General features: G+C 37.3%; 1 protein-coding gene and 2 long non-coding RNA genes across 3 annotated transcripts; all 3 read left to right on the top strand.

Annotated features, from left to right (window-relative positions):
* The first annotated feature begins 4,704 nt into the window (after positions 1–4,704).
* LOC130014309 (uncharacterized) lies at positions 4,705–6,117 on the top strand. The gene is made up of 2 exons (XR_008789263.1): positions 4,705–4,741; positions 5,218–6,117. It is a non-coding gene; the product is annotated as an uncharacterized LOC130014309 (long non-coding RNA).
* Positions 6,118–18,868: 12,751 nt separating this feature from the next.
* On the top strand, positions 18,869–23,158 carry LOC130014307 (uncharacterized). The gene is made up of 2 exons (XR_008789261.1): positions 18,869–19,455; positions 22,873–23,158. It is a non-coding gene; the product is annotated as an uncharacterized LOC130014307 (long non-coding RNA).
* A 10,590-nt stretch (positions 23,159–33,748) lies between these two features.
* LOC126831755 (nucleoredoxin) lies at positions 33,749–54,429 on the top strand. Its single transcript, XM_050562410.2, has 5 exons — positions 33,749–34,021; positions 42,366–42,562; positions 42,999–43,116; positions 53,109–53,305; positions 54,104–54,429. Exons 1-5 carry the CDS (start codon positions 33,925–33,927, stop codon positions 54,257–54,259), a joined length of 765 nt encoding a protein of 254 aa, XP_050418367.2. The 5' UTR covers positions 33,749–33,924; the 3' UTR covers positions 54,260–54,429.
* The last annotated feature ends 17,660 nt before the right edge of the window (positions 54,430–72,089 follow it).

Here is a 72,089-nt window from a genome sequence, read left to right as displayed (position 1 = left end):
TACTATATCACGTTATTCGTTTTTTATTAAACCTTAGGATATAAATTACATCGTCATGCAAGCTATAAACATTTCATGTATATACCTTTGAATATTTCATTGTCTTTATAATTAATTTCCCATTGGGTGCTGGCTCCAGACGTGACGAGGGGCCTGCTTTTCGGAATGTTGGGATATAAGCATCATCCTACACTTTGAAGATAAAGTAATTCGGTATTTTGTTCTGGGCACTGTTTTTGTGATATAGATCGAGGATGCAAATTATCAACATTCCACACTACACAATCGTGGCCTTATTGTTCTGATTTTCCCATGACCATCAGCTACCAAAATAGCCATCGAATGGTCGGGGAAGGTGTCAGCCGTGCCAGATGCTAAAAGATGTGTGTTGGATACATTCAACAACAGAAAACCTTTGAACACCTCAAATTATTAATAGTTGAAATTGACAACGCAAATAAAATATGTTGAAAATTTCCTCAAATTGCTCCATCCGAACCGAGATATTAGCTTTTGAATTTTAGGCTAGCCTCGATCATCATTACTCAAGTCGGTAAATTAAAAACAAAGTCTCGATTATCATGTACAGTGTCAAAATATTATATCAAACCTTGTCCGAAGAACCCCTATATATTGGGTCGCCTTTCGATAAAATGTACGCTTTGTGTCAATGCCATGAAGTACTTTTAAGTAATAATACTTGACCCGTTTCTATTGAGTTGTTTAGCCGATCAGTAGGACCTTAAACCCCATTTCGTTTCATTTAATTTGTTTAGCAAAGGTAACCAGTGATAATAACTTGTTGAGACCACCACATAACAGAATAGGACGAATCAATCCATTTTGTGTCAATCCATTTTATTGCCAACCCTTTCATAATATTATTTGAATAAAATAACCCGCACGGTGTGTTAATCAGTTTAGATTATATTCCAGTTCAATAAAACATATAATACAAATGTCTTGGCTTTATTCATTATTTACAATTTATTATGTTATTCGTGTATTTTTATACGCCCACATTTGTTAAATAATACAATTCAAAAGATCAAAACTTTTCGATTGTATATATTCAATATTACAAGCAGACCTAAATGTATTTTTCAAATAGGTGTATATATACATAGGCTGATAGCAGACCATTGGGTTTACGTTAGCTGGGGTAAAATACTGAAACAAAATGATTCTTGCTTTTTATGAAAGTTCTTGTGTAAAGAAGTTACAGGCGTTCTGGTTTTCGTACCCATTCGACTTATAAAATCGATTTTTTTCTAACTTTTCATCACTTTTTTCGGCATTCTGAGAATATAATTGTGCATCACAAATGCTTTTCCGCTAGAGGTCGGGTGTTCGATCCCTGCATTGGCCGAGAATGTTTATCCAAACTTTCCGGCGTGGTTGTCAGTGATGCAGGACGGAGGGTATCAAACGTGACAACTGTCAGATGTTTTCAGTGGTGGTGTAAATTCGCCAGGCGCCCCACTAGCTCATTTACTAACCGAGGTCACGATAGCTAAGTGGGTAAGACGCTGGCTCGCTAGCCTGGAGGTCGGGTGTTCGATCCATGCATTGGCCGAGAAAGTTTATCCAGACTTTCCGGCGTGGTTCCCCGTTGTCAGTGATGCAGGACGGAAGGCTTGACAAAGACAGCTGTCTGGTCGTTCGGATGGGACGAAAAACCTAGGGGTGCCAATCAGACGAGTATGGTGGATATTAATAGTTGCGCTAATAATATTGTTTGAACATCATGGTGTTGAGTGTGTATACGGTTACTTATAATTTCATTAAACATTTAGAGTGCGTAAAGGCGGAATTACAAATATCACTCATTTTGAGGTCGGATACTAAAAGTAAATCGTCCATAAAAAAATTGTCAATGGTAACACAGTCCAAATGAAGTTAGATTGTGAAAACATTCAATCTGTGATAAATATGCACTATGATTCTCTGTACACCCTAAAATTATTTTACTAGAACGCGTGATAACGTATTATTCGGAATCTGTTCATAAAAATTGCCAAATTATTTATGCTGTATTGATAGATGGTAAATGTGGACCGCCATGCAGTTAGGCTGATGTCCCCCGCCGAAGTAAATAAAAACAAACAACAGATGACACATATTGATTAATTGCACATTTATCTTTTTCAAAAGTAGCGAGTAATCAAACTGATTATCTATGGACCATGTGAAGTGACCATAAAAGATAAAGTTGATGTTTTTCTCGACACAATATTGCATACCAGGCTAATAATTGTTAGATAGTTACCTGCTACACATGACATAAATGGTGCTCCGAGGTGTCTGGCCCAGAACAATGCCCAAGCCCCCCCCCCCCCAAGTAGCAGTCAGCCCTATATACACGTGACTGTGGCTTTAATATCCTCCTTCGCTCAGTCAGCATATTAACCAGATCTAGCTCCCTCTATACAAATGTGTCCTCGGCGACCTCAGAATCGAAACAATGATGAAGTCGTCACTGTTGTGGAAGAGATTTTAGGGTCAATTGACAATCTGTGGAAAGGTGGAGAAATAGTTGGACCAGTTCATGCTACTTAGGTCGGCAACTTTTGGGACACCCTTTGTAATAGAATAGTCGGATCTATACAATTACAATTCTATTTCAATATCAGAATGACATGCGAATTCGGTTATATTTTAATATTGGCTTTTTCTATAAAACTAAAGCTTTCAACGAAGAGCGATTGGCGTCCATAAAACATATTAACACATAAACATTTTCTTTCTTGTTTTAGTCACGATATCGGGAGGCGGTAATCACCAAGGACTTTTACTTCAAGCTAGGCAATCTGGTTCAACAACACCAATTGGAACGTTTAGTACTCCATCGGTCAACACCAAAACAATCCAATGTACTGCTGCTGGGGATTCATGGACCCATTCCTCTCAGACAGACAAACCAACATCAACTGTAATATGGACAGCACCATCTACTGATATGGGGCAGATTACTTTCATGTAAGGAAATACCAATGTTTATACAAATTCTAATGGGAACTAACACTGTATTCATCATAGGTTATACATAACATTGAATGTGGTACATAAATATTATGTGAAAAATGGCCTGTTCCATGTTAATTCTCTGGTTATATTTCAGGGCTACTATTGCAGAGAGAAAAACTACCTACTGGTTAAACCACGAATCCCAAGCACTAGCTTTTATGTCTGGGGCTACCAGTAAGTATGGATGTATAAATGTTGATATTTTACAAGACTACTTAATGTTTAAGAAAAAATGAGAGAGAAAGGATGGATGGGGAAACAAACAGGTCATCCAGGCACTATACCATAATGCTATTTCAGTAATTCGCTTGTGCTTAGAGGTTGATGGGAATATAAATGTATAAGTTTAATAATACCAATAATAGAAGTATAGCGTGAATGTCTGTATTATATTATTTAATATGATAGTTTCCCCTCCATAGCAAAGGATAGGACGCCAGGCAACGAATTATACCCCAAGGTTTTCTTGAAATTATGCATTAACTACTCTGAGGTGACCATAGCAAAATCAGTTGCAGTAGCTTTGTACCCCACACATGACATGGATAGGGACAAAACACTGTTAATTACTAAATACGGTTCCATATTAATCGCAGAATCGCAGCAGTGTTGAACCAGAATATTATGTAGACCATATTATGTATATCTTTATTATCCCAATTATGAAAGAAACCCACAAAGGCTCTATGAGTAGAGGCGGTTGGATGGCCGAATGGTGTGTACGTGCGCGCTACATCATAAGGTCTGTCATTGAGTCAACTGGCGTGGTTTCGATTCACCGGTTGTACGTGACAAGGAGTAGGGTCGCCTGTCCATCCTCGTGGGTTTTCTCCGGGTCCTCCGGTTTCCTCCCACTGCAAAACACCCCTACTCGCAAGCGAATTATTGAAATAATATTGAACTATGTGTTAGTCCGGAAATGGTCGCCTGTCCAACCTCGTGGGTTTTCTCCGGGTCCTCCGGTTTCTTCCCACTGCTAAAAACCCCTCCGCGCAAGCGAATTATTGAAATAAAATCGAACTATGTGTTGGTTGGTCTCTCTCTCTCTCTCTCTCGTAAACATATTTTTGCTGATTCTTCAAATAAATAAAATGATATGGGGTTTAACGTTCTACTGTTCTGCTCCTAACCTGGGCTAATGAACACGGCCATACACCATACCGTGTGCTATGAGGGAAATTTTGCCTGGGCAGCGGCGCTACGGCCTACTCTTATATCGAATTCCAACTGCCAAGGGATCTTTTACGTGCACGCCAATGTGTAAACGGGACCTCGGTTTTTCGTCGCAACCAAACTACTAGACAGCTGTCCTTGTCAGGTCCTCCATCCTGCATCACTGACAAGGAGAAACCACGCCAGGAAATCTGAATGAACTTTCTTGGCCAATGCAGGGATCGAACACCCGACCTCCAGGCTAGCGAGCCAGCGTCTTACCCTCTTAGCATCCCCCTCTTCAGATAAAACAAACGGAATAAAATACTGGTGCGTATCTCTTGGAAAACAAGTCAAAATTCGTTTACATCGACACGGATATTATTCATTCAATGAAATAATAATACTTTTAATGAGTTTCATACAAAGTTCGGCAACTGTATACGAATATTTGTGTAACAAACGCTAATTCAGATAATTACTTAAATGTTTACTTTACGAAACTTATGAACATAGCATTTATCAAATGTCCCAACAACAACTCCCGGTAGTGGTAGTTCAGGTAAGTCTTATTCATGTGGACGTACATTGACGTCGCCCATGTCCGTCCGTCCACAATTTGTTTGTGGACACTCCACGGGTCACAATTTTAATCCCACCTTGACGAAACTTGACATATATCTTTATATCCCAAAGATCCCAGTCCCTGTCAATTTTCTGGATTTAGACCCTGATTGTACGAAAAATCGCTTTTGTTTGTAAGCTTGTTCTCCACCCATCTCTTGCAAAATTCATTTCTTGCCTGGCAACCGCTGGTTCAGTTTTTTTTATGAAGAAAATATGCATTTTTGATGGAAACAATTGTGTTGATGATACAACCATAGTCATAGAAAACGGAAAAATTAAAACATCCGAATATATCTTATCTGACTAAATATGAATGTATTACGCCCTTACATCCTCCATCCAAGGTTGGACAACAAGGGTTGAAATCACTCTTAAAATCGGAATAATGATTTTATTTTCTTGTTCTTTCAGGTATCCAACTTGGGATTGCTTCAGTTTTAGCTGTCGTCATCGCCGCCATTTATTTGTTATAAAATTATACAGTTGTTTTTAATCAGAACCAAACCCACCTTCGTCGCTACATTGTTTCTTTAAAGCCGTACCACGAAGCATACAATATTTCATCACATACGGATGGTTTTCTCAAATGCACTCCATTCCATTAGGTGGACCTTTCGCTTTTGGTCAAATTGAAAATGATCAGCTAAGTTATTTTCTGTACTTAGTTCGACCACTAAAAAATGGTTATACTGTAAATACTGACTTTTTTGGAGTATTCATATCCTTTTCTATAATACGGGAACAATGTAATAACTGTTCAAATTTACCATTACTATTTTGCCATTAATTTATTCAACCTGGCATACCATCTATAAGTATACACCTTCCAGGCTTCACTATTTGGGTATTATTTGTGAATTTACCTACACCTTTTGTGCCTATATATTACAGATATTTATTTTGAGATGAAATGGGGAGTAAGATTCTACTTTCCTGCACTGATCGAGCTAATGAAGGTCTTATGTCTCTCTTTGTCTATTCAAGAAATCTATAGGAGACATTCCAACTCCGTTTGTCTATACTGATAGCCACATGAGCCTGCATGAATAGCTGTGCCTTAGAAGAGAACATATTTGTTCGATGTTTCTTGATTTACTTGTACAAAGTTTTATCCAAGAAATATCCCAAATAATTTATGATAAGAAAAATAATCCTAAATTTTTCTTTGAACCGAAAGTCTGTAAGTTTGATCACATTTGTGGATGGTGCCGTGTAAATTATATACTAATTCGATTTTTTCTAAATTGATTTCATTACAAGCACGTGTTGTTGTATTTTACTGTTGTCAATAAAAAGAAAATAATAATCTAATTCAATTATTTTAGTAATATATAAATACCTTAAAATACATTAAAAAAACCAACACAATTTATGTGATTGTTTTCCATATAAATGGTGCTTTTTTAAAAATATAAATAGCTCCGGGGGATGTTTAAAGCCCCGCTTATGTCGCCTTTTTCATTCAACTCTCTGACTTGCATCAAACTCAAACAGTCACCTTCCTTCACATCACAAGGGCGATATCATTAGCACTCCTCAAGTATTATCAGATTGTTATAATATTTTTAACTAGACATTACATAAAATATATATCATGGAAATTATTATATTTAATTGTGATACGTTAAATTGTAAATTAGCATATTTTAACGCAAAAATGTCTCATTAAAGACCCAGTCACACTTTCCCGGTATTTGGCCCCGGTGGCGCTACGGTCAGCAAACCGGGGTCAGTTGTGGGCTCTGTTGCGAGGTCGTATTGAAACCCGGGAGATCCGGGACCAGCATAGGTCGAAAAGGGGAATGAAGATATCATGTTATCAAATACGCGTAGATCGACAGCAACCTATCAGTTGCTTTACTTCCAGTCGCCGTGTCCATGTACGCCGGGACTTCAGGGTGTGGAATGTATTTACACAATACAACAAAAAAAAAAAAAAAAATGATCGTTTTTTTTCTGGATTTAATCATAATAGTAATTATAAATACTATATATATATATAGTTTATCATTAAACAACGAAATATCATCGCTATTACGGTCGTGGTAGATATTGCTGTACCTGAAAAGTAATTATTAAGCAAAATTAATCGTATGTATAATCTTGTGATCAAAAATGTAAAACTATGTGACGCAAAGCTACTATTAATGTCACCATTGACTTCATGCCATATCCTGGCCACCATAAATTTATTCGAATCGCCATACTTTAACCTAATATGTTAATATTATCTTATCAAAAATTTAATAGTATTTCCCAAATGGACGGCTGTTTAACCCGTGATCTTTATCCCTAAAATTCAATATCAATCATCAAGGCCTCACACGAATTCAAAAGTATATCTTTATTAACTCTAGAGCAAAAATGGGCAATCAAAAGGGAAGAAAAAAAATGAAAAATTATTTATCTATAATTCGCGGTATAGTTAGTAGAAAGACTCCCGAGATTTAGAAGCAGACAACATTTGATTGCCCATTGACTTTAATGTTAATTCTGCTCTCTTTGACCTGATCCATGTTTTCTCAAAGTATGAGGTTGTCCACAGAGGTTTTGTGATACACAAACATGAAGTAAAATACTATAACTATGTAATTACGGCCCGGTATCCCAACCCTTAATTTTGTTATCCTTCCGCCACTAAAGCCATAAACATTTGCCAGCACGTGACACAGCAAATACTATAACTATGTATTTATGGCCCCGTATCCCAACCCTTAATTTTGTTATCCTTCCGTCACTAAAGCCATAAACATTTGCCAGAGCGTGACACAGCAAATGATAGTTTAAGCATTTTCCTTCGATTCTAGACGGAAAAGTTAACAAAAATATGAGCCGAAAAGGGAGAATTGCTATATATAGACGCACTACAATTTGTGGTCTACATCCAGTTATAATCGCTAGTTACCTCCCTTAGCATGAGTGGGTTTTATTTTTCGGAGGACTGTTTAGAAGACTGTTTTTTTGTGGGTTGAAATATCTATTAATAGCAATCTTCTAAGGCCTTGAAATCTGAACTAACTCACCCCACCATCATATACATACCTGTACTTCCCGATGCTGCTGTCAGTACATCACTTCTTATATTTAACCAGTAGATGTCATGTCCTCTTGCCACGGTTGCCCTGCCATTTATGAATAATATCCTTTCAGTTTTGGAACCATAATATTGGCTATTTGAGGTGGAGAAATGGGACGAGGTGTGGCGTCTCGGCTACATATTCCATCAGTCATGGAGATAAATGTATGATATATTTATTTTTTATTTCTACAGTTATGTGTACAATTTGAGGTTGGAGGATATCACCCAGGTGCACCGCGATCATGATGAATTTTATTTTTACTATACGGCATTTGGAAACATTCAACAATCCAAGTTTGAGCTACTAGTACTACACCATTCATTATTTTAGTCGATCGGCCAATGCCTAGAGTCAACAGACTATTTAAAATTTTAATGTTGAGATAAACTGACTTTGTGTTCAACAGTCGATATATTTAAAGCAAAGACAAAACAAATATTAGTAAACATAAACTTCATAACATAAGCTTAATCGAAATACGAATTTAATAGTGCAGAGCTTGCCCAATCACTATTCAAAATAAACAACCTGTTCCGCCCCCTCTATAATGGAGGGGGTCGGTATGTCAAAGTGACCGGAAATGGTGTTATTGGAGTGTATGCTGATGTTTTTAGCTAATGCACACATTTAGCAGGACTGAAATGTGCCCCCAACCAACGTAAGACATTAACTTCTTTAGGGTCACCCGGGACTGCCATACCCACGTGCCCGTTCTCAGTCTAGCCCTGACGTGGTTTTCCCCTTGTCAGTGGTGCAGGACGGAGAGCCTGACAAGGACAGATGTCTAGTCGTTAGGATGGGACGAAAAACCGAGGATATAAGAGTAGGCGATACTGGCGCTGCCCGGGTAAAATTTCCCCCATAGAACACTGTATGGCGTATACCCTTCTTCATTAGCCCAGTATAGGAGCAGAACAGTAGGACGTTAAACCCCATTTTATTTCATTTCCCTGAATAAAGACAACTATGACAACGTTATTTTGACAGTCATCTTAAAAATTGAATTCCTTTAAAACGTAATGAATTGAAACAACTTACAAGAATGTGATATCTCCAACGTCACCCGATGGTGGGTTCCACAAAACACTGGAGTCGTTCTTTACGTTGTTGTTAGCGTGAGTCCACGAGTCATCTTTGGCACTACATTGAAATATTTTAGTGTCTGTTGGTGGTCCACTAAAGGTACCTATAGGTGTTGTTCCACCAGATGTTCTTGCTTGTAATAGAAAGCCTTGAAATGATCCGGATATCGTCACTGAAAAGCAGAATGATTTCATAAAAAGGTTATTTTGAGATTTAATGGAAGAATTATGCCCTTGACGCAACTGAATTCGAACAAAATTTTTCCTCATCACGTGTAGTGATGGATTTTGCGAATTTCTCGAGATGATCTTATTACATAAACGAATAATCTTTAAATGGCATTTAGTAACTAGTAAAAACAAAAACTCATACTTATGGAAAACAGCTACTATTGTATTTTAAGGTGACGTTTCGAAGAGTATACTCTCAACGTTATAAGGCTAATACAGCAATTCGTTTTTGAGGTTTAACGTCCACTTCCACCAAGGGTGATATCAGAGACAGCAATATAGATATGCAAATATATAGACAAACTGTAACAACATAACAGCAACAAGATTAAACGTCTATGACACAGCAGTTAAAGTGTACAATGAGAAGATAAGGGGTTAATTAACTAGATGATACATGGACACTGAGGACAAGGTATACAACACAAATATAAACCATACCTAACAACAAATAGATCAAATGAAATGGGGTTTAACCTGCTACTGCCAAAATTCACCACCAAATTTATTGACTAAATGGAAAGCTCTGAATAATGTTGCTCTTAATGTGACACGCGTATCCTCCATACGCCAGAGAAAAGGGTTTAAGTTTGATAATTTTAGAAAAGTTTTTATATCTAGATTGATTCAGGCAACCCGTACAACAAAAGGTACAATTTTATGGCTACACAAGTATTGAGTTTGATACTACGGGACGCTTCGAGGAGGATACTCACGCCTTTATCACGCAAGTGATACAGTTATGTAAATAGTAGACAAATATACATAATATTCAACAAAAAATACAATTAAAATATAACACCTTTGATTAGAGGGCCATTTACAACTAAACCAACATAGTGGACACCCTTGTATGTAATTTGCTTGATAAAGACGAGATAATCATTGTCGAAACATCTCAGTAATTGTATCCTGTGTTGATATGTTCAATTAAAACCTAATAGGTGTATTCCCTCGAAGGCGCAGTTACAGAGCGTGACCAAAATTAATCCTTCCCACGAAGGCGCAGATATCGACTTGCCGGCTTTCGTTTGAAAAGAGGCATGTTGCTATTAGGACCCAATTAACGGTGTTATAGATTTTATGTTCCCTCTGAATTTTATTCACCAATTGGCAACTAATGATTAAAATTATCCAAGTGTTCAATATGAATCTTAATTTGGAGACGAACACAGAATGTAGGTCTACAAGTGCAATATACTAGAGAAGATGAAGAAATACAGGTGGTACGGAGAGAGAGAGAGAAATGGGGTTTAACGTCCACTCGACACAAACTAGGTCATTTCGGGACTAACATATGGTTTAATTTTATTTCAATAATTCGCCTGCGCGTAGGGGTCTTTAGCAGTGGGAGGAAACCAGAGGACCCGGAGAAAACCCACGAGGTTGGACAGGCGACCCTACCCCTTGTCACGTACAACCGGGGATTCGAAACCACGCCAGTCGATTCAATGACAGACTTTATGATAAAGCGCGCGCACGCTAACCATTCAGCCATCCAACCCCCCAAGGTGGTACGGAGGTTTGCAGCTCTACCGTTGGTACCAGTAGAAAGGGTAGGTGTATTATATTATGTCTTGCTGTATTGGCCTTCGACTTCTCGAGGGTTAATTTGCAACTCATCAGTGGGACTACTACGACACAGAGGAGCACAGAACCAACAAGACTCTGGAAGGACGACATGCAAGAATCAAGAAGCTACTTGGAAAAGCCCATCCGAATGTTTTTGAAATGATCACATTTTTACAACAAGAACAAAATATTAATGAGATTAGAATCGTTCGGTATGCCGGGGGACAGGAACCACCAAGGAAGAGATATAAATATGCTCAAATCCAAAGCCAACTCCGGGAATTAAATGGAAGACACGAGGAAGAGGAATTGACTTTAGTCGATTATTTAGACAGGGTGTCTTATTTGGCGAAATTAAATTAATTTACGTTATAGTGTAGTTATGTTTTTATTTCTTATGCCAAAAATGATGCTAAAATGTTGGTTAATTAGTTACATTGGGGATTATGAAAGTGTACATTCTTATCATAACAATCTATAACACCATTGTTACGTTTTTAATCCATTTTAATCCCTAGGAGCTGGATTCCCACGAAGTCGTCGAAAACGACATCGTTTAATCCGTTACGGTCAATAACTGCGCCTTCGTGGGAATAAACCAATTAATAAATGCCTATCAAAGAAGTAACCCGAACAACATTTAAAAGAGGATTTGTATACCCCTTCCTGGTGGATAAAGTTTCATTCGTCCGTTCGTGGGGTGATATTGCAGACAAATTTTTCCAGGGTAACTGAGCGAGTTCGTGTTTGGGAGGCTAAGCTTGTAGGAATGGAGGGTGAAAATCCCAACCATGTTGTTGTTGTTGTTCTTAGCAATAATAATAATAACAATAATCCTCTATTTATATAGCGCGATAATACTAAAGTTTCTGTTGTGCTTTTCAAGTTTTCTCTATTGAACTACGGAAACGCTTCTGTAAACAGGAACGTCTTTAGCTGAGATTTAAATGTATCTAGGGAGTCAATGGTTCTAATGAGGTAAGGCAGCGAATTCCATACGAGAGGAGCAGAGAACGAGAAAGATATTTTTTGCCATTTCAAGATTCATTGATGGTTGATAGAGAAATTGTTTATCTGTGGATCTAAGGGTTCTTGTGGATTTATATGGGGTAATCAGATCTTTGATATATTTTGGTGATTGATCATGTAAGTCAACAGTAATATTTTGAACTTGATTCGTTGTTGAACTGGGAGCCAATGTAGATTTTCCAGAATCGGGGTGAAGTGGACTAATTTGTTTGTACTTGTCAAAACTCTGGCGGCAGTGTTTTAAGTCCACAAAAGAGAGGAAACCGGAGTACCCGAGTAAACCCACGAGCTCGAGAAGCCACATACGCTCACACCAGGGGTCGAAACCAGAGGTGACCGGTCAGCTGTAGGTACAAGCGCGACACTCTAGACCATTAGGCCATCCCAACTCCCCATCACAACTCTTTGCCTTTAATAGCATTTATACTTAACTTGACATTATGATTGACGTCATATATACACGTGATCGGCTGTATGACCGGCGGCAGTCGCACATTTTTGGAGTCATAAAAATACAATCACCTTACCTTACATATATGAATATATACTTGATAAAAATGGCCTATTCGAGAAAGCCTATCAAACTGCTATGTATTACGAGTGTGAATTTTGCATTCAAACATTTATAGATACATATAGTTCAATGTATACTATTAGTTTAGAAAATTTAAGATCGACCAGTGCCAAGGGTTTATCTATAATAACATCTTGTTCCTTCGAATAGCAATTACTCGATCCCAAATAGCGGATGAACAGATAAGACATAATAGGTGCAATATCTCTAAATTTATCTGCTTTAATAAAATTAAGATACAAAAAATTAGAAACGCTCAATACCCGAAGCAAATTATTTGAAAAATAGTGCACCTATTCAGAAAAATCGGGAAGCAACATGCTTTTTCATACCTGTTAATGACTGATTTGCCTTGTAAGTAGTCCCCGAAACACGAATGCTATATGGAGGCGTTGTGGTTTGAGCCACAATATTCTTATGACCAGGTGATTGACTAACACACGCTGATGTTGGAGCTCCATCGGAATGTGCATCGATAGTAAATACCATCGTACACAGGAACAGGAAGAAACCTGGCACAAACAGTGCAACTTTCATTATTATCCTTAAGTAAAAACGAAAATGATGAATTCTTCTGAAATCCTTTAAAAATGTTTGCTTAAGAACAGATTTTGCTACCTATAAATTCAATCCATTAAGTGGTATTTAAAATACCAATGCTAACACAATAAATCCTTGTCGGTACTGTACATCACAAACAACATATTTTAAAGATAATCAAAATCCCTTTCTCCTTTTGAATCCGACGATAACACACCGGTAAAAAATTAGCCTCGAGATAAGAAGGTAATGTAGGCCAAAGGTATACATAAATATTCATTGTTTATGACATGACTAAACTTATAACTGGATTTATGTATGCTAAAGGAGAACGGCAGATGTCAGTGATAGACTGATTTTAATCCTTCATGAACAATTTTATTCTCTATGGGGTTACTTCTGGAATGTACTTAAAAACGCCGTTCTTCTGGATAATTTTACATTTACACCTACATTGTCGTCACCACTGTCTGTCAGTAAACAGACTATGGATTTGTTCGGTCACCTAACCTTATAAACACCCTGCAGAACAGTTTCGGCGTGGGCTTTCTTTTAGACTTCGTTGTGTAAGAAAGAAACTGTTCTAACTAGCACCTTGATCAACCAGCGATTGCCAGGCAAGATATGCCCAAATTTTGCAAGAGATAGATAGAGAAAAAGCTTAAAAACGCGATTTTTCGTACAACCAGGGGCAATAATCCAGGAAGTTATGGTCTGAAATGCGCGAATATCAAAATGGACTGAGATATTTGGAATTTAAAGATATATTTAAATTTTCATCACAATCAGATAAAAAAATTATGACTTCTAGAGAGTCCACAACCTTCGTATTACATACTTTTACACTATTTACACTATGTCCGGCAGTTTTGGTCCGATTTTCACGTAATTCGAATTCGACCATCGTTAGGGTGATCGGTGATATATTTAAACGGTGATATATTTTGAAATCGGATAAAAATTGTGACCTTTAGAGGGACCATTGCTAAAACCCGATTTTTCGTACAATCAAGGACCATAATTCAGGAAGTTACGATGCGATATGTGCGAATATGGAAAGGAACCAAGATATTTGGGTTATAATCACGCATTTTACGTTTCATCAAAATCAATGAAAATTATGACCTTTAGAGTGTCCACAAGCTAAAGCGTGATTTTTCGTACTATCAGGGGCCATAATCCATGAAGTGTCGATCCGATACATGCCAATATCGAAATGAACCAAGATCTTTTGGAGATAAACCTATATTCCAAGTTTCGTCAAAATCGGTCTGATATGCACGAATATCGAAAGGAACCAATATCTTTGGGATATTAAATATATTTTAAGTTTCATCAAGATCGATAAAAATTGTGACTTCTAGAGGGTCCACAAACTTGGTATTACTTACTTTTACAATATTTGCTTTTGAAAGGCGGCCATTTTGTCCGACAGTTTAGGTCCGATTTTCACGAAATTTGAACTCATTATGGTGTAACGGTGTTATATTTCAACGGATTTTTAAATCGGATAAAAATTGTGACCTCTAGAGGGACCACGAGCTAAACACGCTATTTTTCTTACAATTAGGAGCCATAAACCAGGATGCTACGGTTCGATATGCGCGAATATCGAAAGGAACCGAGATCTTTCGGCTATAAACGCACATTCGTCAAAATCAGATAAGAATTGTAACCGCTAGAGTGTCCACAAGCTAAAAAAGTGATGTTCGTACAATCCGGGGCTATATTCCATGAAGTTACGGTCCGATACACGCCAATTTCGAAAGGAATCGAGATCTTTGTGAGATACATCTATATTTCAAGTTTCGTTAAAATCGGGTAAAAATTGTGACCACAAATTGTGGACGGGCGGATTGGGGCGACGACAATATATTATGTCCACATGAAAATGTGGGCGTATAAAAATGAGATATGGTTATCACCGGATTCAGCTTCAAGAATTCGATCTCCCTTTGTTCTGTTATGTAAACTATTATATCACTGTAAATGGTGTTAAGAATATTTTGAACAGATTAGAATGTTGTGTCCCTTTACCAATAGCTGATGGTCTTTATAGTCACGCAATTAGCACAATACCTTGACAGTAATTGATTTATTTACAGAAGTCATTTGGTTTCTTTATTCTCAGAAATATGCTACGCCATCATATATTTTTAGTGGAGATGGAGATATAACTTTATGTTTCTCGTCCAAGAGCCAGCACCATACTCGCTAAGCCCCCTCGGCTCCTTAATTTCTAATACGTATTCAGTTTTCTAGTATTATATTATATATTATAAGTCAATTGCTAAATGGTCCTCAAGGATTAAATACATAATAGTGTGTGACAAGCTGGCCATGAATGATTCAGTCATTGTCATTTATAAGTGTGTTCCGGTTTCTAGAACAATGGCACGGCTGTGTCTGTCGTCAACAAGCCCAGACAGCACTGGGCTATATTGTTATATGGTAGACAAGTGACATAGCCGCTTCAGCTCAAGTCTGTATATCTCTATGTTAGCATATCGACAGTGTCACTTGTACCTACGCTTCCTTGAACTGCGACCTTCAGTGGGTATATTACGTGCACGTCAAAGCATACATCTATAGACCTCTGTTTTGTTCCCATCTGCACTACGAATACAAATCTAAAAAAATTCATTAAAGAGTTATATTTTATCAATGACAAGTATAGCTTTATCAATGACCCTGATAAGTACACGAGTTTCATAGGTTGAAATACTGATTGTTGTGCTGATGTAAATAATGATGAAATATAAGACAACGTGTTGTAACATCAAAACAAATAGTTTAAATTCTTCACTGCACTCTTGTACACAATAATTTTATTTTCTGGCGAGAATACTGGCTGGTCAACTTTGCTTTGTGATACAGCACTACTCGAAACTAAACGGTAAGCCATTATATACACTCCTTTCACTTTCGATACGCCCACATTAGGAAATACAGCTCTGTCTTGGGTATTGGGTATTTTAAAGGATGCGTTTTAAGGATTTATATTTGTTAAAATTTCAGGCTTCTTTGGGTGGAACACGGCTTCTCTATGAATGTTTGACTTGTTAACAGGATGAACCCAATGGATATTGGGGCTGTGCGTTTATGTTAGTTTTGAGTCTTTTACATAGATCTTTTTTATTATCGATCAAGATTAATGCAGTGGGATTTAGATTTATTTCAAAATCTTGACGGAATTATTCATCGAGGACGAGCATTTATTTACCCCCCCCCCTCCCACCCTTTACCACGACGCTAAGCCAATTTTCTTTCGGTAGTAAACCTATGTTATTAGTTAGTTTCTGGGTATAATATAATATCCTTATCGGATGATGCAATGGCAAAGCGAGCAAATAATTGTGACCCCCACCACCACCCATCCAATTAGATAAACTGGATATTATTAGAAGCAATCTATATAGAGCAAAATTTAATATAATTATTATCTTTTCAGAATATACAAATTTACCATTACATGAATACAAAATCAATGTGGATGAACTTCCGATGCCAAACAATCCTCTCTTTGGATGCATACCATGTATATTCTTTTATTAACTCTCTACGGTGTTTGCTTCATAATCGTCATGATTTTACTTTGCTTCAGAGAGCAGCTATGCCAGACCCTAAAACACCTACGCGGATTTCCAGTTTATCACCGACATGAAGCCAGTTATGGTAGTGCATCTTCCCTGGAGTCAGTAGATGCATAATGTGTATACGACATACGAGACGAGAATTCGTCAACAAATAACTCAGTAGTGTGCGCATATCTTCTCGTCATGATTGATTCATATATGGAACCCTAGTATTATATATCTGAAAAACCGCAAATTCGGTATTCGCAGAGAAGTGACACCGAAAAGCTGTTGACAACTGGTTTAAACTCTTATATGCACCTGTTCAGTATTATTAACGAAGCTTGGAATTGAAATAAAGAAGCCAGAATTACTAGATAAAATCAGTCGAATCCTTTAAAGGATAGTCAAAAAACAAAACTATTTCGACGAACTAAACAAAATAAAGAAAAAGTGGTTGAGAAAGATCACCAGTGCTGTTAATTTGTTCCAGAAGGGTAAATCATGCCATATCTTGTAGAAGTCCTTGCTATAATAAGATGTCTATGAGTTCTTACCCTATATTATCCACATTATCTGTCATATACAAACAAGAATTATTGGTTCATTTTAATGAATAGTAAGATTATCGTGACACTGAACAATTTTAAAACCAGTACACGACATCGTGTAAGCGTTGATAAACGAGGTAAAACGTCAGCGCGTAAGTGCAATGTCAACGATGTAGACTGGAATAACAAGGAGCGAGAGACTATCGTTCAATTTTGATATCTCATGTATTTAGAAGAACATAACTGATTAGAAATTACAATTGAAATATTGAAATCAGTCTTTATACATTCATTGTACATTGTGCTTTTTGGCCCATTTTCTTCGATTTTAGGGTCCAAAGAATATAGATTTCAGCTCTTCAAGGCAACTAGACCCAAAGCTCGAATATAAACAAAAAACATTTTTGCAACGTGAAGTGATATTAGATTTAGTGAAGACTGATATAAACCGGACACGCTGTGCTGAAATGTATCTTTAATGGAAGATAATGAATACACACATTGTTGTTCGCTTTATTTATGTTATAGTGTTCACTTTTTATACGCCAACATTTGCACGTGGATGTATATTGTCGTCGCCCCTGTCCGTCCGTCAGTCCATGTGTACATTCACATTTTGTTTGTGGACACTCTACAGGTCAAAATTTGTATCCGATTTTAACGAAACTTGAAATATAGGTGCATCTCCCAAAGATCTCGGACCGTAACTTCATTGATTATGGCTCTTAGATGTCACAGTTTTTATCTGATTTTGATGAAACTTGAAATGTATGTTAATATCCCAAAGATCTCTGTTCCTTTTGATATTCGCACATATCGAACCTTCACGTGCTGGTTTATGGCCCCTAAGTGTACGAAATATCGCGTGTTTACCTCGTGGTCCCTCTAGAGGTCACAATTTTCATCCGATTGATAAAAAAACCCGTTTACATATATCAACGTTACACCATAATGACGGTTGAGTTCGAATTCCGTCAAAATCGGTCTGAAACTGTCTGACAAAATGGCCGCTCCTCGAACGCAAATAGCGTAAAGGTATGTAATACTAAGGTAGTGGAACCTCTAGAAGTCACAGTTGTTATCCGATCTTGATGAAACTTAAAATATATGTTAATAGCCAACATATCTTGGTTCCTTTTGAGATTCGAGCATATCGGACTGTAACTCGCGTTTAGTTAGCTTATTATCTATCCATCTCTTGTAAAATGTGGGCGTATCTTTCCTGCCAACCACTGGTTGTAATTCAAGCGGTTGTACCTACTTTAAAGGGTTGCCGAATACCAAATGCAGTTCTAAAATTGCAGCAATGTCAAAGTTCTTAAAATCTAATTCCACCTTTTAGCAGCATATTCGACTAGATTACTAGAATCGTATTGCAAAGTCGTCTAATCATTTATACTGCTGGTGGTAAAACATTGCATATTACCATGAAGTGTAGAATTGGTATACATCCTAGGAGTTTCGGCTTCATAACAACATATATTGGTATGGGTGTCGTGCACAGGGGCTGGTATGTACATCCAGAATAATTTAGGCACGCCAGATTATTTTTACTGCGTTAGCATCCAGTATATCCAACTAGAAGCCAGTTTGAGGACGATTCCTGAAAGTGTTTGTTTACTGGAGATTTAATCAAGTAGATCACGATTGATACTGTTAACGACCAGGGTCCTGTTTCACGAAATTTTAACTAAGATAAAATCCCAATTTTAGTAATTTGATTGGATAATAGTAGATTGATTTTAGTGCTTAGCCAATCAAAATTGAAGTATCTACTAAAATTTGGATTTTATCTTTAGTTAAAATTTTGTGAAACAGGGCCCAGGGCATTATTAACACATTCCAGATTCATAATAATTTTTAAAATAATATTTGGAATGTATTTTAGAATCTGTTCATAACAGCGGTGCCTTACCATCCGCCAAACCACAGTTCTCTGCAATACAATATAAATAATTTGAGTGGTGGACCGATTATAGTAGTTGGTCAAAATCTATTTGATTTCCAATGTACGAACTGAAATTAGCAACCCCAAATCCAAGTAAAATAAACACGGGTCTACATTCTGTGTTTGTTTATATTATGTTTTAATATTTTAACATATAAACAGGGGTGTATGTTTATTAATATAAACACTATGTTTACATTACAAATATTTGTCATGGCTAAAATATTTTTCATTATTATTTTGTGTCAAAAGGTGAACGTCGCTTTAGTATATTTTAGTACATCATGGTATAGTAAACAAGTATGTCGAGTTACAGAAAAACCCATGTCAATATACTCTAATGGAAAATTTCGAACACCATATTATCAGCTGTGTAAAGTAATATTATATATAGATACTAATCGAGAGGGGTGTGCCACATTAGCTTCGATGATATCGAATGGTTCAAGACACACTGTGCAGATAAGGTAAACTTAAACTACTGTTATATGCATGTCTTTATTGTACGCACATTAAATAACATTAAGATACCATGAAGTTTCTGGGGGTTGGGATGGCCTAGTGGTCTAGCGTGTTGCGCTTCGAGCTCTAACTGGCCGGTCACCCCTGGCCTGCGGTCGTGGCTTCGATCCCTGGTATGAGCGTATGTGAGATTTGGGGATAGGGGCGCCTTTTCAACCTCGTGGGTTTACTCCGGTTTCCTCCAACAGGAAATACCCCTGCGCGTGCGCTAAGACAATAAAAATAAGACAATAACTTGACTGCGATATCGCCTTCGGTGGAAGCGGGCGTTAAAAAACACCAAGAACAAGATTATAGGCGTTTTTATCGACCACTGATTAGCCAAAGTGATTTGCATTCAATCAAATTTTCATCTTTAACGTCCATCTAATTCAAATTGGTTACCCTAATCAACGAATTTATCGACACCGATTTCCGAAGCGATTACATCAAATCGCCAAATCACTTCAGGGTGCGATTTGACGATTTGATCGGGTGATCACGTGTTTTTTTCAACTGTGTCCAGCCACAACAATTGTTTACAGCTAATCAGATCATTTAACGAACACGCCAAAGTACTTTGAAATCGACTATACTGTCACATGACATCTCCACTAAATTCAAATCGATTTGGCAAGTCGATAAAAAAGCCTGAAGTTAGTACGTAGGTGTTTTGTTGAAAATTGGCAGTTAATATTATTTGTGTACCCCTCAAATAACCGGTGTTTCTATACAAAAATAATATTTTTGTTATTATGTTTTAAAGTTATGTGCAATATTGTATATAATTTGCATATTCATATTACGCTTCGTCATACGCCGTGTTTTATCTCACTAGTCTTGCTAGGACAAAGTAGTTTATTAGCTAGATAAGAGGTCAAGTTAGGTCATTAACATATCGCCCCAAAACAATTGGATGAATTATAATGCATGTCGTGTAAATTTTAGCCAAAGAACTATCTAAGTAGAATGCGTTGAAGGCAACCTCTGTTGATATTTTAGTTAGCCATGAACAGTAGGTAGAAAATTTTCAAGGTACGATGGAGGTTTTCATAGAATTTTTCGGTCGAATAACTCGCTGTTCTCATTTCAAGTCAAAGCCTACGAACAGGGATTGAAAGCCAGGAAACATGGATAACCGATATCTAGACATAGTGAGCCCTACCAAAGGTATGGTGTTCTATTTCGGCCACTTCCCGCGTCGCCCTTGAAAAAAGCGACGCGCAGCCATTTTCAATGTTGAGCTATAGAGAAAAAAAGCGACGTCGACTTTTTAACACGACGTCGCCCTTCGGTATTTTATCTTCAATAAAGTAATTTATATAAGGATCCTACAAATAATATCCTTTATATAACTAAGACATTTCTATAATATCGAGATTATATGTTATATTTTAAATCTCTGTTCTAAACTTAAAATTTTAAACCCTAGTGTGAAAGAGTGACCTTGTGCTCTCTGCAGATACAGTCATACACTATAGTTAGATGACAGGGTACTGATAACATTGTATCAATACGAGAATATATATATATATATATATATATATATATATATAGTTTTTTTTTTATATTCTACGACGAATGTATTAGCAACCCTGAAGAATTAATATTAAGATCGGTGTCGAAAGAATCCAAGATTACGTTCACTCCTGCACTAATTAACCTGGACACCGTCTAAAATCATTAAATATGAGAACGATAGTCAGTTACTAACGGGGCCCTCACAAGCCTATGTGACGCCCCCACCCCCACGCCATTGCATACTGTAACTGCTTTGTTTAGTGTATGCGCTCAGTTTTGATATTTGATGATTAAAAAAATGTTAAAATACCATTTTTGATACTTTCAACACTTTGTCTAAATAACTATTTATTAAATCAACGTATATGTATTTTTTATATTTATTTCCCCTTCAACTCTCCATTTGATCAGAAAACCCTATAATATGTCTTAGAAAAAAAATAATAACTCTACCCTCTCTATTTGCTGAAATATAGACTGGTTTAAACAGGTTTAGGGGAAGCGAAGGCTGGTGATTTGTTATCGGAGCCACCAAGGAGGCTAGTCCATAAATATTCAAAGGGTCCCCGTTTGAATGTTTCTGATCAGCACTTGGATAATTTGCTTTATAAAGGGCGATGTCGTGTTAAAAAGTCGACATCACTTTTTTTCTCCATTTTTAAACATTGAAAAAAGCGACGCGCAACGCGAATTTTGCGTCGCTTTTTAAAAGGGCGACTCGGGAAGTGACCGATCGGGAAGTGGCCGAAATAGAACACCATACAAAGGCTACCATTGTCAAGCTTGTTTGTCTATGACAGGATCGTAATAATTTTAAATAAAAACATTGTCGTGTAGCAGATCATGTATTGTGTATATTTCAGGATGTATTATGTAAGATTTAGATATACCGAGTGGAGTTATGTATGTTTTAAGTATTGACAACAACTCGCTTAGATAGTGTCGATAATAAACAAAGTCTCCTCGATTTTGCATTTAAACGTTTCACGACGATATGGCAGACATTGTCTGATCCACTTAATATCCAAGCCTCTTGATGATCTGGAGGGTTTATTATGAGCTTGTCACGTGAATAAATGTTCAAGTAATAATTTATGTAACATTTGAAATCAGAAAAAAAAACCACAATAGGCAGATTTAGCTGTTGCATAATGCATATTATATATGCCTTATAACTGAACAGTCATCTGTATCACAATGACCATGAATAATGATATCCAATTATACTAATTTTTGGAGAGCCAGGGTGGCTTAGCGAGTATGACGTTGGCTCTCTCGGGGTCCCGTGTTCGCTCCCTGCGTTGGCCGAGAGAAAGTTCATCGAGATTTTCCGGCTTGGTTCCCCCTCGTCAGTGATGTAAGACGGAGGGCATGGCAAGGGACAATGTATAGTCGTTGGAATGGTACGAAAAACCGAGGTCCCGTGTAAACATTGGTGTGCACGAAATAAAAGTAGGCCGTAGCGCCGCTGTACAGGTAACAGTTTCCTCATAGCACACTCGGTTGTACGTGACAAGGAGTAGGGTCGCCTGTCCAACCTCGTGGGTTTTCTTCGGGTCCTCCGGTTTCCTCCCACTGCTAAAGACCCATCCGCGCAAGCGAATTTTTGGAATAAAATTAAAACCATACGTTAGTCCCGAAATGACCTAGTTTGTGTCGAGTGGACGTTAAACCCCATTTCTCTCTTATAGCACACTGCGTGGCGTATGCCCGTCTTCATTAGCCCACAGTAGGAGCAGACCAGTCGGACGATAAACACCATTTCATTTTAAAGTAAATTTTAGGGAATGTTTAAAGATTGAACAACAATTATTTAATCTTGACGCTGGTTTTAACAAATTCAATTGTTTTTTTTTTTACAGCAGAGAAGATAACTGGTATTCATAATGACGATCAGAAACAAAATCATAACACCCATACGTAAAGTCCGTGGTAACAAAGTGATCTACAAAATACATTATATAATCAAACTCTTATCTAGTTCCAGCTTAGGATTTGTGGCGATTCCGGAAGAGATTAAGAAACAAAACCTTGTCTAGTTCCAGGAACAGTAATTGCACTATATGCAAAACGTGTTTGACATTTCACACTGTGAAAAACAATTCTTTTATTAAGTGAGGATCTTGTAGTTTTATATTTTCAAAGCAACCCCCCCCCCCCGCAAAAAAAACCCCAACAACAACGCATAACGTAATCTACTAATAGTTCCTGTTTTATTCTCATTTTAATCCATATATATACTGTTATTACTAGTTCATCGACGGACGTCGATTTTGGTTGGACCGTCAATGATTTATTTCATGCATACAAATATTTTGTCAATAAATATAAATAATTTAGCTAATTTCAACTTCTCTTCATCGGATTGGTGGATTTCACCAAATTTTTCTGGTGTGTTAAAATACGTTACTGTTGAAATCTAACGTCCACTCAACTCAAACTAGGTCACTTCGGGACAAACATATTGCGCGTAGAAGCTTGGGAAGGGGGTATTTAACAGTTGGGTAGGGGGCAGGAGAAATCCCACGAAGTAAGACCAACGACCAAACACCTTGTCACGTACAAGTGTAGGAACGCAACCAAACCAGTTGGACTCAATCTCAATGATCTAAAGCGCACGCGTTAAACCTTTTTTTGCGGCTAATTATATTATTAGCATAAATGCCATAAAATATATACGATTATTTTGAATTCAAAATGAGTTGATTGATGGATATGCTGCAATGTACATGTGCAGTTTTACAGCTGTATGATATCATCACATTCTATTCATCATTGTATAACATTAAATATTGAATAACGTTCATTTGATCGTGGTGCTTCATGGACGCCACATCCCGGAAGCGCAGTGCTATACTGACTTTTATTCGGGCAAGTTTCAGCGTTAAATTTCACGAATTTGGGACGTCAACAAATCCACCTTTATAATTGTTTGTAATAAGACAATGCCGTTTATACAAGGACGGTGGGCAATGCCGGGTTTAGATAAAAAGAAGCTCCAGGTTGTTCCACTTATGAGGCCCCTCCCAATCCTCCACCCTTACGACTGTGGGAAGACGAAAGTATGTTTTAAACACAATGGAACAAAGTCGAGGATCATGACGTATATTTACGACTAAAGGGCGTGTAGGAAATACTTATGACAGTGTCAAAAATATTATTTGTACTGACAGGAGGTTGCTAAACTTGGTACACACCATCCATGCTAACTTAATACTATTCAAACTATACGCTTGAAAATAATTCAGAGAAGGTAATTTCATTTTGGGTGAGTTTACCCCCGATATGTCGGGTTAGTTAAAGTAGCGAAGTCTATAACTCAATATCATCCAAAGTCAAAAGCTGCGTTCACACTAGGTGTTTAATCTGAATTGAATTTGGAACAAAGTCTTATTCCGGACTTTGGGGTCACACTCAATTCGATAAAAACCGAACTGAATCTGAATTAACGAATCCGTATATTTTCCGAATAATTCAACCCGGAACAGTTGTTCCGAATCGGGTTATTCGCAGTCAAGATTTGAGTGTGACACGCTTGACTCAGATCAACAGTTTTACCGGAAACGATAACTTTGCGCGCATGTTGGGATGTAGCCTACATAGCCGCAGCCCTTCGTCACTGAAACACATACTGCGGTAACATAACCAGCTAATTATAATGCAAACATTTACACACACTAAATTCTGATTACGAGTTCTGCCCTATATATTAATCTAATGGCCCATAACTCTGGCAGTAATTATCGTAAATCGTTCAAAATCAATTGGTTTCTTCATCCATGACCTTAAACACCGTGCATAAATATCATGGGCCATAACTCTGGCAGTAATTATCGTAAATCGTTCAAATTCAAGTTGTTTATTCATCCATGACCTTATGAACTGTGCATGAATTTAAAGTCGATCAGATATTTACATTAGCCTCTAGCGCGTCGGACGGCCATTCATGGTCTAGACCTTAGTCGTCTCGAGTCTAGTGGAGTCTAGTTTCTAGCATGTGTTACATATAGCTGGCTAAAAATGACAAAAAATGTATTGCTTTGCATTATGTATGTTTAGTGCTGAAAGGATTTGAATTACGAAATGGGAGCCAGGATGGTTCAGTGAGTAAGAAGCTGGCTCCGTAGTCTGGTGGTCGAGGGTTCGCACCCGGTGTTGACCGAAAACATTCATCGTGATGCGGGGAGTATGTATAATCATGTTAAATTATACGTCTCGCATGAGGTAGAGTAATAATTAAAATAATGTTAATATAGTATCTCATATAAAACAATAATTCATTATTCCGTAGTATAGCATATTAAATTATACGTCTTGCGAGAGGTAGAATAGTAAATGAAATGAAATGAAATGAAATGAAATGGGGTTTAACGTCCTACTGTTTTGCACCGACTGGACAAACGAAGACGGGAATAATAAATGATTACTATTTTTAAATCTAATATAATACAATAAATCATTATCGGGCATTGTTTCATAATATGTCTTGCGATAATGAGATTGTCATGTTTGATGCAACTGTAGAAAATATTAATATATCTCTAGTTTTAGGGGAAAAATTTTGGTCGACGTTATGGGAATGAGTGGCCAAGAACAATAGACCCAAGCTGAAGGATAAACCTCATTAAGCAGATAATTTTGGGAGCATTTCTTTTTTTTTAATTTATAATACATGACATAGCACAATTTTAAATTTTTGCACGCAGTCCAACATAGTCCAAAAATTCTAATAAATTCAGTCTTACTTGTTCATATCTATAACATCGTTATGCACTCTAAGGAGTGCGGTTTCAGTGCTATCCCCCTCTCGATAAGCAGACTGGAATTTACCGAGCAGTGAGTTTCGAGTGAGATAATCTATTATTTGAGATAAAATGATCTTTTCAAGCAAGGTCTTACAATGGCCTCCTTACAATCATCCGGAAAAATACCAGAGGAGAGCACATCATTTATAATAATCGTCAAAGCTGGTGATATTTCATCCAGACACTCCTTTAGTAGTTTTGTAGGAATTGGGTACAGAGCACAGGACTTACACTTCATTCGACACACCACTGATATTACATCATCAACATTCAATGGCTCAAAAGCAGAGAAATTACACTGGGGTGGGACATAAATGTCATTGTAAGGGGGGGGGGGGACTCAACAAACTTTTCACGAATTTTAATAATTGTTTCGGCAAAAAAGTCAATAAAGGTCTGTGGTAAAAATCAATTTCAGTGAACTATATTAATAATGACTGGTCCCTGCCTCATTAACGCTTTTAATCCGTTTTAATCCAATCAAAGGGTGCCGCGGTCGACTTTCCAAAACTCGGTGAGTCGGCATTATGGGAAGACCCCCCCCCCCCCTAGTTAAAGCTATTTGGCTGTGCTATTGTATTTAATCTGATCATTAATACTTGAATGTTATAGACAAGTGTCGTTGTTTCGAAAGGGAAGGGAATACGGTTTAATATCTGGTCAACTGCACGGTAATTGCGATACAAACATGGTAGTAGGTAATATTACTAATTATTTATATAAATTTCCGATAATTATTAATAAGATTGAAAAATCATGATATACGCCGGGATATCATTGTTTAGTATATTATGTAATCCACTTTAACACATGGATACTAACATAATCCTAACAACCGATGTCACGTGACCAGCATCTACACGTATATAAATTCCAACATTCAAGTCCGACAGACTATCGCATCTTTGCACGATTGCAAGAAACATATATTTTGAAACGGAAAGAGCTCAATTTAAACGAAGCAATAAAACAAGATGTCTGCCTTAGAAGGGTTATCAGGTGTTATCGTTAAGAATCAACAAGGAGAAGAAGTCCCTGTGTCATCTTTTACTGGTGCCGGTAAAGTAGTAGGTACGTAGAATTCCGTGTACATTATTTTGTCTAGAATTCCTGAAAACGTTTTGAATTAACATTTTCTTAGAATTGCATATGCCAAGAGTTATTTAAGGTGCACGAAAATGTGTGCAAGAAATCCCGGTGTTTTTTTCGTCCCATCCGAACGACTAGACAATTATTCCGGACGCCCCCCCCCCCCAGTACAGTCTTTGGTCTAGAATTACTAAACAGGTTTTGAGTTTACATTTTCTAGATCTGACAGACATGTCGAAATGAAAGCCTAGTGTACAAAATGTCTTCCTTATGCATAACCACTTACCCGACCTTTACATTTGGCATATCGCAACTTATTGATCTACAATAATAAAGATATAGTTTTTAAGTGTATATATATATAGGTCTAATGTGTACGTATATCCGTAATGACGCCCTAACTTTATGCACCAACTCTGCTATTGAAGATGGGCATATGGCTTGCTGTGTGCTATGGGGGACATTTTGCCAGGATAGTGGCGTTTTCGTATATGCAGAAGCTTTGAAATGATTTCTAGTCGTTATACTGTACATTAAATAAAAAAGGGTAATTTTTGCTAGGGTGGTTTGCTAGATCTATATACCATTTCTCCCTCTTGGGCTGTCCGTAAACACAATATAAACAGGCGGCCCTGGCACGTGTTTGATTGTTCCGTATTCGCTTCTTGACTCCGAGTAATTGTCGCATCGGGGTTTGGATTTCAAATCGGATCGGAACGAAAATAATTCGAAGACAAACACAAAGTTTCTTCTGTAAAACACCTCGCACAAGACCGAAACCTCTTTGCGCACGACCTGAAAATTAATAACAACAATTTGGTAATTGGTATACCATTAGGGATCTCTATTAGTTATAGTTACTTACCTGATCGCATTAAATGTTATTGGTGGGAATAATATTTTGAACCGCAGATGTACATGTACAAAACAAGACGGTTTTACTGGTACCCCCCCCCCCCCCCTATTGATTTATGTTGATAGTACTTTTGTTGTTTATGATAGAATGATAGAACCTTTGCCGTTTGTGATAGTCCTTTTGCATTTATGATAGTACTTTTGTTGTGTATTGCTTTCAATTTACCTTTGGGCGTATAAGGGGGGGGGGGATTGGTTTATGTTGTGTTATGGCTGGCGTGGTTCACCTGTACTTAGAGGGTTCTATTTTATTTATTATGGATGTATATTTGTATTGTGCAGGTTTATATTTTTCTGCTCATTGGTGTCCACCATGTCGTGCATTTACTCCCGAACTGTGCAAATTCTACACTAAAATGAAAGAAGCTGGCAAAGAATTTGAAATTATTTTCATCAGTTCAGATCGAGATGAGGCTGCGTTTAAAGAATATTTTGAGACGATGCCCTGGTTGGCTTTGGATTATTCTGCAGATAACGTAAAGGTAAATTCAATAAACAAAAGATAAAATATTTTATAAATGCGTAACACTTAACATTAAATGGAATAGAAGTTTATAAGCTGAACGGTTTATAAGCTATTCCAATGGGATTCGGTGGCGGAGTGGTGTAATGCATTACAACGAATTATCGTTTTCTTACACTACTAAACACGCTTTAACTATGGCTGTACATGTATTTACCTAATAGGTAATACATCTCACCTGTTGATCATACTTATCACTGACAGTAACCGACTAAAGCATTTGTTTGTCAATAATACCTTTAGTATTTTTCCACTGGTTTCACACTACGCCCCTTTGCGATATGCGAATGCACCACGATATGAAATAAACTCCACAACATAAAGCTAGATAAGATGGACCTATGCTACTTATCATATCTAAAAAGAGTTACGTTTCACTTGCACTGTGAAATAATAGCAATCAATTTTGTGAACTTGGTAGTAATGAGATATACGTGTCTAAATCTGACCCCAAGTACGACATATGCGGTGGCAATATATCACATATAGTATTGCAGTATTATCAATAGAAGGGTTACTTTAGACGATTAAGTCAATTTAATTACAATTAAACGTTAGCATTTTCATTAATATACATTCTCCGTCTTGAGTAAGTTCTTTTTATGAGTAATATATATGCACACTCTAAAACACATAATAGAATACCATTCAACTTAAGATCGAGGAAATACCTAAATTTAAGGTGAAAATGCAGTCCTTCATGTTTATAAAATTGTGCGGGAGCCATAAAAAGCTCCTGATACCTTGAATATATACAGTTTAAAAGTAAACAAAAACTGAAAGTAGTTTATTAATCTCAATATTTAGGAGAGCGATTTAGCTAATTTGCAGGAGTCTTTAATGACTCCTTCGAAGAGAGGAGCAGGAGCGAAAGCTCCCCTTAAACGTGAAGGAGTGAAAATGTAGCTTAAGACGGTTACTTGACGATACATTATGTAAGACCTAAATATATCTACTGTAGGTCTTTCATTTGGCCGCAAATGTTATATAAATTATTAATTAGACACTTATTCACACGATAAGTCTACAATCAATTCTCTAAAGCGTCGGATGATCGTGATTTTAATGAATTGAAATACGATCGCCATTTAAAAATTTAGTTTTAAAATGTATAACGCAGACAATGTTTATGATCGTAACAATATTAGCAATGAAAATCGAGACTCTGAAAATAAAGTAATTTGACATAAATTTTTGATATTTTCTTTCTTCAGTATCTATTTTTAAATTACTATAGCGATAACCGCAAGCCTCTTTATCTAGATCTTACAGAATGCATCTTTAAGTTTAAGACAGTTATTAGATAGCATTACATTGTGTAATCCACACAAACCAGTAACGTAAGCAATAACTCCGACCAATCAATCTCTTACAATTTGTTATATTTTCAGAGCAAACTCGGAGAACAATTCGAAGTGAGTGGAATTCCTACGCTTATTTTGTTGGATGGGGAATCGAGAGAGATCATTACTAAGGATGGCAGAGGAGGTGTCTCAAGCGACCCCGAAGGTGAAAACTTTCCATGGAAGCAATAAACTTTACACTGATAAAGTAACTGTTACTTGTGTTATCTACATAAATATTCATGGGATAATAAAATGCATTCTTTGGACGTTATTGGACTACCTAGCATGCGTCTTTTAGTTTTAAGTTCCAAAAAATGGAACAGTTGATGACACTTCTCGATTGGAGAGTTCACATGACTAGACCATTTACCCTGTATATACTTTTGTATACATCGTATTATTGAATTAAGATATTTATAGTATTTATTTCATATTAAAAGGACAATAAAGCAATTAATTTACAACTTAGTTGTTGAATCCACCAATCAAGATAATCACTATCTGTCTATTTATTATCCTTGTAATTAACGGAAATGTGAGAAATCTGTCATGCAAGGTCTACTTATGATTTATTAACCAAATGGGCTAACTTTATATCCGTCGCCTAGAGCTGTCATTTTACACGCGTTTACTTCTCAAGAACCATTTCACGGATGTCCACGTTTCATGGGTAGGGCATATCATAAAGGGCGAGAGATTTAGATATTTTCAACTTTGTTTGACTTTTCTCTCGCAATTTTTTTTCATTATCAAGTTGGCCAGTCCAATTAGTCTCAAAAATAAATATTTGCACACATTTTCTAATTAACCAATATGATGGATTTCTACCATATCTGTGAAAATATTCCGGTAGGGGAATACGTATACATTAGAGATTTTTGGCAAGTGTAATTTTCCCCATCGTCACGGGATACGTTTCGTCAATGTAGTTTTAGAGTCTTGGCAGATTTTCGCGCCGCGTACGTATGGGTAGCTGAGCTGAGCTTAGTTCTATTACAGCACGATAGCAGTTATCTACCAAGATCAACATCTGTATTAGTCAAGTGCCTAGCCTACAAATTCCAGAAGGGAGTAAAGTCACTCGACAGTCGCTGAGCTATTTAAAGTTTAAAAAATAAATTAGCGTCGCATCTTATTAAAAATCTTCGACTTCGACTCGACAGTAATTTTTGGTTTGACTAATGTATCATTTCAGAAAGTATATACCCCTTTTACATATTTGCAAGGTCCCACCTCCTTAAATTTAGCAAAATTCCGCGAAAAGCCCATCAAAAATAATGATTAAATCCGTCTTTATCATGGTTAAAATCACATCAAATATACACCTTCTTGTTCTAGGATACACATAGATTCATAAAAACACTACGGTAAAAAGACAACGATGTTATACGGACCTTTTCCGTATAAAAGCTGTTTGATGCGTGCTGCCATATCCGTGTGCCGTATAACGTATGAGAAATACACACGCATTGATGACGTCACACGCAAAATCGATACGCGATCGGACCAGGAATTTACGCTTGCCAAAAGTCTCTATTATCACACATACTTAACGTATTGAACCAATTGTCAGGTGGTCCCCTTCACTTACTATTTAGTAAAGTGGAGTAAGAAGGCCATATCTAAACGATGCCTCTTAAAGATGTCCCAACACCGCCGAGTGGTTTCGAAACTGAAGTGTAAAATGTCTAAATTTCAAATCTGAGTAAGTGCTACTAAAGCAATAAACTTGCCATATTTGGTTGCAATCCAACAAGACAATTTAGTTGAAGTCGAAAATATCAAAATATATATGTCCTCGCCCAAAACTGATTGGGCCGATCAATTTTATATTAGTAATCCCCACCCAACCAACCAATCTACCAATTTGGATGAAATCATCATGCCGTTTAGAAGAAGCCGAACATGTTCCATCCAAGCGACCCTATGTTACCAATACACTATATTTAAATATCTCTGAACAAGCACTATCCAATCAACATACCTATCAAATGTTTAAATAACTCTAGCCATTTAGAGGTTTAAACTTGCCCACTCAAGGCACAATCGCCAAATTCCAGTGAGGCTGATAAATATCCTTTGTACCAATCTGAACATTGACGACTACACAAGCAACATCAGAAATTTCAGAAAAGAAGCCCGAGTGGGTTTATCGTCTATCGGTTGTTGTTGAAATCTTTGGGTTAGGAGGAAATGTCTGCATCTTTCCTTTTAGTAAAGTCTATTCTACCCTCATTGTTCACTGCAACATTCATATTCCTATACAAAATACCTAACAGTTAACATTTAAAATTATCACATGTCGGTATCAGAAGTGCTATTGTGTTGACAAGACGGTAAAGCCCGTTACATTTCGAAACAAATACAAGTGTCTATAAAATATTAACGATTACATTAAATACAATATATATATATATATATATATATATATATATATATATATAGTACAACCAAATAGCGTTAACCGGGGATATAATGATATCATGTACAGTTGCATCAAACGTGACAATCTTATTATCGCAAGATATATTATGAAAACATTTATGTCTATAAATAAAATAATGAAACAATACGGGATAATGAATTATAGTTTTATATAAGATACCTTAAAAAATAGTAATAATTTACTATTCTACCTCATCATTCAAGAAATATTATGAAACTATAAGCCGTAGCGCTGTTGTCCGGGCACAGCTCCAATAATTATGCCAAACAAATAATGAAATTCCTTGTTCATATATACTTTTGTATTTATGGAAGAATTAAGGGTATGGGATATAAAATTGAAAGATTGGAAGATCCAAATCAGACCAGACAGCTTAGTCTGCTTTATTATTTATTCCCTTTTTTATCCACATGCCTTAGGATGCAGCAAAGGACAGTGTCATTACCGATAAAATCATATGGTATTAACAGGCGATACATGTTTGCTACTAATGGATGAGCAAGCTCATTGTTATTAATTGCTTTAAGACAGAACAAAGAATCAGTAAAAATCATATACTATCCATCCTAATAGAATGAGGATACACAGTCGTCAAAGCACCCAAAGCTTTAATTTATACAGCGGTTGAATATAAACCGATTCTCAAATTGCTGCCCAGTTTTGCCAAGTTGGGTAAATGGAGAATCTCATACAAGTCTCTTTTTTTAAACAAATATATATTTTCGAGACTATCGCCATAAAAAATCCAGATATTTATCATCCAATATAAATATTTGATCTGAACTCAAATGCAGGAAGGAAAGATGAATAAACTTATTATAGATTTGTAAATGTACTTACATACACTATTATTACAGTACTTTTGTATTATCAAGGCAACATACTTATAACGCAAAATGAACAATTCGTCATACTATATTTTGTCATAAGACTACATTAAGTGTTTTTGTATCATACATGTATCTTTAAAATTCTCATTTCATTTGATTTTTATGAATTAATAGTTTAAAACATAATATAAAAAATATATATTTTATAGGGCTTCAAATATTATACAAACTACATGCATTTTTTAGACAGTTGTTCACATGACAAGTCGATCACCATCAACTCCCTAGGACATCGGATGGCTTAGATATTAGTTAATGATGTGAACCCTCTCGCCATTTAAAATTTAACAATAAAACGTATAATCGAGATGGGACGAAAACCAATGTCTCGTGTACACGTTGGCGTACACATAAAAGGACGGTTGACAGTTGAAATTCGACATAAGAATAGCCTGCAGTGCCACTGCCCGGGCAAAATATCCCGAATAACGCACTGTATGGCTTACAAACGTCTTCATTAGCTAAGTACAGGTCCCTAAATCCCATTTCATTTCATTTCGCCTAAATATGACTTATAGTAAAAGAAAAATAAAACCCTTTACTGTTCGATTTGTTATGGGCAAGGTGAGTGTTCCTACATCTATTTCAAGCATTTGTGCTCGTAGGTATAGTTTATTGGCTTATTGATCGTATATTGAACGAGAATATCCAGTAACAATAGCCATTGTGTAGAGGCATTATTTAGTAACTACGCTATACATACTTTTGCTACACACATCTTTATGTGAGGTGTTGAGATTTCCCACCTGTAGATAACTGGCAGATTTTTGACATTTACAGTTTGACTCTGGAGAATTCGTTGGATCCTTTTTTTCCTTTTAACCCATGATATTGCGGTATTCAAGTCATCGGATTTAATTTTTTGTGTCATCACCAACCTGTGGAACAATTCTGGACACTATGTCCCAAATACGTGAGCTACTTGGCGAAAAAGTAATCAATAGTGCGGGGAATGCGATTGCAGTTAAACACTTTTGTGGGGAAGGAACTGTTATTGGTAAGTTGCTTTAATATTCCTTAAAAAATAGGCTAATCAACTAATGTTCATGCTACTGCACCCTATATAAGTTTTTCTTTTAGATTAAAAAAAAATGATATTCCACAAATTTTCGATCATTACAGTCAAGCCTAAGTGATATGGGGTTTACCGTCATACTTTTCTGTGCCGATTAATGCAGATGATGAACACTTTTTAGCGCGTTTTGTTACGGTTTGCAGAAAAACAGAGCACCAATATTGTACACAACGAGACTCAAGGAACTGAGATCACTAGACATCAGTGTGTGTAATATAATTTCAATTTTAAAGATAAAGCATGGTATGCTTACTGGACCTGATGCAAATGTTCATTTCAAGAGTTCACATGTCTGTTGTACTTTTGCCCATTTATCACAAGGTTTGGGGTTATTTGTGTGGAAGTTTTCACCACAAGAGTACCGGCACTAAATACGTGTATAGCATAAACCCTATAAGCTATAGTTATATTTCCATGACGTCATACTAGAAGCCCAACGGCAGATAACAAATGAATTTCGGTTAATCATCTATTATTTTTGATTAATTAAACTTCTGTATGTCAAAGATAGTATTTTGTGTAAGAAGGTCATGTTTTTTAGCAATGCATTACTGAAACGGAATAAATTGAGGTTTAATTTCCTACTTGTCGGCAATAACCGGTATAATGAAAACGGGCATACGACATGCAATGTGCTGTAAGGGGAAAATTTGCCCTGATAGCAGCGCTATGTCATACTTTTGTTTTACGTGCACGCCAACGTGTACACAGGAGCTATGAATTACGCCCCATCACAACGTCTGGACACTGTTCCTGGCCTTCAGATCTGTTGCACTGACAAGGGGGAAACCATGCTGAAAAATCCTGAGGAACTCAATAAATTAATATTTATGTGAACATATTATTGCTGATAATATATAATAACTTATTACATTGTGTATTTAATGCAGCTCAATTTATTTACTTGTTGATGCTCTATCGGGTAAAAATACTTTAACGCGGGAAATGTACGCAATGCTTACTTTATTTATCGTTAATTTACCCATAAATAAAATTACAAAACAAACATATGTTTATGGTATATTTATAATACTAGACACCTGTTAGATCTATTCACAGTCGATAACAATCTGAAGTGGTGAATAGCAGATGATCAGACTTTGAACAAAGACGTGTTTCAATTGAGAGTAATTCCCCTTTCGTTAATCTGGGGTGACTAACATACAATACTCTGCTGTGTGATTGTTGTTCGCCAAGCAGACAATAGCTATGGGGTTAATGTAAGGTTTATTAAATCAGTTGTATTGTTATCAATAGATATACTATAATTATATCTTCACTATAGATAATAATGCATGGTTATCAATATGCATGATTGTAATTCAGACTATTCTAGAAGCAGCGAACATTAAAGGGTCTCTTTTCAGCGATACAGTATCCCTAAAGAGCTCGGGGTGTGTGTGTGCGCGTGTGTGTGTGTGGAGGGGGGGGGGCGTGCCCAAATTTAGATCCTAAGTCCTGGCATTGATTCAGGTGGCGTGGTTTCGATCTCACACTTGTACGTGATAAACATCGTGGGGTTTTTCACCATGACCTAAGACTACTAAGACCCCTTCACACGAGAGAATAATTCTGATACAAGTTTTACTCCGACAATGACCTAGTGTGTGTTGAGTGCAATGTACCCCTGTCTCTGACCTATTGTTCTGCACCAACTGGGCTAATGAAGGCGGACATACCCACATATAGTGTGCTATGAGGGAATTTTACCTGAACAAGCGTAGGAACGCCAATATGTTCACGGGACCTCGTTTTTTCGTACCATCCAAAAAACTATACGTTGTCCCTTGCCATGCCATCCATCCTGCACCGCTGACAATGGGGAACCACGCCGGAAAATCCTAATGAACCGTCTCAGCCAACACCTGAATCAATCGTCACTTTCAGGTTATTCACCCAATTTGCAAAATAGGCTACATTATTTAATGCAAGCAATTAAACTGCATTTTATCAGACAGTGGTCTGATACCGAGTTTACACTGTCGATTGTTTATCCGTAAGACGTGGTTGCCATTGTATTCTGACGTAAAAATCGAACGGCTTCTCACACGATCTTTTGGAAATGCACACGTCCTTTATTTGACAAAAATATAATAATGTGATATTTTAAAGTTGTGTGCTAGGTGTTTAAGAACTTTTGACGTTTAATATGCTAAGTCATATATTAACAATTTGGTAGTTTACCTTTAACGTTAATATGCTAAGTTATAAATTAATAATTTCGTAGTGTTCTTCATGTTATGGTTTTTATTTGTTTATATTCTTGTTCTCCTGGTTTAATTAATATGTATAAACTATATATATCCACGCATCTACGGGATAGAGTACGCAACCATCGACGGGATTGTAATATTGAAAATTGGCCCTTATTTGTAAATAGACATATTTTTAAATGTGCACAACACCTACAAGTAAAATTCCAAATTTCCCTTTTAATAAAATGAAAGTCGATGACACCACAAAAAGGAAATTAATGGAAAACCATTTTATTAAAAAATATGTTCCTCGACTTAATAGTCAATAAGTAACAATTGGCCATTAGCTTCATTAATTTTCTTAAATTTATCCCATGATTATCTTCCACTCATTGTTCATAAATTGAACCCATACACTACAGATTAACACGTGTGTACATGTCTTCTATTAGTTAACGATATACTATGTAACCATAGACAATGGCAACTATAGCCAATTAAAACCACAGTGTTACTATGTAAATATGTATAAATATACTATACTGTCCATCTTTATACAGGGGAGTTGCACCTATCCCTAAGAAGAAAAGAACTAGCGACAAGGTACTGGGCTAAGATCTCGCAACTGGGCGAAAGATCCCAACCTCTGTCAGTCTACAAAATACAAGATATGTGAGAGATCCTAGAAAGAAAAGCTTCGGCCAGGGTATCAGGGAAACAATCAAGGAAATGCGACTGGGGGGGGGGGGCTCGTGATAAATGAACATGACCCCCCAGCGATCGCCCCTTGGACGCTCCCTATACCGCCGGTTAATCTAGATCTACTACAGAAAACCGACAAGAAAAACAACCCCACTGCTGCACGTGCTTTCTCTCTAGAACACCTGGAAGACAACTGGCCGTCTGATGACTGGGACCATGTGTGCACGGATGCCAAACGGGGAACAGGGAATAAGCAGGAAACTGCCCAATAACTGTTCGGTGTACACTGCAGAGCTTGTGGCCATTCGTGACGCTATATCATGGATTTCCCATCAAAAGACTAGTAAGTTCGTTATTCCAAGCGACTCTCTGAGCAGTCTGATTTCAATCCAAAATGACAACTCGGACTCGAGACCAGAAGTCATTTTGGAAATCAGGCAGCTGTACCAGAGGGTTTTAGAGAAGGGAAGCAAAGCAGAACTCGTGTCGATTCCATCACATGTCAACATTAGAGGAAACGAGGAGGCAGATCGACTCGCCAATGAAGGTCTCAAGGACACAGCACCACTCCGCACCATAGACTACAGCACCACGGAAATCTACAGTATGGTCAAAAGACAGGTCAATTCAATCTGGGAATTAAATCTCATTGAACTTGACACATACATATTCCGGCTGGATGACAAGATCTACACAAAGACAACACTCAATCACCCTAGAAGAGATATTTGTAGACTTATATCGAAGCTAAGGGTGAAAGAGCGGCTGCGAGACTACAAACACCAAGTCATCATCTGTGAGTGCGGAGAAGAATGTACCACCAACCATGTCCTGGTAGACTGCGAGGTATACGAGGAGGAGAGAAGGGAACTAGTGAGAACAATGGAGACCAACAACATACAATTCAACACTAAGAACCTACTCTTCCCGAGACCAGATCTGAAACTGCAAATCTTCGAACAAATCCACGCCCTAACGGACACAGTTGGACTAAGTAGAATAGTGAAATAAGAGGGGGTCACGGTTAGACGGGCCCGGCATCTAAACACTAAACTACATAGGGGATTTATACCAAACTGGCAGGATAGTGGAGTAAGGGGGGGGGGGTCACGATCAGACGGACTCGGCATCTTAACACTATTCCACCAAAAACAGACACCAAACCTACAGAGTGGGATAGTGGAGTAAGGGGAGGTTACGATAAGATGGGGCTGGCACCTAAACACAAACCCCACAAAGATGACATCTACCAAACTAGTAGGATAGTGGAGTAAGGGGGAGTTACGGTCAGACGAACTCGGCACCTAAACACTATTCCGCAAATAAAACTGATACCAAACCCAGGGAGTGGGATAGTGGGGTAAGGGGAGGCCACGATAAGACGGGCCTGGCACCTAAACACTAACCCCAAACGATGACATCTATCAATCCAGAAGCAGACGAGATCATCTACCAAACGACATGTTTTATATTAAATAAAGGGAAGAACTTCCCACTAAACCAAACCCATGGCCTAAGGCCAAATGGAAAGATTGCAAAATCATATTCTAAAAAACAGGAATCAGCTTCGGCTCTCCTATGTCTTGTCTGCGATATCACTTATGTGGAAGCACACGTTAAACACCAAGAACGAACGAACGATCTTTATACAATGACATTATTTATGAATAGTCCCAAGACGGACGAAAAGTACTTTAAAATGTTCAAATGTTATTAAACCAGTGTTGAAATCAGTTTGTGTCGGCATACCTTTTTTATCTTTTCATCATTTACCGTGAAACAAAGTAGTGTTTTCCGGTTGTGCTAATAATTTTGGATACATATATGTAAATAGACATATTTTTAAATGTGCACAACACCTACAAGTAAAATTCCAAATTTTCCTTTTTTATAAAATGAAAGTCGATGACACTACGAAAAGGAAATTAATGGAAAACCATTTTATTAAAAAATATGTTCCTCGACTTAATAGTCAATAAGTAACAATTGGCCATTAGCTTCATTAATTTTCTTAAATCTATCCCATGATTATCTTAAACTCATTGTTCATAAATTGAACCCCATATACTACAGATTAACACGTGTGTGTACATGTTTCTATTAGTTAACGATATACTATGTAACCATAGACAATGGTAAATATAGCCAATTAAAACCACAGTGTTACTATGTAAATATGTATAAATATACTATACTGTCCATCTTTATACAATGACATTATTTATGAATAGTCCCAAGACGGACGAAAAGTACTTTAAAATGTTAAAATGTTATTAAACCAGTGTTTGTGTCGGCATACCTTTTTTTTTTATCTTTTCATCATTTACCGTGAAACAAAGTAGTGCAGCTTTGCGGTTGTGCTAATAATTTTGGATATATATATATATATATATATATATATATATATATATATATATATATATATATATGCATAGTAAACTACCACATATATAGAGAAGTTTGGCCTGTTATGGTATTAAATTCTTATATTTTGTTTATATTGGATACCCTAGTAATGTGGGATGTTTGATCGCTGGGTATGTCACCTTTAATTTGTAACTTCTTAGGTAGTGACTATATTATCGTTATTGCTTCCTGTTTCTAATTATCAGTAACTATTGATTTTGATCTGATTAAGTTGAGATATTGTGAAACTCGACTAATGTCGGTCCTTGATCTTCGGTATTATCACTGTTACTGTCAACATCTCAGGTACTGATTATCTTCTATTATTACTGTTAAGGGGCAATTTTCTGTTATTATTAGGGTTTCACACTTATTATTATTATTTTTTTTTTCCAATTTGATTGTATCTCAGAAACTACTTGTCGGATTGATTCGATGTCTTCGGTTTTACTGGAAAAGTGGGTGTGACTTAGAGATTAAAGCTATTTCGAACGTTCTGCGACAATGCGAAATGTCCGAAATTGTCGAATTTGTCGATTTTTGAAATATTGCCGTAATATTAACAATAATCGTCGGATTTTAACATTGGATACATTTTGACATAGCCAGAGACAAGGCACATAGCCACGGTTCTTTAGATTTTTGATTTTCCACGAATCGTCGGAGATATTAGGCGCCAAATTTTGAAAATTTAAATTTTTACAAAAAACTTTTTTATTCATGAATATTTTAATGTGGTATTTTACCCAGGGTTAAAGAGTCATCTGATTTGACCAAAAATGGCACCATTTTTTGTCATCGTAAATTTCCTTGACCCCCATTGGCTAATTCAGTCTTTCAGTCCTGGATTAATTATTGATTGCTCGATTTGTATAAAACAAAGTTCATATGCTCCGTAATCCAAAATGTCATTTTTTTTGTTACCGGTAAAGTTACCTTTCGGCAACGGAAGTGACGTAAATTTAGCAAAAACTACAATTTTGACAGTTCGGTACCACTTTTTAAAAGCAAATACTATTTTTTTCAAATCTGGTATGACTGAAAGTGTGTGCCCTGTAAAGGCGCAGAAAACATCGGGCTCAGTTTTTTTTAATTTCGATTTCGTTTTCGGGTAATTTTGATTTAAAGGTGAAAAAAGGTGAAAAATGAGCTATTTACAACCCATTCAGGCTTTTCATATTTTAAAATATTTCTTCGCAACTTTCATAAACTTGTAGCATTAATCCATACGAAGAGAATCTATCTCAAAATTAGTTTGTTATATGAGCAGTTGCCGAGAAATGGTCAATTTTGTATGAGTCACTCTTTACGCTATTGTGTCTGTAAAAGAGTCAATTATTATTGGATTTTCATAAAAGTGACACCTTTGATGCGTAATGTCAATTGTGACTAGTTCAACTCAATTTAACATTTTCCATGTCACCGGAAATGACGAAATTTGGGTAAAAACTGTATTTATAGCCTTAGAAACAAATAATTTATTGAAATGAGTCGTATTTGTTGTTTGTTTAATATTTTGATATTTGATTCTAATCAACTAATAGAATGAACCCATACGATCATATAGGTATCACAAAATGGTTTCTAACTTGTTCAGTTGTAGAGAAATAGGTAATTTTCAACAGGTCACTTTTCAAGGTTTTTTGTCCATAAAAGTGTCAATTATTATTCGATTTTCATGAAATTTTCACTATGTGATACCTAATGCCATTTACAATTTCATACAAGTAATTTAAGATGTTCATTATCACCGGAAGTAACGTCATTTTGGCAAAAACTGTATTTTTAGCTTTCAAAACAGATATTTTATTCAAATGAGTCTGAGTTGTTATGTTTTTAAAATTATGATATTTGATTCCAATCAACAAATAGAATAAACCCATACGATCATACAGATTCCAGAAAATGGTTTCTAACTTGTATGGTTGCAGAGCAATTGACGGTTTTCTACAAGTCACTTTTTAAGGTTTTTGGTCTATAAAAGTGGCAATTATTATTCGATTTACATAAAATTTTCACCATGTGATGCCTTATGCCATTTCTGATTTCATAAAACTAATTGAATATTTTCATTATCACCGGAAGTACTGTACACTTACATGTAACAAATATATAAAATGAATTGATATTGCTGGATTTGGTTGATTCGGCGTCCATTTTATTTAATGTGTGCAATGATGAGGTGGAAACCTGTTTAATGGTTTCATTGGTACCGGAAGTGACATATGTTTAGGGTAACGTGGCACCGGTGAAACCCGTCATTACTGCATCGCAGTTCTAGTTTCTCTTATTATTGTCATTATGGTTGCTTTTAATTATTTTAATGGTTTCTTTTTATTATTTAGTTTGGTGTAAGCCAAAATATGTATAAATACCAATTTTAAGGTGACTTTGATATACACGGACGTTTTTACTTTGTGTTTTTAACAATTTTCAACCATTAAAAGTAAATAATTTAATAAGACCAACCTGCCCATAATATCACATTAATGTATTGGACGCTAAATCTTTAATAAACAACAACATGATATTTATCATCAACTTGAAAACGTGACCTTTATGTCTTACGAAACGTCGTTATTAAATAATAGAGAATTAGTTATTTACTTAAGTTAAGAATTTACTCAAAATTGTTCGCCTTATTTTAAATAAAAAATATAGCCCTTTATAAAACATTTGTTATTTTAATGTATCAAATACACCAATAAGAAACTATAATGTTTTGTGTTTCTGGATCAAAGATAAACAGTGACTGAAAGTCTGAGACTGCTGCTATGTCACCTCTGGGCCTGACAAAGACTGTTCCTATCGTTCGTCTTTAAGCCCATAGTTATTTTGAATAGTTTAAAATCTCCTTTCCTAACTAAGGTGATTCGGATCCATAGCTGTTTAGTGTAGTCGTATGATCTTTAGTAGTGCAGCTAGCCTAACCATATATAATTATATATAACTATTTTCAACAGGTTTATATTTCTCTGCACATTGGTGTCCACCATGTCGGATGTTTACACCGGCTTTAATCAAGTTCTACAAAAAACTAAAAAATAGAGGAGAGAAACTGGAGATAATATTTGTATCATCAGATCGAGATCAGGAAGAGTTTGATGAGTATATTAAAGAAATGCCATGGTTAGCTTTACCATTTGGTGACCAAAGAGCTGTAAGTTACTTGGATATTTATGTGTTATCTCGTCTTTTTAATTATATTCGTATTCTTTAGTTTAAAGATATTCCCCCATCGTTTGACTTAATATTGATTCAGCCGTAATGAATGTTCTTCACGCGAAAGGGTAACCTATTTCTTCAGGGCCCACCAGAGGGAGTCCCGCTTAGTTGTCCTGAGATAAATTCACATGGACAGGTCCGGTATTTGGCACATTCGGGCCTCCCAAATTTGGCCCAGCATTTTCTACAACCGGCCATGCACATAGCTAAGCTATGGATTTACTAAAGAATATGGCTGTTATTGTGGATGGATTGAGTGTCTTCGTTGTAGTTAGAATTATCAGACGCGGAATAAGGTTGTAAATATACGTCAGATTACTTAAGACATCAAATCTGTCTGTGCATAGTTTTTTGTCTATTTTCTATTTCAGGATACATTATCTGAAAAGTTTGATGTAACTGGAATTCCAAATTTTCTACTGCTCGATGGTAAAACGGGGGAAGTTCTTACGCCATTAGGTCGAGCCCAGGTGACCAAAGACCCAGAAGGTAAAAACTTTCCATGGAGAAACACAGACGAGTCCTGACGACCATTGTTATGCCACTGGTTCCACCGATCTGTTTTCATTTTATGATATTATATTTTATAATGTGAAATAAATTCCTATATTCCTGAATGCTGATTAGTGTTCAGTCTAATGTTTGTAATCCGTAAGGCTGTATTAAATGAAAAGACCTCGTTGATTTGGGGGAAAATTAACGAGCCGATGTTATTGATTTTATTTGTTAATTTCATCATTAAAACTTTTACATCTATACCACTTGGCGGCTAATAAATATTTGGTTCACATGTCTGTATTTAAATCACCGGTCACCGGTGGTATCCTCTAACCAAATCTGTCTTCTGGAATATGTGCCGTGTATTTTGTACACGAGGAGCAGTCCATTTGCGGATTACACTATTTTGCTTGAATACTTTGCCTTTATCGTTTTTTAGGACTCCGAATAATGTCTTATGGTTTGGATTGTTCGTACTTGGTTTTATTTTATTTTATTGATACACCTCTGATATTGGAGAGATAGAGAGGGAGAAATGAGGTTCGACACAAACTAGGTCATTTCGAGACTAACCGGAGGACCCGGAGAAAACCCACGAGGTTGAACAGGTCACCCTACTCCTTGTCACGTACAACCGGGGATTCGAAACTACGCCAGTTGACTCAATGACAGACCTTATGATACAGCACGCTCGTGCTAGCCATTCGGCTATCCACCCATCCCCCTTCTCTGATTTTGGTGTATTGTATATGAATGAATACGCCACAGATGTAGGTGTATCGTACACACATATTATATATATACACACATGAGACCATTATATTATGGAAGCTAGAATTGTTGTAATAAAAGGATGAAACGTATTCTATATAATGGAAATGTCAGTTCCCTTAGCTCACTCTGATGTCATCCACGTACAACTACACTAGATAATCTAAGTTTCTATTGTCTTCTGTTTTGATTATCCTCCCGGAAAGATGTTACTGTACATGATATTTTTCATTCTGGTTCTTAACAGTAGTAGCACATCTATATTGGCCCTTTTACTACGGTCATCTTGCTTTATGATTTCCTTTAAATTGTAGCCCTAGCCAATAGAAATGATTGTTCCCCAACCTTTTAATGAAATATGTGTAAGTAACCAATTGTAAAAGCTAGTAAACGACGACACGTGACCAACCCAATAAAGTATTAATACGTGCAATAAACTGTACAACCAAACTGTACTAGTCAGGAAAGAAACGAAATGAAATGGGGTTTAACGTCCCACTGTCTGTTCTGCTCCGACTAGTCTAATGAAGACGGATATACAGTGTGGGCTGTGAGGGAAATTTTTTCCCGAAAAGCGACAATACGGCATACTTTCATTTCGAATTCCCGTCCTATCCGAACGACTATACCTTGCCCCTTTCCAGGCACTCAGCCCTGCACCACTGACAAGGCGAAATCACACTAGAAACCTCCAGGTTAGGAAGCCAACGTTTCACTCACTGAGCCACCACGGCCTCGTACTAGTAAGGAACAACCTTGTCATGGTAAGAAATACCATGAGTGAAAATAATAAACACGGTGGATAATAGTTTACATATTACAGTATAACCCCGCCCATAGGAACGCGATTTCTTATCTAAATTATAGAAAATTTGACAAAAATTCTTTATCGGTCACTACAAATGTTTGTCGTTCCAGCACCTGATGCACTAGACACACTTCGTGGAGTTTAAACCGGGCTACACAAGACACCCCTTCGACGGATTACCATAGTTCACAAACATGGAATGCAATCGTCTTTTGTCTGGACAGCGGCGCTAAAACCTACTCTTATATCGAATTCCAGTTCCCAAGGGATCTTTTACGTGAACGCAAATATGCACATGGGACCTCCGACCTGCACCACTGACAAGGGGAATCACGCCGGAAAATCCCGATGAACTTTCTCTGCTCGTGTCAACAAAGGCTATAATAATTGTTCTAGATGTAACAATAAGGCCTGCCATTGAGTCAACTGGCGTGGTTTCGAATTCCCGGCAATACGTTACAAGGAGTAGTGTGTCCAGCCTCGTGTGTTTTCTCCGGGTCCCCCGGTTTCCTTCCACTGCTAAAAGCGAATTATTTAAATAAAATTAAACCATATGTTAGTCCCGAAATGACAGTCTGTGTCGAGTGGACGTTAAACCCCATTTCTCTCTCTCTCTCTCTCTCTCTCTCTCTCTCTAGATGTAACATTTTCCCAAAAGATATGCAATCTAGAATTAAATTGTGAGAAGCCAATATGCACTTACTCATTATCAAGGAATACCCTTTCATAAGGGCTACCCTTTCATAAGGGCGTGTACCTATTGGGGACCTGGCAAGCGACAACTTTGTTTAGAATAAGAAAATAGAAAATAACCTGGGGTTAGGAGCAATGCAACGGTAAACCAACTTGTTAATTCTGAGCCCTGTTTTGTCATTATATACTGAGTTTTTAATTTCCACCCACAGCAAAAGAAACATTTTTCATTTTTATTTTAGGCCCATATTGTTTACTATAAGTTACAATTTATGTCGGGAAGCAAAACATTATCACACTCACCGTGTACATGTACATCGAAAATCAATTAAACATTACGGAAAATCGACAGAATCATTGAGAGATTCGTCATTAGTGTATTGTTATGTAAAACGTAAAATATTGATAACGTACTATACACACAAATAAATCTTATCTCGGACAGTCGATGTCAACAGAAAGATCCTTCGGTCGACAATAGGTTCTTTCAACCAACCGCAAATACAAGTAAACTAACGGGCTGGGATATTTTATCCAAAGAATTCAGTGGTCGTTATTACGGAATTGTGCCATCGTAAATGTATCTTAATATCACTGCTTCTCTATTTAACTAATAGTACAGTAGTAACAAGTGTACTTCCACTTCTCTTGGGTGGGGTGGTGGGGTCAAGTGGGCTAAGGGGTCTGACATTGAGTGGGGTAGAGTCGCCTGTCCAACCTAGTGTTTTTCCTACGCGCAACCGTTTTATTGAAATAAAATTGAACCAAACAATAGTCCCGAAATGACATAGTTTGCGTCGAGTGGACGTTAAAACACCTCTCCACCCCTACCCCCCTCTCTCTGCACGTCTCTTATTATTACGACTTAGGTACTTTTTTCATGTGCTATTACAATATCTATTATTTTATGTTTGTCGTGAGCAAGTCCGTTTTTTAGTCTAGAACTTTATTTATCTTTATTTATGCATCCCACAGACCATAATTGTTATATAGTAGATTTGCCGATAGGTATAGATTATGGACTTATCGATCGAACATTGAGCGAAAATATCCAGTTACAATAGCTATTGTGAAGATACGTCGTTATAGATTAGCTCAATAGCAATACACATACTGCTCCACATATTACTGTGGCATGTTTGGGTTTCCCACCTGTAGATAACCTTTAAAAAATTTTGTTTGGATTCGCTATTTTACGCGAACTTCATTTTCTTTTTTATCCATTAATTGTAGTGTATTCGTGTTGTCTTCAGACCTGAAGCTATTTCATACATTATAATGTCCAAAATACAGGAGCTTCTAGGAGATAACGTTGTCAACAGTGAAGGGAAGTCCATTGAAGTTAAACACTTTCTTAGCGAGGAAGCTGTTATTGGTAAGATTTTGTTTAATTACTTTATGGAATACAGGGGCTACGTCTTAAAGGACTTCTTTCATAACTACCGTCTATGATATTTCATTTCATTTATTTAAAGGGACTATCCCGATTTGAACAGAATCTCAAAAATAAAAGTCTGAGTACGTATAATATTTAAGCGCCAAAATATAAAGGAATGGTGTATTTACCATGTTTCAAAGTTTCAGCTCAAAATATTAAGTCGTGTGGGCGTGAACGTCAAAGCTGGTTATCCGGACACGTAACCCTTTTAAGATTTCAGGTCAATTTTTTTATTGGGTGGCCTGATAAACGATTCCCGTTCCTTTAGAGGTCTATACAATGAATGGCCCATGTGCTGTACTTGATAATAACGAAAGGCAAATTTCACCTACACATTATTTTTTTTATAAAATTAAAGTCTGGTTTTATCCAGCCACCGTATAATACAGCTTGGAACACCGGCCTCCATTTCCAGATGAAGACTGACGGGTTTAAGTTCTTTGAAAACGTATCATGTATATTGAGTTAGTTGCTCGGCCCTAAGGTAGAAGATTTTAAGGGTTTTCACACAAAATTAAGCAGTTTTATTCTCCAAAATATTATCGGGACTGGTCCTTTAAAGCGATAATTTCATATTTTCTAAGAAAGTTAAAACATAATTATTTCTATGTCTTTTGCTCAATAGGTTATCAACTCACTATTATACGACCATGGGCATTATTTCCCACCCTTAAAAATCATTGACACAGGAAATAATAACACAATTACCTCCCTCGTTTTCCTATTGCCTCCATGCATTAGCTACCTTCAAACGTTGGAATTTGAAGTTGAAAATGATATTTTTGCCGGCTTCTCAGCTGGCAATAGTGACGTATAGGATTAATAGGATTATTCCTTAACAAGGTAGGGCGGTTTATGGATACCATCTATTTTAAGGCTTTATTTTAATAAATTTTAAGAATATAACTTAAAATATGAAATTGCAGCTTTAATGTAAGCCGAAATCACCCTGAGAGACATGTTGCCACCGAAACATGTTACGATTGAAACTCGTAAGGAATCGAAGGAATATCCTATACACAAGTCCTGGTTGTTCTGAATACGGTCATCGGCAGGTTTTCGATCATGTGCAAAAAAACACTCCTGCGACCTATCTGTTCGTGGCTGATCTTAGGTAGGTCTTCAACATCCGCTATATGACTCGCCAGTCGTCTAATCGTAAATCGCCAGTCGTTAAACAGGTACGACGATCGTGCAATCAGTCGTGGGAGGTACGTTCGGAACTTAGTTCTGTGTTGAGGTGTTACTTAGCGTTACCCTACACGTTCGAAAACGTCATGAGAACTGGCCACCCACAACGTGTGCTCACTGGTTGGCGTTTAACGATTGCTTCCACCTTGGTGATATCGCTGACAAGAAGCGTCTTGTGTGACTGCTCTTCGGATATCGAAAAAAAACCACTACATACCCGGGTCCAGACCGCTTTACGCAAAACTGGCATGGCTACGCTGAATCGCAACTCGAATGTGACTGGGAATATAGGACGTTTTGGCTAGTTTTGACATTTTCCCCAAAACAAAAACCGACTTACTGGACCCAACATTTTCTTCAAGTATAAAAACAACATTAGAAAAGACATTAAAACAAGAACTGAAACTATGTATGGATTAGACCTAAGCACTGACTTGGATCTATATCTGTTTCAATCTCCATACAACAATAGGTCTTATAACACAGAGAATTTACAATAATTGAACACTCATTAACTGCATTGAGTATAAAAGCTTATGTAAACAGTTACATATTTAGATCATGGGATATTGACAGGGCATCCCACTCAACCATTTGACATACTACATGAATAGCGAACTAAGCAATGGCAGGATCAATTAGTGATAGAAGATTAATTACACGGACTTATATACACACCGGTTCTAACACTTTCTTTATAATAATGTAACTTGCTATTGTCGTTACATGTCAATGGCGAATTTATACTTATATTGAAATTAAATGAAAAGGGGTTAAGGTCCTGTGCTGTTCCGACTGGCCTAATACGCCATACAGAGGGCTACGGCCTACTCTTATATCGAATTCCAACTCCCAAGGGATCTTTCACGTGCATCAATGTGTATACGGGACCTCGGTTTTTCGTCCCATCCTAACGACTAGACAGCTGTCCTTGCCATGCCCTCCATCCTGCACCACTGACAACTTGCTATTGTCGTTACATGTCAATGGCGAATTTATATATGTATTGAAATGAAATGAAAAGGGGTTTAAGGTCCTACTGTGCTGTTCCGACTGGCCTAATACGCCATACAGTGGGCTACGGCCTACTCTTATATCGAATTCCAACTGCCAAGGGATCTTTTACGTGTATCAATGTGTATACCGGACCTCAGTTTTTCGTCCCATCCTAACGACTAGACAGCTGTCCTTGTCATGCCCTCCATCCTGCACCACTGACAAGGGGAAACCACGGTGTAAAATCCTGATGAACTTCCTCGGCCCACACCGGGAGCGAGCCCGCGACTTCCAGGCTAGCGAGTCAACGTCTTACTATTACTATGTACTAATTATACACCAACAATAATTACCCTACTAGCACTAGTTTATTCCTAAAACTTTTAATGTTTTTCGACTATATTTGTTAGGTTTGTTCTTGGCTGGTGCATTATTAGATTGCCGGGCAAGCCACTTTAAAGTGCCATTTTTTTATAATTGTTTTAAATTGATGTTTATTTGCACTTGTGTGTGTATATATATTAAGACTTACTATATCTAAATAGTAATGGTTGTCATAAAAATGTCATGTTTTGTACATGTCTAATTTCTATTAATATTTACCAGCCTATCTTTTAAATTAAGATAAAAAATATATAGTATCGATCTTATAAAGTTTTATTGTATCCTTCTTTAGTCATTTCCATTTCAAGTAGAACATAGGGCCATACATTCAATCGATTACGGTCCCAATAAAATAAAACCAAGTACGAACAATCCAAACCATTAGACAAAGTTATTTGCTTGCTTCTACCCATGAGACAAGAATGGTCTTTAATTCAGAGCTAATGTTTATTATCCACTGGTGTTCTCGCCTTTGATAGCTTTGTAATGCCTGAGGCGTTCTTGCAATGTTAATAATTAAAGATGCATTCCCACTACAAACTGCGTGATTTGATGATATATTTGGACTAAACCTATATTCAAAGTTTGCTTCAAATCCATTTAATTGAGTAAAAACAACTCTAAGCTGTTAAGTCTATTTTAAGCATCCTTGTGTGTCACGTAAATTCTTGGACTATCTTCTGCCACTACTTTTTACGCCGTTTAAACATACATTATGCAAGAGCTAAATCTGCCAAATGCACACCTTTCTTTAGGCCTGAAATGTTATCTAAATTATTAATTAGACATTAACTAACTTATCCAGACCATAATCAACTCTCGATTTCATCGCTAGGCTGCGATATTTTCTGGATTAGAATCCTATCTGCAGCTTAACGCTCATTGATAATTAAATCAAAAAATGGATAATCGGGACTATGTTTTTTTTATCGTACCGAGTTTAGTAATAATGATCGAGGCTAGACCCAACATTCAATCGCTAAAATCTCGGTTCAGATTGGATCAATTTGACTGAAATTTTCAGCAAATTGCCTTTACATTACTTAGTTTTTACCTATTATAGTGGCAATTAAATGATAAATGTATGCGACTAGCCCCCGTCTTCGTTACTGCATTGCCTCTTTCATAAATTCCTCGACATTAAGACGTACTTATAAGTTAAATAGCTCGGATCGTTATCTAAAGAACAATTTACAAACCTTGTTTTTTTCAGTAAGGTAAAGAGGATTATTGACATAGACTTTATATTAAATTTGAAAAAAAAATGGGGATATAAATGTGCTTTTATGTTTAAATGCTTTTTCTAATATTAGAATAGGGTCCTACTTTTACATAACTTGATCAAATTATCAACATATTGAATAAAATTAGGGTCAAATCATAGCTATGTTGATTGTGTGGGAATTTACTACTTTGGCCGATCGGGACAATATTATCATTTAAACAACATTGTGTAGAAATGTTGTTTTTTTAGGTAGTATGCAATTTTGTAGAAAGAAGGCAATGTTGGGTATATATTAAGCACGCTCTATAAAAGTCCAGTGCTAAATACTCTCAAGAGTAACTTAAATTTTATCAGATATTCAGATATTACGAAAACAGATCTATTACCTTCGTGTTTACCGTCGACAGTGGTCATTGATAATTCAACTATATACCGTCATTAGGGTGTAGCGGTGAAATATTTGAACGGTTGATAAAATTGTGACCTCTAAAAGGACCACAAGCTAAAAACGCAATGTTTCGTATATACAACTAGGAGCCATAATCCAGGAGTTACGGTCCGATATGCGCCAATATCGACAGGAACTGAATCCTTGGGTTATAACCATACTGTATATATACTATTCAAAAAAAGTAGGGGATATTTGATTTTTAAGTGTTATTAAAGTCACCTAATGAAACTGACGAAGAAACAAATGACAAAATGAAATGAAGTTCACATTCATCGATTTATTCCAAATGATCGTTAGACTAAGTAAGGCACAGACTGACCATTATAAGGGTAAAATGATACCCGGGGTCAAACAGCAAAGTTACCACAGCATCACAACTAAGTCAGTAACGGGTAAATCCTCCTCTGTTTGCCAAACAAGCATTGATCCGACGTGGCATACTCCTAATGAGACGTCTAAGGTCATTTTGGTCCAGATTGTCCCATTTCTGTTGCAACGCAGCAGCAAGTTCTTGGACATTGGCAGGACGTTGTTGACGTTGACGTAACCTCTGTCCAAGCATGTCCCAGACATGCTCGATGGGGGAGAGGTCGGGATTCAGTGCTGGCCAAGGTAATGTGGTGATATTCTGTTGTTGGAGGTAACCTGTAACGATCCTGGCCTTGTGACATCTTGCGTTGTCATCCTGGAACATGAAACGGCGGCCATGACGTCGTGCGAACGGCACAACATGGACTGCCAAGATGTTGTCCCGGTAGTACTGGCCTGTAACACGCCCTGCAACAACATGTAAAGCCGTTCTTCCAGCAACAGTGATGCCTCCCCACACCATAACAGAACCACCCCCAAATCGATCATGTCTGATGACGTTAACGTCTAGGAAGCGCTACACCCGCCTACGTCTGTCCAAAAAATCAACAGTGAACCTTGACTCATCTGAAAACATCACATTGCTCCAGCGTCGATTATCCCAGTGTTGACGATCCCTACACCAACGACGTCTTGCCTGAATGTGATGATCTCTCAAACAAGGGATCACGCGAGGACGTCGGGCGCGAAGGTGACCCCTATGCAGTCGATTCCGAATCGTCTGGCCACTCACTCTCACACCAGTGTCTGTTTGAAGACGAGCGCTGATCTGATTTGCTGTGATGACACGATTTCTCAAGGCCAAGGTACGGATAAATCGATCCTGGGCTTGAGTTGTCGCCCTTGGTCGACCTGAGCGTGGTCTGTCCTGTACAGATTGTGTATCACGGTATCTGGACCATAGCCTGCTTATGACAGACTGAGAAACATTCATCGTCCGCGCCACAACCGCCTGTGTTGTGCCGATCTGTAGCATGCCAAGGGCACGTAACCTTTCATTTTGGGTAAGCCGACGCATATCAAAATTTGTTTTCTGGTCACTAAAACAATTAAACTGATGTTTCCACCCTGGAATTCAATGCCACAATGACTGTAACATTCAAAGTCAGAGTCGTGCAAATCTTGGGTTGGACCCCCATGATGATCCCAAGCATCACCTGCATTCCATGCGGTAGCTATTGGTGCGTTTGGGCGTCACATGTAACTGGAAATGTTTCTTCTGTTAGGTTCTATAGTGACTTTTTTCGTAGTCATTTGCATATTTTAGTATTATGCCCCCAAAATCAAATATCCCCTACTTTTTTTGAATAGTATATTAAGTTTCATCAAAATTGGATGAAAATGTCCACAAGCTAAAAACATGATTTTTCGTACAACCAGGGGCCATAATGAATGAAGTTAATGTCTGATGCATGCCATTATCGAAAGGAACCATCAACATCGGATGAAAATTGTGATCTGAAAATGTGGACATATAAAAATAAGGTGTGCTAATGGTAGATCGAACAATAAAATAGCATTCTGGAGTATTTTGATTAAGCTCCGATAATATCACAACCACGAGGCATTCACAGCTAGAAATATAGCTTTGTCTTTGGTGTGCAGCTTTTTTGCCAACCAGATTATCTCGAGTAGATTTATCGTTCTATTTCAACAGGTTTATATTTCTCTGCACATTGGTGTCCACCATGTCGGATGTTTACACCGGCTTTAATCAAATTCTACAAAAAACTAAAAAGTAGAGGAGAGAAACTGGAGATAATATTTGTATCATCAGATCGAGACCAGGAAGAGTTTGATGAGTATATTAAAGAAATGCCATGGTTAGCTTTACCATTTGGTGACCAGCGAGCTGTAAGTTGTTATTCCCTTTAAGGGTTGAGCGGTAACATTAAACCATGCCACAATTGTATGGCATACAAGTTTCTTGGATAATTATTTCTGGTGAACGTTTGACGATTGTGATTTCGTTTTTTATCAAATTCGTATTAAAAAAGTATCCAGGAAGCGAAATTCGATTCAATTTTAAATCCACTGCATGGCATTTTTTCAAGGTATAGAAGTTACCTTGAAACAGCAATTATATTAAAGATACATTATGGGAGATTTTTATAGAGAGTTGGCCATTCTTGCTATAACAGTTCAAAAGTAGATGATGAAAGAAGAATATATTAAAAAATTCAGTCAAATTACTTTATTCTGAACATAGTTATCATCGTTGTAATATTTGCCTAGAAATGGTAGCGAATTGTGTCTTCACCTTCGCTGATCGTTTGATTGACAGGCGTTAACTCCACCTACATATCTCGATTATCAAGTAAAGTTTTCAATGGCATACCGAAACGCTTTACAGCGGCCTCGCTAAGTACACTCTATCATTTAGCCTCGATCTAACTGACGTATGTTCATCAAGTTACCCCTTATTTGATTTAATCAATTAGTGAAATCCTATTTAAATCCGAGCTGTAGCCGAGCCATCCGTGGGTCTACAGAGTTGATTTTGGTCTTGTTGTTTAAATAAAGATCTAATTTATAATTTCTATAACATCTGAAGCTTAATTTAAGACTTGTAATAATCAGATTTAGCTCTTGCATAATGCATGTTTAATTATACATATTCATTTATATTAAATACATTTATATTAATTTCAGGATACGTTGTCAGAAAAGTTTGACGTGTGTGGAGTTCCTAATTTACTCCTGCTCGATGGTAAAACCGGAGAAGTTATAACGCCATTAGGCCGAGCTCAAGTGACAAAAGATCCGGACGGAGAAAAGTTCCCATGGAGAAATACAGAAGAATCATGACCGCCATTGTAATGTCAGTGGCTTCACTGAACTCTATTTATGTTATGATATATAAATTCCCTTCAGTCAATAAATTAAAAATATGTTTATTGTTATATTAAAGGTAGATTTTCACTTAAAAGTGGATATTTATACACACTCGATCTGTTTAATAAAGGGATAATATCATGTATTTAAGCTAGGCTTAATGCTTGTAAATTGCCATAGAGCCTTGAAACGACGCTAATGCATCAGCACCATAACCTCAAAGCTTATTCATTACTGAAATCCCGTATTTATTATCCCAGTCAGAGCAGAACAGTAGGACACTAAACCCCATTTCATTCTATTTACTGAATTCTAAATTAGCGAGCTGGCGGAGACGCCTTATTGGGGGCCAAGGGGAATCATCTAGACAGTGGCTTAAGCCAACTGTAACTTTTGGGTACTGAAAGCACATTGGTAATGGGTCCAAATTCGCCCGATAGCCTAAACAGACAAGGGGTCATGCTGGTTTATATAATACCACACATGTGGTGGGGGGGGGGGGAGAGGCGACGAAGCACGATGGGCAAATATACACACATGCATACACACATTCTTAAATTTTCCACAACTTTCCAGAACCTTCCAATGTTTTCTTGCCTTACAATTACTGCTAAACGCGGTTTCCAGAAATTTCCATTGTTTCTAGAAGTTTCCAAGACGATGAGATCCCCTAAAATGGTAATACACGATATATTTCGATCAATTAATTATGCCCAAATCATAGCAAAAGGCTAGATAATAAATCCCGATAATTAATCGCTTGTATGAAGTCAATGTAAAGTAACGGAGAGTATAAATGTACATAGGAACGATCGGTTTGGATAAGTTTGTTTTTAGTCTGGAATACGACGGTAACTTTAATACAAAATTGGTTATACTCCTTTTAAATCATTTCGATGGCATTAATAATTGAATATACAGATCACAGAAACATTAATATGTAGATAACATATAGCCAAACTTACGGATGAACGTTTAAGCGTTGTAAATTTTTTTCATAATATCCCACCGAGAACTTATTTTGCTCCGCGGTTCAAACAGCTAGACATGGTTTTAAAACAAGAGTATACCGGCCACAATTCTATAGAATACAATTACTGCTTATTACTGAGTGAATTTTCGACAAGGCTTCCCTAGTCATTACAAAGCAATGATAAAATATGAAATAAAACAAGATAATATACATGTAAACAATAATACTTGGTTAATGCTCACCAACCAGAGATATCATTCTAATTACCTTAAGGAAGGTGGTTAAGGTTGATAAGGGCAATGCTAATAACAATTAACATGTAATATGACATAGACCACTTTACCTGAAAATAAAACAAATTGATTAATGGACAATCTGTGAAGTATTGACAATGACTTGACCAGGTTTTAATAATCATAACACCCTGAAAGAAGATGAACTTTGATTATTAGTATCAATGAAAAATGTTGATGCATGTAACGTGATTTCACTTAAATACAAAATCCATTAGAACAATCAATCCACAAACCATCAATGATTCCCAGAAGGCCGAGTAATTAAATTATATCATCCATCTATTAAAAGGGAATTGAGTTTTCCTTTAAGCTAAAACAGGTTATTTGGAACAGGCTATTAAGTACATTAAATTTCAATAACAACTACTATTTTACAGGCCGAATGCCCTGAAAAGTTTAAGTGTTCATCTACAGCCGAGTTGTTGGTTGCTGCTTTCGACTATTTAAAGCACCAGGTAGTAGTAGTAGTCCCAGATGTAACAAATCCAACTAAAACACTCTATGTTATACACACATCCCTTTGGTCGCAGTATGTTGGACTTAGTTTACCATTAGCTATTAATATATCTTTGGTGCTGTTACAAAACTGCTCTGGAGTCCAAAGTATACATAGTTTGCTGGCAAAAATGGTTTCAGTGCATAGTTTATTAGTTTATAAAGTTGTTCATCATAAGCAAGCAGTATCCAGCCAAACGACTATGGCAAAATAAAATGGTGCCCCCCCCCCCCAAAAAAAAAAAAAAAATTACTACACTACAATATTTATATATACACCAAGCCTTAAATCAGTTTCAAACATTTATAGTCACTAAATAAACGGTCATGTTGTACTTAATATAAGCTATGACCATTTAACCATCCATCCATAATTCACTGAAAGATGGTTACGGGTGTCGGCCATAACATCCGGGCACTTGTGAGTAAAACATAGGTTACGTGCCCTTGTTTTGAAAGTAGTCTCGCTTTACCAGTCTACCGACCATTCTACGCTTGATTGACAGGCCGGGATAATCAAGACTACTTTTTTTACGAAACATAACAGAAATCTGGAACGAGAAATTAATATGATGTTCTATTTCGGCCACTTCGCGCGTCCCCTTTGAAAAAAACGACGCGCGACGCAAACTTCGCGTCGCCTTTTTCAATGTTAAGCTATAGGGAAAAAAAGCGACGTCGACTTTAAAACAGGACGTCGCCCCCCCCCCCCCTCCAAAAAAAAAACCGCGTCGCGTCGCCCTTTGTGTCGCGACGCCTTTCCTAAACGGATGTTGTTTGTAATTCTGATGCTGAAATGCGCATGTACAAGGAGATTTCATTTGGTGTATAGAGAAGAAAAGCGACGTCGGCTTTTTAACACGACGTCGCCATTTATAAAGCGACGCGTTGCGCTTTGCGACGCGCGTCGCCTTTCAAATTATTTTTGGATTGGCTGCCTTTAGGGAGACTTCGTTTTTTTTACATTTTTAATTGTAAATACAATGATTCTTAAAAATGCACCTGCATTTTTGTGCATTTATAAATTATAATTTGACATTTATATCCTATTGTAATGTTTTTCAGAAATTTTGTACCAGTAGCTGACTTATTTCCCATATTTCATTCAATGATTATAGACTGTGTGTCTAGCTTAATTGGTGCAGAAGTGAACGTAATCTTCAAAAACGTCTCTCAAATTTTAACGATTTACTCTTTGTAAAAACGGTCGATATGTATATAAATGCGTATGTATATAAACCATGTTCTAAACCTTCGCTACACCTTCAATATTCTAACTCGTGACTATCATGAAATCAAAAAATTCCAAAGATAATGTTGTATTATTCCGTTTATATAACAGAGAGCTCTTAAAGGATTTAATAAACAGATGTTTTGAGGGAAAAACAAATCGAATATGTTTTCGACACGACATTAGTTTGCTAGAGAGTGGACAGTTCACCCAGGCAGGTAAATTTGTAGCATGGAGTATACTTAACGATGGCCCGGGAATACCAGTAATGGAAGATGACATCTACAAACTTACCATGGGGTTGCCAGTAATATTGACTGAAGAGGCAATCGAGACAATCCCAGATGAAGATGTGAAAAAGTTAACTCCTTTAGGCTTGTGTAAAAGCAATGTATAAAAGTAATTTATGATTTAAATGGTAATCTTATTTTCATAGGAGATCAACATATTTTGTCCTGTATTTTGTTTCCATTTATTTCTGAAAGCATAAAAAAGTATAACCATTTTCAGATTAATGAATGCTCATTGTTAGCCATTTGGAATCCGACGATAAGATAAGAGATTTTCTGTTTGATGCTGGGATAAATACCATGATTTTCAGAATGGTCAAGCACGATCTGATATCTAATCTACTGAGGCATGTTTTATATTATAGGTATAGTAGTTTATTCCTAACTAAACAAAACATCCAGTGAAATGCAGTCACAAAATTATTATTCTTGGCTTAACTGCGGGAAAACTACAATAGATAATTCCCTTACTAGTAGATACTATACATCAGTATAACCCCAACCATATGGGGACGAATAAAGCCAAGTCTACAATTAATAATAATGCGACATATTATTTATTATTCTTTACTATCTCATATATACATGTACAGTATCTCATTTAGGTAATCATTAAAAGAGTATTCATTTAGCAATAACATTATTTATTACAAAATAACGAACATTTTTTACATTTAACAATTCCAGAAAGTATGCAGAAATGAAACAATTCGTTGATGGATTGAACGCGGTTGATAAGCATAGGCGTACGAGCCGGGGGGGGGGGGGGCAGGGGGGGGGGGGCAGCTGCCCCCCTAACTTTCGGACAAGCTGACTTTTCGGGCAGACGGGTAAAGTGAAACAAATTTTTTATTTCATCTACTTGGCAAAATAAAGTGCCAGAAATCTAATAAAACACTAATTTTACGGGCTGGAATAGCAGTAAAACGCGTTTGCGGCCGTCAAATATTCCAAAATTTTCTTGGGCGGTCCATACAAGGTCAGCTCCGCTTCTTCGTCTTTCGATGAAAACCTTCGCCGCTGTCTGTAAACCTGAAATTTTTCGGGCATTTCTAATTTTGCTTCCCTAACTGTCATCGAGCCCTAAAAAAACACTAATTTTACTTTTCTTTTAATTGAATACCACGAATTTGTACTGAATTGACTATATATTAAAACATTTTGTCTGGAGCCACTCTAATTTGTGCGACATTTTTCGGGCATCGATTATTATTTGTGAATGCAGCTGCAACAGTCTGATTGGGTGGTTGGAATTCAGAGTGCGATTTCGGTTACAAAAACATTGGATACTTTTGGAGTTGCTTACAGAAAACGCATTTGCGGTGGTTAAATTTTCAAATTTTTCTCCGGAAGGATGGGTGGGGCCCCCATACCCCGCGACGATTGATTGGTTGTTTGGAATTCGGGTCAGCTAGGTAGGCTATATTGGACCAAATTGAAGTTGCTGTATTCACAGGCTGGAATAGCAGTTAAATTTTCAAAATTTTCTTCCAACAATCCCGTCTCCGTGGACTGTGAACGATTGATTGGAATTAGAGTCAGCCACCTTAATTAGGCTATATTATTAGACCACTTTGAAGTTGCTTTGTTCACGGGCTGAAATACCAGGAAAACGTGTTTGCAGCCGTCAAATATTCCAAATTTTTCTTTGGGGGGGGGGGGCGGTCCATGCAAGGTAAGCTTCGTTTCTTCGCCTCTCGAAGAAGACCGGCGCCGCTGTCTGTAAACCCGAAATTTTCGGGCATTTCGGGTTCTGCCCCCCTAACTGTCATCGGGCCCGTACGCCTATGTAATCAATGATAAGTTTGGAGATAAAGTCATCAAAGATTACCCGTGATTATTTGTGAACAAACATAAACCTTTTGATTTTGAAACCTTCAGGGATTTGTTTGTGATTAATAACAGCGAGCCCCACGCCAATAATAGAAAGTTAGAAGAGGACGGTAATTACTGCTTCAATATCTTTCTGAGGGACACCGCAGGTACATGTAATATGTTTGTTTTAAGTCATAAAACTCATTGTTCTATTATCATTGGATGCAAAGTAACAAGATTGCATGAAAAAAACTTAAAGCATATGGACGTAACATTTCCAGTTGTAATAATTAAAATTAATAATATCTCGTTGTATTCCATTTGTAATCCTGATGTGTTCTCTGATATCGTAATAAAAGCCATTACATGGAGCGAAGGCTTTGCCATAATATACTGAAGTTTCTCTGCCTTCGTTGTATATTGTATTTTAATAAGTATTAATATTAAATATGAACCAGTCCATATTTGTATAAAGCGAAGATATCTTTACCGTTAAGTGATTTTAAGAATTAGATAGATTGCAGTTAAATAAAATGTACGATGAGTCATTTCATCTATATAACTATTCTCAAAATGACTGGCTATAATATATGAAATAAAATAGTTTTTTCTATCAGGTCAGATTATTATACTATTCAAAAAAAGTAGGGGATATTTGATTTTTAAGTGTTATTAAAGTCACCTAATGAAACTGACGAAGAAACAAATGACAAAATGAAATGCAGTTTACATTCATCGATTTATTCCAAATGATCGTTAGACTAAGTAAGGCACAGACTGACCATTATAAGGGTAAAATGATACCCGGGGTCAAACAGCAAAGTTACCACAGCATCACAACCAAGTCAGTAACGGGTAAATCCTCCTCTGTTTGCCAAACAAGCATTGATCCGACGTGGCATACTCCTAATGAGACGTCTAAGGTCATTTTGGTCCAGATTGTCCCATTCCTGTTGCAACGCAGCAGCAAGTTCTTGGACATTGGCAGGACGTTGTTGACGTTGACGTAACCTCTGTCCAAGCATGTCCCAGACATGCTCGATGGGGGAGAGGTCGGGACTCAGTGCTGGCCAAGGTAATGTGGTGATGTTCTGTTGTTGGAGGTAACCTGTAACGATCCTGGCCTTGTGACATCTTGCGTTGTCATCCTGGAAGATGAAACGGCGGCCATGACGTCGTGCGAACGGCACAACATGGACTGCCAAGATGTTGTCCCGGTAGTACTGGCCTGTAACACGCCCTGCAACAACATGTAAAGCCGTTCTTCCAGCAACAGTGATGCCTCCCCACACCATAACAGAACCACCCCCAAATCGATCATGTCTGATGACGTTTACGTCTTGGAAGCGCTCGTTTCGACGACGCCACACCCTCCTACGTCTGTCCAAAAAATCAACAGTGAACCTTGACTCATCTGAAAACATCACATTGCTCCAGCGTCGATTATCCCAGTGTTGACGATCCCTACACCAACGGCGTCTTGCCTGAATGTGATGATCTCTCAAACAAGGGATCACGCGAGGACGTCGGGCGCGAAGGTGACCCCTATGCAGTCGATTCCGAATCGTCTGGCCACTCACTCTCACACCAGTGTCTGTTTGAAGACGAGCGCTGATCTGATTTGCTGTGATGACACGATTTCTCAAGGCCAAGGTACGGATAAATCGATCCTGGGCTTGAGTTGTCGCCCTTGGTCGACCTGAGCGTGGTCTGTCCTGTACAGATTGTGTATCACGGTATCTGGACCATAGCCTGCTTATGACAGACTGAGAAACATTCATCGTCCGCGCCACAACCGCCTGTGTTGTGCCGATCTGTAGCATGCCAAGGGCACGTAACCTTTCATTTTGGGTAAGCCGACGCATATCAAAATTTGTTTTCTGGTCACTAAAACAATTAAACTGATGTTTCCACCCTGGAATTCAATGCCACAATGACTGTAACATTCAAAGTCAGAGTCGTGCAAATCTTGGGTTGGACCCCCATGATGATCCCAAGCATCACCTGCATTCCATGCGGTAGCTATTGGTGCGTTTGGGCGTCACATGTAACTGGAAATGTTTCTTCTGTTAGGTTCTATAGTGACTTTTTTCGTAATCATTTGCATATTTTAGTATTATGCCCCCAAAATCAAATATCCCCTACTTTTTTTGAATAGTATATTTCACCAGAGATCAAGTTCATTAAGTAACCATGTTACAGCCTCCTTTGTACCACCCTGCATATTGTTTTCCATTTTCTCTTAATAGATTTCGTCATTGTCTTCATCCGGGAGAGATTCAGCATTCAGCTGTTGTACTGCAAGAATATCGTTCATACTAACATCAAATTTGTAGTGTTTGGAGCCTTAAAATAAATTGAAATGCATTCAACAAAATTCCGATATTATTTTGTTGGTTTAAATACTATTTATGTCATTAATACATGTATAAAACGATTAATATAGCAGAAACCTAAACTGTTTTCATCCATATCTTAATGAAAGGTTAATTGGATTTTGTGGGTGGTGATGGCAGGTGTGGTTTGGAATAAACTGCAATAATTGTATTAATGTGTTAAATAACCCCAAGTATTCTCTTGAGCAACTTTTCTTAATATGTTCATAAATACAACGCTATTCCACAGTACCTGGACACATACTAAAAGTTGGAAATGGTATGGTGAAAAATAATCGTAGAAATCCTAAGATTAATTACAAAACCCAATAAAACAAATCTAGCAAATAGTTATTTATCGTATACTGTTTGTATTCTTACCAAAAATCTCTGGTGTGAAATACAGCAAATCCGGTTTTCCACCCCGAAAACCAGACTGATAGTTCGATCTAATTCGATGTCGATTCCAATCAGCCATAATTTGATTAAGTTCAGCCTGCATTAAAGTTTTGAAACAGAATCGAACACATTCTTTGAAATGCAAAGAAGGAAAGTTTGTGTTAAGTTTTCCTATATTTATTATTTGATTCAATGTTTGTAATAAATATGATGTAGTCTGAATAGTGACTTTATTTTAGAATCGTTTCAATGTTTTATGTTCTACGAATCAGATCATATGAGAACGCAGAAAAAAACCAACGAGGTTACACAGGCGTCCGTATTCCTTGTTATGAACAACTGATTTAAAATATACAAAAGATATTAGACATTATGTATGTATGATAATAATAGTGATTTTGCTACACGAGAAAAGGCAACGGCGGAAAGTTTTATCAAATGTATGACTTTCCAAACGGAATAAATAAAAGATAGTTTCTATCCTAAATTAGACAACCAATTTAACAATGTCCTTTTTGGTATTAGTCTCAAATGAATGTTAACGTATGTTTATTTAAATAAGAAGCAAAAACAAATACATGTGCGCCGGATCTGCAGTCGCGAATAATCCAGTATCAACCATATCCTTGAACATGTCAATCCAATAACCAGCCCCGCCACTTCGCATGGAAGACCACCATCTTTCAACACGCTGAAAAGGCGGATATACATTCTGATTTTAATACAATCTGGGCCGTGCCACTGAATATTATATGCGGATTAACGTTCTAAAGCTTTTACCTATACTATTCAAAAAAAGTAGGGGATATTTGATTTTTAAGTGTTATTAAAGTCACCTAATGAAACTGACGAAGAAACAAATGACAAAATGAAATGAAGTTCACATTCATCGATTTATTCCAAATGATCGTTAGACTAAGTAAGGCACAGACTGACCATTATAAGGGTAAAATGATACCCGGGGTCAAACAGCAAAGTTACCACAGCATCACAACCAAGTCAGTAACGGGTAAATCCTCCTCTGTTTGCCAAACAAGCATTGATCCGACGTGGCATACTCCTAATGAGACGTCTAAGGTCATTTTGGTCCAGATTGTCCCATTCCTGTTGCAACGCAGCAGCAAGTTCTTGGACATTGGCAGGACGTTGTTGGCGTTGACGTAACCTCTGTCCAAGCATGTCCCAGACATGCTCGATGGGGGAGAGGTCGGGACTCAGTGCTGGCCAAGGTAATGTGGTGATGTTCTGTTGTTGGAGGTAACCTGTAACGATCCTGCCCTGTGACATCTTGCGTTGTCATCCCGGAAGATGAAACGGCGGCCATGACGTCGTGCGAACGGCACAACATGGACTGCCAAGATGTTGTCCCGATAGTACTGGCCTGTAACACGCCCTGCAACAACATGTAAAGCCGTTCTTCCAGCAACAGTGATGCCTCCCCACACCATAACAGAACCACCCCCAAATCGATCATGTCTGATGACGTTAACGTCTTGGAAGCGCTCGTTTCGACGACGCCACACCCTCCTACGTCTGTCCAAAAAATCAACAGTGAACCTTGACTCATCTGAAAACATCACATTGCTCCAGCGTCGATTATCCCAGTGTTGACGATCCCTACACCAACGACGTCTTGCCTGAATGTGATGATCTCTCAAACAAGGGATCACGCGAGGACGTCGGGCGCGAAGGTGACCCCTATGCAGTCGATTCCGAATCGTCTGGCCACTCACTCCCACACCAGTGTCTGTTTGAAGACGAGCGCTGATCTGATTTGCTGTGATGACACGATTCCTCAAGGCCAAGGTACGGATAAATCGATCCTGGGCTTGAGTTGTCGCCCTTGGTCGACCTGAGCGTGGTCTGTCCTGTACAGATTGTGTATCACGGTATCTGGACCATAGCCTGCTTATGACAGACTGAGAAACATTCATCGTCCGCGCCACAACCGCCTGTGTTGTGCCGATCTGTAGCATGCCAAGGGCACGTAACCTTTCATTTTGGGTAAGCCGACGCATATCAAAATTTGTTTTCTGGTCACTAAAACAATTAAACTGGTGTTTCCACCCTGGAATTCAATGCCACAATGACTGTAACATTCAAAGTCAGAGTCGTGCAAATCTTGGGTTGGACCCCCATGATGATCCCAAGCATCACCTGCATTCCATGCGGTAGCTATTGGTGCGTTTGGGCGTCACATGTAACTGGAAATGTTTCTTCTGTTAGGTTCTATAGTGACTTTTTTCGTAGTCATTTGCATATTTTAGTATTATGCCCCCAAAATCAAATATCCCCTACTTTTTTTGAATAGTATATTTGATGTAAGTCAACAGTTCAATGCGAAATGGTATGGTATGTCAATCGATTTAATTACCGATGCAGAATTTGTATTCAAATTACATTATTTTCCCCTAAAACCAGTTCAGCAGTTAAACACTACTGCCCGTATACGTCATCGCTTGACTAGAATCAATTAGTTTAAATTGGCGCTTTTACAGTCTTGTGGTAATGGCTTCATAATATATGTTCAGCTGTTGCAATCGGCTATACACCAAGGAAAAGTTGCTTGTGAACTAATCGCATAAAATCGCAGCTATTCGGATGAAAATGTAGACTATGGTAAAGTAATGTAAAGTTATAAGAAATACCATATTCTAAAGGTTACCTGGTTGCTGTGTGAGGATCACACAATTACACTCTTCATCCCCTGGAATACCCTTTCGTGTTCCATTCGAAAAGACTGCTGTATGTCTTGTACAACAACATTTTCTTCCCCACTGTCCATACGAACTATAGTCGGATCACCTGTGATTAAGAAGAAAATAACTTACAAGCTTCATTTATTTCTCGAATTTTATCATATAACTTTATATATTTAGTTTCCAATAAAGCATTTTTATTGCAAGTAGAAATCTATAGATCATTTATATCAATCATTTACTGATAATACCTTTAATGTTATTTATATATTGCATAAAATAAGATGCGGTAACAACTGGGTTGTTGTTGGTTTTCCCCACTTTAAGCCATAGCACCCTTCTGGAATAACTGAAATAAGACATTAAAAGAAACAGTCCCAGAAACAATATGTTACGGAATGAAAGGGGCAAATATTGCATAAAAGACTGTGGACATGTATCTGTGGTACCTTTCTTCGCAGATAGAAACTTTCTGTTTCCACGATATCCATACGTACCTGGATTTTACATTTTCCAAAATTGTATAGTGCTGGCAAGTGTTAAGCTATAGGGAAAAAAAGTGGCCGAAATAGAACTCCATATGAAATTGAACTTAGAAACACGCACCTTGGGTAACTCAAAAATTGTTTTAAGAAACTTGTAAAAGTGTAATGAAACTACTGCTAGTATCATGTTCTTGCCCATCGCAAGTATTTCAGAGATATTATTTGTACTAAACCAAAAGATGCCGCTCCTAATTGTACAGTTAATGATAAAGCAATTTAAAAAAATAAAACGAACGTAATATCTAAAGCTGCTGTAATAACCAATAAGCTAAACATTACTGTTATTCAGAATGGTCAACAATAGATTTTTTACGGCTGTAATAGTTGATAGATGTGTAGAGAATTGTGCGTGCGATGGCTATTTAAAGTATCATAGACTCTACCGCTTGAGTATTATCATACTGCGTAGTAAGCGAGAAATCACTTCAAGACAAAGCCACTGAAGCGTGTACATTCGCCGTGTCGAGGCCAACTTTCTGAAAGGAAAATTTTGGGTGCACGGGTCACGCTACCAAATGTTTATTGTTTCTATTGGTCACAGGGCCTTACACTAAAATATAGTTGATAACATTAACATGCTATTTACTCTCGTATTAAACGCACCTACAGAAAATGGATGACTAGGCTATAGATTCAACAGCACTGAACTGTCGTTAATCAGAGTATTGAAAATATTGAAAATGAACGCATCGAAATAGGCATAATAATGGATTTAAATATCACTACTGAATATAAGGTACCTCATAATTATATCAGATAAATCAACGGCTCAACTTGCCCCATCGAAAATTGAACAACTTGACCCGTGGCGAATTTTACAATTAAGTAGACCCCAGCATCTCCACACATCAAAACAAAACCAAACCAACATGCTAGAATTGCAACCATATATAGTGGTTATCTTTTTGCCAATGTGTCTCTCAAGCAAGTCTACACGTCTAATGAAATAGAAAACAAGAAACCTGTTTTCAAGAAATACACTTTTGGGTTAAATATATATTTATATTTTTGTACGTATCTCTTTTGTTCTTGATGAATTGGTTTGCCCCTTACACCAACATTTTTTAGACTGTTCAAAATATAGCACCACCATTCGTGCATCGTTAGTCATACAGCCTGGCGAGGGGTGGCCCAGCTTACCCCGAGGATCAACTTACCCCCCCCCCACACCCGCGTCTACAGGAGTCTTTTACACATAATAATGACCCGTTTTGTTTTCACTTAATAGATCCATCTGCGACAACACTCTTATATCCATTGGTTCTAAAGTTTAAGCTGGACACATGTATTTATTGAATATTTACCCAAGCCTACAGATCGAGGAATGAGATGGATATATAAATATAGGAAGAATTCATCAATGGGCGGGCGACTTCATGATTGCTAGAGTTGTGCCCCTTGTTTAACCGGGGGAAGGTAGAAACTGCTTGTAATCAATCAACTGAATATTTAATCAAACAACTGAACATATAAGCAGTGAGAGAAAATGAAATGAAATTGGGGTTCAACGTCCTACTGTTCTGCTCCGACTGGGTTATGAGGGAAATGTTGCCCCGACAGCGGCACTAAGGCCTACTCTTATATCGAATTCCATCTGTCAATGGTTCTTATACGTGCACGCCAATATGTTCAGGGGGTCTCGTTTTTTCGTCATACCGAACGACTTTACGTTATCCCATTATCCCTTACCAAGCCCTCCGCCCTGCATCAAAGTGGAACCGCGCCGGAAAATCATGATAAACTTTCTCAGCCAACGCAAGGATCGAACACGGGATCTCCAGGTTAGCGAGACAACATCTTACTTACTGAGCTACCGTGGCTCCCCATATTGAGCAGCGCACTCTCAACGGAACGGCGTATACATGTGAAACGATCATTATTAAGTTTCTGTCTATTTATGTCTAACACAAAAAAGTAACTTAAGGCCTGCATACACCTAGCATTATTTATTTTGTCGACAACCATTCAAACTCAGCCCGAACTACTTTGTTCAGTTAAACTCATTTCTAAATCAGTCAAAATTAGAAAGAGGGGATGAAACCTTTTTTTGAGATTTATCTAGATAATAAAAGTTGAATAACGGTGCGATGTAATTAAATAGCTGGTTTAGTCTTGAATCACCCCCCCCCCCCCAAAAAAAAAAGTCACGTATATTATTAATACTATTACAGGAATTTAATATATTGTTAATATATTGTATTATCAGTTTTATAATTATAGTTTATAAGAATATACGTTTAAATCTAACGCTTGTGTTTGTATTTATTAATATATTGAAAATTGAAAACGTCTAAATTGATCGCTTTTAGGTTCCTATTCCCCGCCGTATGCCTATTTTTCCCCTAATATTGCAAAACAATAAACTCATGTCTTGTTAAACATACATTATGCAAGAGCATAAGTCGAAAATATCTAAATTGTTCCCTTTAAGGTAGCATTGTCCCACCCCGCTTAACCAAATGTAACACTTTGGTCCTTGAGACAATTTTGGTTCATTGCAAAATTGTTACTTTACTCTGAGTTAAATAGAGTTAAATCACAAGTACTTAATGAACGTGAATATATAGTTATACATAAAAAACAGTGATATTTTGGTTAAATCATAATCATTGTCAAAATATCCATCGAATTCTGGCTGTTTATTGACCTATGGTTGGTAAACCAAAAATAGGTAATGTCTCCTATCTTACTTGTGGGAAATAAAGAAGTTTATTCCATATATGGGTTGGAAATTAACGTCAAGGTTATCAAAGACCTGCAGAAATTAGGGGGTATAAATTAGGGGTAGAAGCGAGTTGAATCAGAACTCACCCAGAAATTCCTAGCAGCCATTATCATTGAGAAAGAGGAACCTGCAAAGCCATTATAACTTAGAAATAAAGTTGTGAAAGTATTTTATGCTGTAGTCTTGTTAAAGATCACCAGAAAATAAACACAACAAGAAGAAGTCCAATAGTACTACACAAATTCACTTACTTTGAACAAGAATAAATTTATGAAAGTTCTACCAATTGTGTAGCCACACCCCTTCATCACCGCTCGCTACAAAAAAACCCCCAGATACAAAGGTCAGAACACCAAGCACTAGAGTACCAACAGAACCGACCTAAGCGCCACTTGCCTTCATTCAGGGCCTAAAATAAGGTTAAATTCTCGTAGCATGGAATATGTGGGCGAGGCCGAGGAGGGTGTGCAAAAAGGGCATCTATGGACTATTCTGGCGCAGATAATACCGAAAATTCGTGAAAATTATTCGTCCCCCAACCCCCCCCCCCCCCAAAAAAAAAAAAAATTAAAGTGAAAGTGAAATGACGGTCATGGACACAGCGGATCGGTTACCAAGCCTATTGAAAAGCAAAAGGAAACACTCATCAGGGGTCATGAGGAATCACTACCTTACACGTTTTCAGAGCATTACACCATTTTTTTCAGAGCACGGTTTTCTTATTTTCGAAACCCGGATTTTTCATTTCGAAGCACGTTCGTGCTCCAAGGCACGTTATTTTAGACCCTGCCTTCAGTGTACGGCCCCCCCCCCCCGCCCCGACCCCACACAGTGACATAAGAAAATCAAAATTCGTTCCTCAGCCGCGAAAAGCAGCATCTACTAGTAGATCGTGACAACCGGGTGCTTAGGCTAATCGATGGAACCCAAAACATTAGTTTCCAGTAGTTTCAATTTCGACCCACACGTGAAACACAGAATGCCCCCAACTCGTCTGTTTTAATTCAACCCGAAGAACATCAAATAAAGACTGACCCGTGAACGACAACTGGATATAAAACAATATAAACCTTTAAATCCACTTCGGAACTTAGATGACACTTTTTAGTGGACCCTAAGGCCTAAGACTTTTCCCTAACCCGAGCAATAAAATCCTTACCAATCATTAGATGAATAATAGGAGAATAGTAATCTTTCTTGGTAATTATTTTTTTTTCAGATGGCGGATAAAGAATCACCCCGGGTTTCCTGGGACGATTCAAACTCTTTTGAGGAAAGAATTGAAGACGGACTGAAGGCATTGATAGATTTTACATGAAGTGGTGGCCGCCTGTCCAACCTAATGACTTTTTCTCCCGGGCATATGATTTCCTTCCACTGCTAAACCCCTATTCACAAGAGAATTATTTGATTGTAGAAAAATTAAGCAGCCTCCACCACACGGGCAAATAATTGACAATATCTACCAGTTTGAGAAATAACTATAAAAATCTCTTCAAAAGTTACATTGGCTGAATTTTAATACGGTTATGCCCATTTCAGTCATTATATTTTATTGTTAATATGATATGCATAATCTGTTATATCCTCTGCTAGCTCAGAAAAATCCTTGTATATAAAACAAACTGAACACAAAAAACCTTGATCCAACGCCAAGTTGTGTAACAATATCAAAATGAGAAGCGCTCAAACTGACAGCAGTAAAGTTATATATTACAAGAACAAAAACTACAAATAAGTATTGTGTAAGATTTTCTTATGTAATGTACCCTTATAGGAAATTATTTAAAAAAGGCATTACAATTTAAACTGACGGGAGAGTGGAAGTGTTCATTAGAGATTGTAGACTGCCGGATATATTGCTGTCAAGCTCAGTTGAAGGAATAGTATATACTCTTCAAAAAAGTACACCATTTACGTATGAATGTAAGAGTACTGGTATGAGGTAAAACTGTATAAAATATTATGAAAAAAAGAACACCGAAAATGGAATGTCAGCCGCTATTATAACCAATGATATTTAAATAAGCGTGAACCATGTTCTCTGAAAAATCTCTGCAAGGATTTTGAACATCTTTTCCGTGTGCATATCAGATAAAATAATCACACGTTTTAGTGATTGTGGAACGAACGCATATAATAATGTAATATAAATGTATATAAACTGATTTAATTCAATCGTTTACGTAATTTCAAATCAGTCATGTTCGGCGAAATACGCCAGAAGTCTTAATCGAATGGCAATCCCTAGCGTCTGGTTATTCCAGTCTGCACCGATAGTATTTATTGCGCATGCTCTCCAGATAAGAATATGTCGTCACCGTTTGATATCAGAAGCCCGTCTTTTCCCGGTAAGATCACAACATCAATGTTGATTTAAATTGACCAATAATTCGTGTTTTCAATGTCGAAGACTTTGGATGATATTGAGTTTTAGTTTTAGCTACTGCATGCGGCAACCTCTGTTTTCCTTTCTGGTTTGGTAAAAGATGGGTTGTGAAACTTAACGTTAGACAACCAATTGTATGCCGAAAATTTTTGCCAATATTACTGCCAATGTCCGCGGTGTATTGATAAGAAATACAATATCATTAAATTAGGTAAATTATGAATGTTGTGAAATCTACAACTTACCAATTTAATAGTTTTACTGTAACTCACTTTTCTTTCAGAAACCAAACACAGACTTGCTATGAAGATTAACAGGAATGTAAATCGCAAATCCACTCCCACTAGCAATAAATGTCTGACCATCGCATCCATGATGTTACAACGCCTGCATCCAAGAGACTTAAACATCACGTAACTTTATATATTATTTAGAGTTTTATACGCCCAGATAAAGGCAATAGCTTTGAATGGATATTTATCATATTTCATGCGAAGCAAAGACGTCCGGAATTATTCCCCTTTGCCGATAACAGTGTGAATGACATAAAGGCTATACAGATTTTGTATGAAGCATTTTGTTCGTGAAAGGACATACCTCAGCGAATATTTGCGCTCCGTGTCTTTCCGTTCCGGATTTACCCCCCCCCCCCCCACCTTCAGACAATCTTGTGAACGCGATAGAGGCTTTAGTTTTGTACGAATGTTTTTCAAATTAGGTGGAAAGCATTGGGGTCATAAAGGGGACGAGTACTATCGACTTTTCAATTCGAAGTTACCGTGTTTTATTAAGGCTGCCGTTTTTAATGGATGCGGAGATTATCTCCACTTTTGCGAATGCAATTGAGACTACAGTTTGTAATGGATTTCTTTTTCGAATTTGCTTTGAAGTATTGGGGTCATGGGAGGACGAAGCATATCTGTATTTAGCGTTCAACGACTTTCTATTCGACAGTCATCACCCCTATCAAATTCTTTTCACATTTAAAGTGAATCATTGTGGTCATTAGGAGACCAACCGTATATCGATATTCAACATAGCTCGTTTTTCAGTTCCAGAGCTATTCCCTTCTTTTCCGAAATATCAAATTTGGTCAGCATCCAAGTTTTCCTTTCGCATAAGATGCTGTCGAGACATTACTGTTGTGTGGGTATATTTAAGTGCTTGCTCAACCAAATCAGGACCTAAGCGTTTTGCTCCAATATACAATTTTTCTCATAAACAAACAATTTTGGCTTATTAAATAGTGTTCAAAACCCTAATCATCGCTCATTTTATGCGGCATGTTTTCCATGAACTTAGATTGGAAGAGTTCCATAAACAGAACCGACGAGAGGGTTTTGTCGGCGATGTCTAAGAGCTATTAAACATTACTGTAGATGTAATCTGTAATAGATTTTCTAATAAATTTATTAATGACATTAATACGACAATCCCATGCAATGTTCAGTATGCATATTCATCTCGAAAAACAATAAATAATGCCTATACTATTTTGTTTATCAGTTGGCAATAACAACACTGTTTACTTTGCCCCCCCCCCCCCACGGTCACTACAATAATGACAAAGA

Source organism: Patella vulgata, chromosome 9 (assembly GCF_932274485.2).
Source record: "Patella vulgata chromosome 9, xgPatVulg1.2, whole genome shotgun sequence".
Classification (NCBI taxonomy): Eukaryota; Metazoa; Mollusca; class Gastropoda; family Patellidae; genus Patella; species Patella vulgata.
The sequence above is the reverse complement of the archived record's forward strand: the minus strand, read 5'-3'. Positions and strand labels throughout refer to the sequence as shown.

Excerpts from the sequence above, each read along its gene's own strand:
- LOC126831755 (XM_050562410.2), top strand. The coding sequence starts at position 33,925 with ATGTCCCAAATACGTGAGCTACTTGGCGAAAAAGTAATCAATAGTGCG. Across the intron at positions 34,022-42,365 it reads TGGGGAAGGAACTGTTATTG|GTTTATATTTCTCTGCACAT; the intron begins GTAAGTTGCTTT and ends TATTTTCAACAG. Across the intron at positions 53,306-54,103 it reads CATTTGGTGACCAGCGAGCT|GATACGTTGTCAGAAAAGTT; the intron begins GTAAGTTGTTAT and ends TATTAATTTCAG.